Source organism: Strigops habroptila, chromosome Z, assembly GCF_004027225.2.
Source record: "Strigops habroptila isolate Jane chromosome Z, bStrHab1.2.pri, whole genome shotgun sequence".
Lineage (NCBI taxonomy): Eukaryota > Metazoa > Chordata > Aves > Psittaciformes > Psittacidae > Strigops > Strigops habroptila.
In genome coordinates, this window is record NC_044302.2 from 62,342,669 (window position 1) to 62,414,757 (window position 72,089).

The following is a 72,089-nucleotide window of genomic DNA, read 5'->3' on the forward strand; positions in this document are numbered from 1 at the left end:
ATTTGGGTTTTTCTTCCTTTGCCTTTAGTCCTTCATTAAAAGGTATTTTTCATCTGCTAGGCATAACAAACAACCCTGCAGTTATTACACGGAACTAAGAACTAGGAATTTAAGGTCAGCAGTCTGATGAGAAGAAAATCATTTCATCATTCAGGATTTTTTTTATTATTGTAGGCTGTACCACTAGGGAAACAGGTGCAGTTCAACAGTTGTAGCACATATAAAACTGCAGCCAAATTTGCTTGTCTCAAAATCATAAAAAAACATTAGGCTCAGAAAGTTCTAGCCCTTATGTGAAATCAAGGTTGCATCTTTAAATTATAAAAATGTCTGCTTATTCCTGGTGTGGGATGAGGTTTTTTATGGATTGCTCAGGACGGCACAATGTGTCTAAGTGAGAAACCTGGAAGGAAGACAACCAGGGAAGGCTTGTTAGTGAACTGAGTTCTCTGGAATAAAAATAATTTCTCCTCCTTCAATTTCCCCTGTGCTGTGGCATGTTTATGTTCCGTAATTTTTGTCACAAGGCTTCAAATAAATCAGTAGAGTTTTGCCTTTCTTGTCAAGCTGTTTTTTTAAAATTAAACACACACATTCAGTGCTGGTTGCAGGGTTCCTCCCTCCTCAAGACACAAACATTTGTGGGCGCACACAGACATGCGCGCACACACACACGAGACAGCATCTTGCTTACTAGACAGTGATAAATTCCTCACCAGTATGATCATCAGACACTAAGCCAAACTCATCTTCTTTTCCTTCCTTTTTTTTTCACCCCACTCTGTTATTCATAGACACCACAGGTGAACCAGGAGAAAATTATTACAGTGTGATGACTGCTGAAATGAGAGAAGGTAAAGAAGATGGATTATCATGGTGCTGACATGATTTGTATGGATTTCCAGAATTAAGCTGTTCACTTAAAGTGGCCGTCTTCTTTGCACCCATGATATTACAGCTACCCTAGTAACAACCTTCATCTGCACTTGTGAGCCAAGTGAGCAGAGCACGTTTCCCATTACCTGTCAAGCGAGTTATGTAGAGTTCTTCTAGTCCCGCAGTAATAGCAGGGCTGCTGGTGAACAGAGTAATAAACACCTACTGAGAGGGATGTAGGGTGAAAAGATCTCATCACCTGCCATTAGAACGCTGATGAATAATGCAGCATTTTCGGTGGCAGATGTCAGGGGTGGGAGGAAGAATCACTTCTGTAAATGCTCTGGTGAGCACTTCAGCACAAAGTGAGAGGTGATAGCAACAGATGCATGTGACAAAATTACACTCACTATTGTATTTTAAAAGAAATGGGAACATTTACTTCACAAATAGCTGGCAGGCTTTCTGTCTCTCTCTCCCCTCCCCACCCCCACACCCTTTTTTTCCATCAGAGGCAAAGGATTTTGCAAACTAGCTAACTAATTCACATACTGCTAAGCATTTATAGCTCCTAACTTAACTGCTGTGTAAGGGGCAGTGAGGCTTGTCTGTCCAGCCGGTTAAATGCTTTTTCCTGCAGACCTAAACTGGCAAATTGATTGAATAGATAAGATTCAAAAAAATAAGAATCTTATTTCTATTTAAATTCCCCTCCCACTGTACATTTCATTTCTCTCTTTCAAATAATCTACAAGCCACTGGTTAAGTGAAGTGACAATTCCTGAATTTCATGCAGTTAAACCCCTCAGAGGCTCTGGTAAAAGGAAAAAGGTCTTGCTAATGTTAAAGTTATCGAGAAACCTCCTATTACAGCCCCATTTCCACCCACACATTTTGCTGCTGCAAATGAGGCAAAGAGGGATATAGCTGTAACATCACTGTTTTCTGGCTGTGATTTTAAGTGTGGCAGTCCCCCTCAGCTAACCTAAATTTATACAGGTATTATTAATTGTTGACAATTATTTTTTTCACTTGACAGAAATTGCAGACCTGGATTGAATCCTTGTTAATGATGAAAGGTGTTACATGACAGAGGGAATATAAGACTTCCAAGCTGTTACAGTGACTTAGCGCCTTGTACCTACAAGGAACAGCTCTCAGAGAGAATCCAGTTGAATTTTACAGAAGTTTTATGCCATTGCTTTTGCAGAGAGAGTTCCTCAGTGCTAGTTATGCATGAAGTCCAAAATCTGTCATATCTGACACCTATATAGTAGGTAAAAAAATGTGAATTCACAACCAATAATAATATTATGTGATTGAAATATTATTCTTGGCACATGTTATCATCTTGTCTGGGGAATCACAGATTCATATGATTTAAAGCCAGTCTCAAAGCAGAAATGTTTTCTGATTAAGTTTATCTTCAGACTTCTATTTCCAGTGCTGTTTTGAGCCAAACAGCTCAGCCAATTGCTGTCACTCGGCACAGTAACTTATTAACATCAAAAGTCCTGGGTAACAGATGGCTTGATGCCACAAATGGTGAGATTTTAATACAGAAAAAAACTTGAGCTCCTGAATTCCTGTACTCTGGAGTCTGTGAGTTCTGGATACACGATGATAGCCATGTGTTTGATATCTGCAGGGCAGCTGAGAAGAGAAAAGAAGAACTGTTGAAAACCAGAGATGGGAATTCTTAAGAGCGTTTCTGTAACAGGCAAATCACAAGATGGCATAGATATTGTCATTGCTCAGAAGAGTCCTGTTCATATTCATATGCATTGCACAAGCCACAAAAGTTACATCAGTTGTCCTTGTTTCTGCCCCTCTGCAGGCCATGCACACATTTAGATTCCTATAACTGTCTGGCTATAAAAGGCTGTTAGAGGATAATAGACTGGGATTAAAGAGCTCTGAAGGAGTGAAAGAATGCCTCCACCATTAAGCAAGACTCTGGAAAATATATTTCAGGGCAGGATCTCTCTTCTGAACACCTTCTGGTTGCAGTTGTTACTGCCTGAGTTCCTTCTGCACTGTCTGTTCACACATATTTCAAAGGTCAGTGCTCTCCTGTTATCCAGGGCTGTGTCAGAAAGAGACAGACTCAGAGAAGGATGAATCACTTCAGCAAGCACTGTGTGATAAGAAATACAATGGGTTTGGGAGATATCCATATAGCTGCAACACAATGAAAAAAGGACAAGAATGAGATATATAGCAGAAGGAAAATAAAAGGCTAAGTAAGGAGGCCATTTCTGATTTCCTTCAAATGATAACTGCCATTATTAGCAACAGAGTAGGAAGAGGATATATCCCAAAAGACAGAGAGAATGTTCTTTCGGAAGAAAGGTATATATATATAAAAAAATATAAATATAAATTATATATATATAATCGACATGTAGCAGGGATAATCAAGACAAGGAAAATACTCCTAATAACCCCATACCCACTCAGCTCTTATTAGAAGAGAATTGCTTTGAACTTGATTCAAACACAAGGTAGAATTGAGAGGAAGAGAGACATAGTTACCAGTAAACCTGGCACACTGGAGCTGTGACTCCTAACACAGAAAATTTCAGAGGATGTGTATGAACAATGCCAGTCTCATTCCTTTGGACAGTATGTCTTCAAAATCAGTCATGCCAAATCAAAGATGCAAATGCTGTTTAGTTTGTTCGGCGTTTCTCTGCAGGAGGACAGATTAGTATGAAAGTACAGCTGCAACCAATATTTTTATAAGTGCTGTGGACAGAATGGGAAAGTTGCTGAAGCAGAGTGAAGAGACACACCTCTTCAAGATCTAGGCTCAACCCTTCTGGAGATATTCCTTGGGTTAGTCAAGATTTTGCATTTCAAACTTCAAATGAAAAAGAAATATCACAAATTGGAAAACAAATGCTGTTGTAAAAAGAACAAGTGGTGATTTTGTACAGTCTCTTTTTCCACAGGGGAACAGGTTGAAATTCTTTGAAAATCGAGTTCTAGCTGTTTTATAAGGTATATACCTGCCTGGAAACCTGTTATATTATAATATTTCTTTTTTTACTCATAACTTCATATCTTTTTAGGAAGAAAATATACTTTGCCTACCTTTTAAACTTGTAATTCTTCATTGTTGTGCTTACCGTTTGATATACTTGTCAACAGGTAGTGTTTACAGATGTTGTATAAACATCATTTTAATCCAGAAGTCGATCCTAGAATGACATTAAAAGGTAAAAAAAGTTTTTATAAGAAGCAAAATTTGCCATGTGTTTTGTGCCCTAGTATTATTCCTACTGATGTGTAAGGCTAAAAAGGGCCACCTATTACTGTAGAGATGTATCTAAAAAATCTCTCAAGCTGCCTGTAATAATCTCCATTATGTATAATGACCATTTTGATAATAGTCTTTAGAAGAGGTAATGGCCGTGCTGAATGGTTATTACCTGTCTGCTCACACTGGAAGCAAGATGCAGAAGCCAAAGGGGACAGTGAAATGGTCCTTGTAGTGCAGTCTGAAGGAATAAGAAATATTTAACAGAATGCAAAAAACAGACAAGCAAGCACCTTTCATTGCAAAACTCTCTGCAGTGGTGTAGTGAGCCATTGTGAATTTTGTGAAATAATAAAGATGTAAAATAGTAATTGGTAATAATAGGCAAACTATCACTGTGAAAGCTATTTTAATTCTAAGTGTCTTAAAGTCCGTTAGAAAATAAAAGATATCTGAATGTTACATATAGTTTGGTGTGTTACAGAATGTTAAATGTTATTATATTCCAATTCTGCACCATGCCATAGGAGCAATATCACTTTACCCAAGAGAGACCTCTGCACAAATCAAACATTAACAGTGTTTACATCTCCCACACAACCACTGCAGAAGCACCTCTGTATACAAACATATGGGGTTATCAAAACAGCATGTAAGTCATGCCCAAGCTATGAGGACTCCAGCTGCCCTGGAAACGGAAAGAATTGTCTTGTAAATGAAGGCTGAACATAGACAATACACTGCCACAAAACCAAAAGAAACTCAGGAACTAAGTCACCTCTGCCCAGGCTACATGATCAGCTCTAGAAGTTTACTCTTACTTTTTGTCCATGAAAATGATACATTTTTCCAAGCAGAGATTGCCTTTAAATCCTGCACTGTTTTTGATAAAATTTGGCCTTGATTTTAATTATGACCTGTGAGATTTACCATAGATTAAAATTAACGTAATGAAAAATTCCTGAATTATGGAAAAGTGAAATTATGAGTTATCTTATTCTGGCCTCTTGCTTAGATGCATACTGGGAAATTATTTCACTGAATAAAATTGTGCTAAAGACATTCAATGAAAAAAAGTAGATTCTGTTTTTGAAACTAGAAGAAAAAGACAATGTGAAATATCTTAGTTTAACAAAAAAAAAAAAAGGTAAAGTCTTGGTTCAAAATGCAAACTACCATGAATGCTGAGTGTTTTATTCTGTGTAGACTGAACTGTAGCACTGAACAGTGGTATTTCAAGAACACAATGCAAAGATGTGTGTTTACATCTTTACATGTATTATATTTTCCTTAAAAAATTATATTGTTTCCATCCCTTAGCAGCTCTGCATGTAAGAGGAAAATGTGAGTGTTCAGAAAGAAGCACCTCAGCCAGATTGTGATTATTTGATATAGGGAATGCCTTTAGTATAGAATCATTTTATCAGCACCTTTTTGGGTTCAGGGAAACCCAGAAGTCCCAGAAAAGAGCAGAAGAGAGCCCACATGTTCTTAAACATTTTTTTGCTTCATACATCCGGGTGAGCATGAAGGCATGAAGAAATACCAGCTGTATGCACTCTTCTGATACCTTGCTGGTATTTGTGCAATGAATGGGGACACTCCATCACTCGAGGAGAAAAAGTGGCTGGAGCAGACCAGTGGGCACTGGCAGTCCTGGATCCAGCTTTCCATTCTGGATTGACTTGAACCGTGACTTAAAATGAAAAGATTAGTCTGCAATGATAGTGATGATATCCCCTGCCTTGCTTTACTTCATTATTATTGCCCTAACTTGCTACCACTGACAAAAGAAAGGGAGCAAATTCTGATCTAGATGTAAGATGTAACAGACGCACTTTCATTTACCACTACAATAGCACAGAGTGTTTTCTCTATCCTGCCGTTTTGACTCCTCTTCTGGTCTTAAGTTGGATTCAGAAGCCATCTCTGATTTTTATAATAATTTCCCTCAATTCAGTTTTAGAAGATGCTCATTTTATGACACCCACAACCCAGAAGTACTATTCCTTCATTCTCACTAGCTGTGTGAAAGCACTTTTTCCATCCTCTCTTTTCTTGAGCAAGTTGCCCACTGGCTGAGAAGTCCAAAAGCATTGAATGGAACTTAAATGAGTGACTCGGGACATCTTAAAGAGCTGGTTAATTGAAGGGGTTTGAAAAGATTCTGCAAACACAGTTGGAATCCTGTGTCATGAGGGGGTATGTCAGGAAATAACAGTAATAAGAATACAAATAACAGGGAGTCCAGAATAAGAAATTACTTCAAAGAGAACCACGTTTGGTGTCAGAAAGAAGCAACAGCATGTACCAGCAGGTTAAAAAAGGGACTACCCTGGTGTTTCTTCAGTTTGCACTCACTGGTCAGTTTACCTGAATTTAATTATAGAGAGTATGCTGCCAGTCCTCAGTAAGGCACAGTAAAAACAAATTACTAGGTAGCAGCTGAAAACACAAATGCTGAAAAACACAGGTAACTTCATGCAATTGCAACACAGAAAAATTACAGTGTGGAAAGTCTGCTTGAAAGTGTACAGCCTTGAGACATAATTAACGCCACTAAATAGAAAATGAAATCCCTATTATTAGTACCACCAGTCCAAAAAAAGTGTTCTCATGGAAAAAATTCCAAGGGAATAAAGAAGCAAGATGAAATGTGGAACTACCCTAGTAGGTTCCTGGTGGTTTGTATCTCATCTGGAAAGAGGTTTTTACAGAAGTAATAGACAGTATTTAAGGGCAAAATACAACACCATACAAAACACAGTAACAGAAGGGTGCCTTTCATTTGCTGCCTCATCACTAGATTTTGTGAGCTGCTCAGGCTTTTTCTAATGAAATTAGGTAATATATGATTTGACTTACATGTGAAAATTCTATTGAGTTTATCTTATCTGTTAAATGGATGATGGATTTTGGCATGTACCTAAATTTTCTTAACATTTCTAAAATCTGTGCCTTAGTAATAGCCTCCAGCATTTATTTCTACTGGGCAATTAGGTATTTTCTGAAGGAAAAAACAAAAAAAAATTTGTTCCTATGCCATTTATAAATATGACAGTACTTTGTCCATAATTCAGTTCTCCTTTTAATATTGATATTCAGGCCACCTCAGGTATCTCATCAAGAAAACACATGCTTGTGGAGAATACAAAATCCTTACAAAGTCCTTTCGAACTTTCATCTAATCTAAAAGAAAAACAAATCTGTAACCATTTGAAAAAGATGAGGCTATAAAAATTTTCATAAATACAAATTAATAAGTATTCAAATTAGTTTCACATTTCAGAAAAGTGAAAATAAAATATTTTCTGCCCTTTTTTTTTAATTTAAACTCCTTTTTTGGTGTATTAAAGTTATAAGTCACAAACATTAAAAATTCTGTTTAGAAATGTTACTTACCAAGTAGACCACAATACTTCTTTTTGTTACACTTTAATGACAATTGTGCTTATCAAAAAGCTTGTAAAAAATTTTCAGATTAAGTAATGATTTTGGGGTTTTCGCCAGAATTATTTTCTTTTCAGAAAAAGAAAGATGTTTTAACATTTCCTACTTACACAGATTCTGATGAAATTGCCCAAGTACGTTGGAGGTTCAGGTTCACATGCTTGCATGGCCACAGGCCTTGATGCATAGGTGGTACCTTCATGGTTCAGCTGTTTATAACACTGGGATAAAAGTCTTGTAGACTTTGAAGGCCTTTCAGGACTGCAGTGTCTTCCTATGCTATAGCAACAGCAGCTAGACACCTACCACCTCCAAGTGGTAGACATATAAAGACACATAAATATCATCAGGACCTCAAGATCCCCATTTGCCTCCAGGTTCCTTAGTTATCCATGCAGAATAAGCATTTTTTAACTAGGTTTTCTGGAGGGGAAAACAGCTCTATTCCTGTGGAGAAAAAATGGGACACATAGGGTTGGTTGGATTACCATGCATCCTGCCCCTAAAGGTCTCTTGCATAGCACTGTTTCACCTTCCTTGCTCCACTGATGCCATTCATACTCCATCACACCCACCAAAGGCAGGGCATATTAAGCAGACAGCAGCTCAGTGCTTGGAAAACTGTGGACTTTTCCGCACTCTGTATTTTTTACAGCTGAAAACAACAGATTATTTTCAGGCAGCAGAAAACAGAATGTTACCAAAATGTATTTGTTTCACACACAGTATATGATTCATACTCAAGCTGACAGGGTGGCCTGCTCCAAGATCTATCCCTCCACTCTTGCCATCACTTGATATTTATTTATTTATTTTCACATTTATGGAACGTTTTTGTTAACCACCTTTGAGGTACAGTCACAATAAAAAAGTATTAAAACCACAGAATCACAGAATGGTTGAGATTGGAAAAGACTCCGGACGTCAGCTGGCCAAACTCCTTTCTCAAGAAGGACCACTTGGTCTTCGATATATTTGTCCATGGCCAGTTGCGCAAGAATATGTCCAGAAGACTTTCGAATAACTTCAAATAAATGGGTACCAAAACATGAAGACTGTACAGTAGATACTTGTAGAATATTTGAATTCTGGAGGACATAGGAAGAAATAATGTGTGAGGGTTTTTTTATATGGCTATAAGGCCGTATGTGTCTGTGCATCTAAAAGATTTTTCTGAAGTGGTAAAAATCTAAGGTTCCTATGCAGTTACTGAAACATACCAACACACTTCTCTTCAAAATTTAAAAACAGCTAAAAGGTAAATCTCCAAAGGACTTTTTTGTTTATATATAGAAATTATAATTTCTAACAACACTGGAGTGAGCAGGTATCTCCCAGGTAGGTGCAAAAGCAGTTCAGTTTCTGTGGTGCGATTATTGTTCTTGAAAGTGGAATATATCTGGCTAGGTATGATGTGATCTCTGACAACTTTGCCTGAAACAAAGGACATGCAGCACCCATCAAAACATCAGGCTCAATTCAAGTCCTTTTAAAAAAGAGAGGGGAGGAGAGGAGAGGAGAGGAGAGGAGAGGAGAGGAGAGGAGAAGAGAGGTAGAGGAGAGAAGAGGAGAGGAGAGGAGAGGAGAGGAGAGGAGAGGAGAGGAGAGGAGAGGAGAGGAGAGGAGAGGAGAGGAGACTGGATGGAGGAGGGGGAGGAGGGGGTGAGGAGGAGGAGGAGGAGGGTGAGGAGGAGGAGGAGGAGGAGGGTGAGGAGGGAGAGAAAGGGGGAAAAGTAGAAAGAATACGTATTGGTAAAGTTAGGGAAACTATAGTGTAGAGTCAAACTGAATTCTTACAAATAAGAAAGTTTATTCTGTGAAAAATTCATTACCTAGTCTCTCAATTGTACAAATAAGTTAATTTCAGACCTTGATACAAAGGCTGCAAAGTGTCAGCGAAATCAGAAAACAAGTATCAATAAAAAAACTATGGAAAGTTAGTACTACATTCGAAAAATATCATACTCTTTCTTTTTGTCTTGCTTTTTAAATCCCTGATAATATAAGATTTTTAATTCAGACTGATCGATATAATACATTAATTTTTCTCTTTTTGCTGCTTCTTTTTTGGCAGCAATAAAGAATTACTGTAATAAAATAATTTCTGGCTGGCATGGTGCCCAGCAAACTTGGGAACCATTGAGACTGGTTTACATTCACTCCTCACAACAGCCATTTGAACACAAAGTTCTGCAATTCTAATTTATGTTTCCTGAAGTTTTATGGCATTTCAATAGCCTGAAATATCCTACTTGATGGCTGTTCATATCATTATGGGTCTGCCATAAATTGCGATAAAATGCAGGGAAAACCCTACACCCTACATCACACTCTGTATCAGTGATGACACTTGGGTTTGCTTCAGATAATTTTATTCATTTAGTTGCAGAAAAAAAATCCTCCTCTTATCAGGTCTTACTGGGCAACACATTTTGGTTTTTTGGTGACTATCAAATGGGACACAGAAATAGAACTTTTTTTCAGTGCACTAAGCAACAGCCCAGTAGTAAAGAAAACCATATCAATTCTGATATTGTTTACTACCAGCTAAAGAGAACCACCTACAATTATTTTTTCTTTTTTATTTTTTTTCCCTCCCTGTGGGACCCCCATTACGTCCAGATTAACAATCCTGATCCCTATCCTTATTACTACTCCTAGACAAAAGTGCTTACACTTTTAGAAAAGGGACTTGCCTCAGTCTAAACCTTGCCACAGAAAATTGTCTATCACCTCATTTACTGTCTATCTGTCAAAAGTTGAAGTATCAAGCATATGAGAAGCTTTGAAAGAAAATACAGGAAGGTTGTAAACAGTAACTGTATTCCTGTTCAGTGGTGCATTGGCTGTGAGAAGACATAGCCTACCACGTGGGGGTTTGCCTATCTTTCCAGCTATCATCAGACATTTCCTAAGCACCTTTATGCATGCTGTCCATGTTCATCTTCATTACCATGAAACTCCATTGATAATTATTTTAATATTAATAATAATTAACACTGTTAATAATTATTATTTTGGCTAAGTGTAGCAAATCACTCGTCTCACATTCAGATTTAATGCAACAGTAGGTCAAATCAGAACACAGCTATCTGAGAGCATCCCCAGTGAAACTGAGAGCAAAACTAGAACATGACTACCTAGTACAGAACCAGTAACATAGCCCCACTTCACCAGGAGAAAGAGCACATACATTTTGACTTGCAACAGGAAAATAATACAGTGTCATTGTGCCATTTTCATCTAAATTGAACACTGTTCTTCACAGCAGAGCTCTGACATCCTGAGCTATTCACATTGGTGTGAACTTGCAGTAACTTCTTTGAAATCAATGGGATAGTCCTGGATTTGCGTCAGTGTAATGGAAACAAGGATCTGACACAGTATTTTAGCAGAAGCTCCAAATATTCCCTCTAAGATCATGCCTGGACACCAAAACCAAATCTCAGACAAAAGACTTCCATCAAGGCTTTTCAATAATGGCATGAAACCAGATAAGGCAAACAACCAAGGTATGCACAAATCAGCAGCAGCCCACTGCTCACAGCCACGCTCATGCAAAGAGGCTTAACAACTTGTGTGACCAATACAATGACTTCAATGTTTTTCTTCTTTAGACTGGAGAGGGAGAATGACGCTGTTATTATTCATGTGGTTACACACCCGAAAGATCCTTACATACTTGGAAGACGTCACATGTAGCAGAGGAACATGTGAAAAGATTGAAATTTGGGATTCTACTTCCAATCGGACAGTAACAACAGCAATTTCTGCACCCTCTGTAGCAATGTACATTTGTATGAGTTACTCATTCTCAATTTTAATTTGCTGTAATAAAAGCCCTAAGTGTGGCAAAAACAAATTTAGATGCAACGTGAGCACTCAGAACCTTCCCAGAGCGGGTTGCAATTTACTGAAGTTCTCAGATTTCCTCTTTCGTCTCACTGTGGCTCTGCTGCCCATCTTGCACTAAATGTCTATTTTGCTGAAGACCTCACTCAAAAGAGACATAGACGTCTCTGTTCTAGAACACGCTCTGCAAAGAATCTGCCCAAGTTTCAGACTGACTTTTTTTTGGGACAATACAAATTCCATTCCAGATTTGGGTACTCTTTAACTTCCTGCCTTTTCACTAGGATATCCATTTTGTCCTGGCAGCATAAATTCTTTGCACTTTATTCAATTCTCCAAAGGTAGTGAGGGAAAAATACAAAATTGAAAACTTGTCCCAATTCTCAAGTGCATGTAGTTGTTTCAGGGCTTTCAAATAATTTACTAGCATTCTTATTTTATCTCCAGCCATAAAGATAGCTTGGACACATTTACAAGATAAATTTACTGCAGTTTAGCATCATTCTCAAAAATGTCTGTCCATGCCATAATTGTATGCAGTCTGAATAACTTTGCCAGTTGGGTTATAGTGGTGTAATTAAAGTAATATCTAATGGAATGGTTAAAGAAATGCAATGTACTGAGTTCATACTGATTATCTGAGTAAATCTATCTAAAAGCATCAACAGTAATCCTCTCTGTTCTTTGCCTGATAATACACTACTGTAGGATTGCACTAGACCATCTTAGCATGTTTCTTCCATCTCTTTTCATACTGTTGTTGACATTCCATTGATGAGTAGAGATGTTAAGGCAATTTTGTCAGGTGTTAACTAATTTGCCAAAAGGTCTAATTTTGTGAGTCATCAGCCCTATTCATTTTAATGACTTGAGCAGTATTTCATTAAAATCCCTGATTGTTAAACCAGTGATAACTTTGGTTTTCCATCACAGATGAATGCAACAAATTTATTATTTGCAAAGAAACATCGTGTTTGCCTCTAGCCTCCAGACCACAACACACATGAAACATGACAGTATTAGCAGAAGGAACAGGAGAATCACAACCCAACACCAGCTGACAGAGAGAATAAGAGACCTCCCATTTCCCAGCAGAGAACTCAATTGATAATCCATAAAGAGCAAAAACTCATGGTTGTGTCCTCCATGTGACCAATTTGGTGGCCTTCTATGATGGGGCTACGGAACTGATGGACAGTGGCAGAGCAGTTGGTGTTATCTACCTGGACTTGTGCAAAACGTTTGACACTGTCCCGCACGACATCCTTGTCTCTAAATTGGAGAGACATCAATTTGATAGATGGACCACTCGGTGGATAAAGCACTGGCTGGATGGCCGCACGCAAAGAGTTGTGGTCAACAGCTCAATATCCAGTTGGAAAACAGTAATGAGTGGTGTCCCTCGGGATCAGTGTTGGGACCTGTCTTGTTCAACATCTTTGTCGGCGACATGGACAGTGGGATTGAGTGTGCCCTCAGCAAGTTTGCCGACGACACCAAGCTGTGTGGTTCAGTTGATACGCTGGAGGGAATGGATGCCATCCAGAGGGACCTTGACACGCTTGTGAGGTGGGCCGATGCCAACCTTATGAAGTTAACCAAGCCAAGTGCAAGGTCCTACACCTGTGTCAGAGCAACCCCAGGCACAGCTACACGTTGGGCAGACATGAGATTCAGAGCAGCCCTGCGAAGAAGGACTTGGGGGTGTTGGTTGATGAGAAGCTTAACATGAGCCAGCTTCAGTGTGTGTCTGCAGCCCAGAAACCAACCATATCCTGGGCTACATCAAAAGAAGCATGACCAGCAGGTCAAAGGAGGTGATCCTGCCCCTCTACTCTGCTCTTGTGAGATCCCGCTTGGAGTATTGTATACAGTTCTGGTGTCTTCAACATAAAAAGGACATGGAGCTGTTGCAGCAAGTCCAGAGGAGGGTGACAAGGATAATAAAAGGGCTAGAGCACTTCCCGTATGAAGACAGGCTGAGAGAGTTGGGGCTGTTCAGCCTGGAGAAGAGAAGGCTGCGTGGAGACCTCATAGCAGCCTTCCAGTATCTGAAGGGGGTCTATAAGGATGCTGGGGAGGGACTCTTCATTAGGGACTGTAGTGGTAAGACAAGGAGTAATGGCTTCAAACTTAAAAAGGGTAGGTTTAGATTAGATACAAAGATGAAGTTCTTTACAGTGAGGGTGGTGAAGCACTGGAATGGGTTGCCCAAGGAAGCTGTGAATGCTCCATCCCTGGCGGTGTTCAAGGCCACGTTGGACAGATCCTCGGGTGACACGGTTTAGTGCGAGGTGTCCCTGCCCATGGCAGGGGGGTTGGAACTAGATCTTAAGGTCCTTTTCAACCCTAACTATTCTAGGATTCTATGATTCTACGATTCTATGAAAGCATCTCAGTGGTGGAATCCAGGTGAACTGCTGAAAGCAATGGCCCCCGTCTTTTTATTGTGAACTCCAAATAATGTAAATGTAGTAGTGACGAGGAGTCCTACCACTTCTTAAATACTCTGACACAAACATAATTAGAACCAAAAGGGACTGATGAACAGACGTCTTTCTTGCTCTTTGAGTTTTTGATTTCAAAATAAGTTTAGCACTAACAATAACATCCAAGGATATATTACCAAAGAAAAAGAGGAAATATTTTTGTCAGTGTTGATAATAGAAACATAAAAAGAAAAGTCCTGAAAAGTAGTCTTATGCTGTAACTCCATGTTATCAGCTAACACCGCATATGTATCCTGCTTTTATTATATAGCTTCTTCAGGTGAGAACTGCCCTCAAAGCTGCCTTGTAATATTAGGAAAATATCAGCAGAGAAAAACAGTCACTAGGAAAATACAGTCATTAGGAAAAAACATTAGGAAAATAGTCAACATCAGCCCTCCTGAAGGCTTAGCAAAGAGACTCAGGGGGACAACGCAGAGAGTCATACTTTAAAAGTGTAATCATTTACCATTTGGAGCATGAACTTTGTCCATGGGCCAGACAAAAAAAACCCAGGAAATCTAGAGAATAAGCCATTTAAGATGAAGTTTTCTTTTCATATGATATCATTCTCTGAGGGGCTTTTAAGAATAAAAAGTGCTACTGTGAGAGCTTCCCTGGGAAGATTGAAAGGAAATTCGCAAGAGCACTCTGAAGCAGCTGTCTAAAGACCCCAAATTCAAACTAGAACAATGCCGCTGCGACCCAACATGAGTGAGAATTCACTGGGCCTTAAAGTCTTGTGCTAACAGCTCTTGGTGTGAACAGGGAACCTGCCACAGTGTGGGACAGATGGTGACATCATCACCTAGGATCTATGAAGCAGAAGCTGATCTATACCTAAGAGAGAAACATTTTATGGATCATCACTGGCTCCTCTGGAGGAGGTTTCAGGAGGGTGGTGTGGTCGAGCTGCTCTCACTTGCTCAGAGCAAAAAAGATTTGCCCAACACCAAAAGAATACATGACTATGTGCGGAGAAGGCCAGGCTGGTAAAAATGTAACTGCAGTGTACACAGACTTCTTTACCTATGGGCAATAAATCCTCCAGTCACAGTTCTCAGATGAGCAGAATACGATTTACCAGTTATTGCAGTGGGTTGCTTCTATGAACCTTTTAGATGTTCCATCAAAAAGGTACAGATCAACTTCTTTTTGTAGGATTCAGATAATAAAAAAAATTAAAAGATAACACTCAGTAGCATTAGAAACAAGCAACACCATCCAAAATTAAGAACACACAGTTTACACACTGCTGCCAAAGCTAAAGATTTTTTTTCTGTTGCTCACAAGAATAATAGTTCAACAGAACTATATGAAATCTTTTTCAAAGCCCCAGTCATCACCTCCTTTCATGTTTTCTGACTGCTATGATGGCTGAAGAAAATCAGGACAATGGTACTCTTAAAAAATAGATCAATTTGGGACATCTGTAAGATATTCATATAAAACACCAAAACAGCTTGTGTGTCTGATCTGTTTAGAAACTGCTCTCTGATAACATCTGTTAAACTTTATATTTTGCACCACCCCAATTACCTTAATTCTGATTAGCAAGTAATAAAAAATTATAATGTTATTTAATTCTAGAAATTAGCACATTAATAACTGTAATAATAATGCTACAACTGAATCCATATATTAATAGTGAATTACTGTCTTTTTCTCCTATTCTTTTCCTAAACTAAATGACAAATATTCTGAATTCAGGAAAGAACTGTAAGAAATTGGATAAAAGATACTTGAAAGTAAGGCATAGAGAGCTGCCCCCTGCACAACACCTTTACTCATGCTTGTTGTTTCTTTGGTCTTCTTAAGTTGACTGGAGATGAGCCAGCCAGGAAGAATAAAAATGCTTGTAAGAGTGAGTATTGAAAGAAGGGTTGTATGTCTGTGCTTCTGTGTGTATATAATAACTGAGGCTCCATTCCAGTCAGCAGAACCTGAATTTCAGCCTAAACTTTGGGTATCAGATGATCATCATAATGATTCCTGCTGCCACTTTGCTCTCTGTGGCAAATCATGAGAAGCACCTGCAGCCAAGCTGAAAGTAGCCCTCTCCTGATGTCCCTCTCTAAATGTTTCCCCGTTATCTCTCACTTGTCTTGATAGCTAATACAGTTCCTACAGCTGCTATATCATATTAGGTCAGAACGACGAAAACAAATGCCATTTTCTTGATGGCTTATGCAGAATTGTTGTAATTTGAATCAAGTCTCCCTAGCCTCTTTGTTTCTTTCTCTCCTATTCTTTCTGCCCCTCATACTGAATATACTGGGGCCCTGGCGAGCTGCCATTCTAACTGCACATTAGAAATGGTAGAGTTTTCCTCTATCTGATTCTCTAAAATGAGTTCACCAAAAGGTGCAGACCCAGCACATTTGTGGTTTTTCCTATAAATTACTTTAACACTGTGTCCAATCATATATATAATTTCAGATTTTCAATTTCAACTCACTGCTGTGTCAGCACAGACTCCACTGATATGTCTAACGTATTTAGCTTAAAATGAAACGGATGGCATTTCATTACCAGGAAGATAATATTTTTGAATATGTTTGCTGCATGGCAGGATCCATCATTATTCTGCCATTTTATGTTCAGAGTGTGTAATAGCTTTTTAATGCTTTGATGTATTTTATTTATATATGTAATATTTTTTTGATATCATGGGGTGGTTTAACTCATTGGACACATTATAAAATCTTAATTGAATGCTTTTAAATATTAGTTAGACATGAAAAGCTTAACAAATTGCCAATATTTTGTTTGAAATTTAATAGAGAGTAGCTGAAACACCAAAAACCCTATCTCATTTTCACTCCTTCCCATTGCTCCTCAGCTCCCTCTGACACTCAAAATACTTTGAAAGGAAAGAAAAGAGGAAAGAAAATCCCACAGTCCCCTGAGACGCTCAAGCTGTCAGCAGGAAGGTATGTAACACAGGAAATCTTGAACGTGCCCAACTGTGAATGACAGAAGCCCTCTTATTGGAGGAAACTCCTGACAGGCCTAAAATCCTTAATACCTGGTTTCTCAGTCCTTTGACAAAAGTCATGGAATTTTAAAACTACTAAAAATTTCTTCAAAATTGGATTTGGTGGGTTTTTTCTTTTTTTTGCTTGCAAGGAAATGATACTACTTACGTACACTAGTGTAATGCCACAGCTAAAAGCATTCTGAGTGAACAGGTAAGTATTAAAGGGCATTTCTTAATCATAGCAGCAAATGCTAAAATGAGCCATGCTAACTGCTACTTGAACTAGACTAGTCCTGTAGTTATGCTCTGCATGCAATTGAATAAGAATGCTGTTTGCTTCCATTAAAGTTTCTCTTACATACAATTTTTTTAAATTATCATGTTCTTTTGGCTTTTTCCTCTTAAATCAGCTATAGCCACTTATTTTTCCAATAGTCTCTGTTTGTTCACAGAAGAGACCCATTCCCCAGATGACCAGTTTGATATTGCAGAAAGCGTCATTTGCCATAAGCTATTTCAACTGCGCATTTCAGGAAAGAAGAAATGCATTGCTATCCTTTTTACAGCAGGAGCAAGGTACAAACAAGTTAAAGACAACCTTCTCAAGGTTGTCTTCTCAAGCAAGTAGGACTGCTTAAAATTAAGTACTTAAACTTTCATGATTTCATGTTTTTCAGAGGTACCGAACATCTTTCAATCCTCTTAAAGCTGGCTATACATTACTGAAAACCAGCTTTCTTCTTTAGATGTCTAAATATGGAGCTACGAACCTGCCCTTGCATTTTGTGGTCAAAAGTCCTATCATCAAGGGTAGTTAGCATTTAAGTTTTGTTAAACATGAAAGCATTTGAGACCCAAAAATATTTGCGAGATCTGCTTTTGACCATGAAGTGGTTAGTAGCAGACACCAAGAGACAGCATTTTATTTTATCTTATTTTACTGCTGGCTCACACAGGCAGAAGATCAAGTTTATTTTTAAGGAAAGTGGCAATTTTTTATATGGAGTAACTAATTTGAAATAACTGGTGGCAATACTTAAGATGGGGGATGGGAGGAAGGAAAGAATTGAAAAATGCATGATTAATAATTCCCTGGAAGATGAGACTGAAAAATATTTTACACATTGTTTGTTGGTCTACTGGGAATTTGTGCTGAAAAATGAGAATATCAAAACAGCTCTTAGCTTCCTTAGCAAAAGTTATTGGAACATAAAACACATTCTAGATAAGTCCTGTTTATTTATTGCTTGGGTTTAAATTCTTCTTTTAAGTTTTTCCCTGTATGACAGACCACACAATAATTCATATTTAAAATGTAACAGATAGCTTTATAACAGCTCCTTCTCATATCTTCCCAAATAGTTGGATTATCAAGGTAACAGGTACAACCATCTTTCTCCACCGTTCACAACATGCGTTCCCTTTCTTACTCTTTTATGCAGACCATTTCTCCATCATCCCGTACGGCATTTTAAACTAGATTTTTCGAGAGAATTTTCTACGTACAGGCATTCAAGTATGTACTAGCAAATAGATCCCAGTAAGTTAGTGTGAAGAGACCCATTTCCCATATTTTTCATGTGTATAAATTTTTTACGTATTGTTCTGGGAATGCACTGCTGCTGAGTCTTTTTCAGTTACATTCTGCCTGAAGAACACAAAAGTGCCAAACCACCAGATTCAATGTCAATGTTAATGCCAAAACATTAAAGCAAAAGTCTCCAGAATTTCTAGGTTAACATATATAAATCATAGAATCATTTAGATTGCAAAGGTCCTTTAAAATCATCAAGTGCAACTATTAAGCACTAGTTGCCAAGTCTAGCACTTGGCAACTAGCACTGCCAAGTCCACTACTAAACCATGTCCCTAAGCACGACATCTACACATCTTTTAAATACCTCCAGAGATGAGTGAACCACCTCCCTCAGCAGCCTGTCCATTGCTTGACAACCCTTTCAGTAAGAAATTTTTCCTAATATCCAGTCTAATCCTCCCCTGGCGCAGCCTGGGGCAGTTACCTCTTGTCCTATCGCTTGTTACTTGGGAGAAGAGACCGACCCCCACTTCACTACAACCTCCTTTCAAATAGTTGCAGAGAGCAATAAGACCTCCCCTGAGCCTCCTTTTCTCCAGGCTGAACACCCCCAGTTGTCTCAGTCATTCCTCCTAAGACTTGTGCTCTAGATACTCCACCAGCTCTGTTGCTCTTCTTTGGACATGCTCCAGCACCTCAATGTCTTTCTTATAGTGAGGGGCCCAAAACTGAACACAGTATTTGAAGCTCGGCCTCACCAATGCCAAGTACAGGAAATCAATCACTTCCCTTGCCCTGCTGACCACACTGTTTCTTAATCAGACCCAGGATGCTGTTGGTCTTCTTGGCCACCTGGGCCAAGCTGGCTCGTTTTCAGCTGGCTGTAGACCAGCACCCCCGGGTCCTTTTCTACCAGGCAGCTTTCCATTAACTCTTCCCCAAGCTTGTAGTTTTGCATAGGATTGTTGTCACCAATGGGGATCAAGTCAAATTCTCAACAATTAGCATCCACAAGGAGACAATTGCCTGATTCTAGGTTCATCCTCTAAAATTCTTAGTGAATTTGGAAGGCAGTACAAATTTTTTGAAGGCCAAGGCTTTGCCACTGTCATGGTGTAGTTGAATCCTGATGAAACAGTCGGGTTTTTTACTGCCTGGTGCACATTCTCATAAAGAGCTCAGTCACATCTTTGAACTGTACCTCAGTTTCTCCATTGCAAGCTGATGATAAAAATGCTTACTCACTGGAATTGAGTAAGTAAAAAAAACTCAAAGATTAGTTATCTTGGCACTCTTCAAGTCAATTAACCCCACAATACATTCATCTCTCAACACACAACAATACCTCATTGAAGTAACCCAGCCCTGAAACTGAATGTATTCAACTCCATGTATCTTTGTTTAGAAGCTACCCTCCACTAAAGGGTACCATTACCCTGCAAGCCTTCAGAAAAACTAATGAAGCTTAATAGAATCGGCACTCCATTCAAAGCTGTAGAGAAAATTAATTAAATATTGTAGGAATCCTGGACTTGAAATGAAGGTGAATGGCAAACACAAATCAATGAACATATCCACATATCTTTCCCAAGTCTACACTCAGTGGAGGGCGTTGTCTGTGTACCATATGCTACATGGACAACACTGGAAGAAACGTAATGCATCCCTGAAAACTGTAAAAATTATTTAAGTTCTGTTATTCTTTAAATTGGATCATTACATAAAAGAACAATTGTAAGTTACCTTATCAAAAGACAATGTGCCGATCTAGCAATAACTTATGGCCATTCCTAATTATTTTTTATATTATGTTGAACACATAGTTTTTCCCACATTCTGAAAGGATTTTGGCAGGAATTACAGCCTTCAATATCTTGGGTGCTCTGGGTCTGTGTCCTTCCATCAGACAGACGCTGCTTATCTGATTTGCATTTATGTATCCTAGGTCAAAGCCTTCCTCAACAGCTGAGGAGATGTGGGACTACATGTGCAGAAACATCTGGCCTCATACTAAATTGAGAGCATGTCTTCTAAGATTAATTTTTTTATGATACGTTCTTGAACACATCATATGATTGCATTATGGCTATGCAACATAGAATCATAGAATCATAAAATAGTTAGGGTTGAAAGGACCTCAAGATCATCTAGTTCCAACACCCCCGCCATGGGCAGGGACACTTCACACTAAACATAGGCCAGAATAGACTGGAATAGACTAGACTAGGCCAGGATAGGATAGCATAGCATAGACTCGGATAGAGTGGGATAGTAGACTAGACTAGAATAGCATAGAATATGATAGTATAGAATAGGATAGCCTAGAATATACTCTGAAGTGAGGTGAATTTGTGGATTACAGCAATCCTAGTCCTGCATCAGCAGAGAAACAGCAGTTATGGCCAAGGTGTTGGACTTCTCTAATATAGGTACTCACTACGGTCACAATCCTGAGGGTTAGTCGAACTGGACCCTGAGTATTCCAGGTGTTAGGAATAAAAGCTGCTGATTCTCAAGGAAATTACTTCAGACACCATGCTAAGGAAAATCTTGCAAGTGGCATCAATTTTTAAAAATAAAAATTCTTGGTTTTATTTTCACTTTGACAGCAGATTACCTACATTAGTTAAAAAAAAAAAAAAAAAAAAGGAAGTGCAATCAACCAACACATATAGCTTAGATTTCTATGTACCTCACCCAGCAAGTTCCTGGATATTACACCCTTGTTTCTAAAGGCAGCTGGGCAGTTTTAACTCCCACTGAAAGTTGATAGAAACTTTAGGAACTATGCTCTTCTCCAGATTGCCCCATAAAATCCAATCTCTACTAAAGTAGCATATAATCCACAGTTACCCTGCATAGACTAGGCAGACATAGAAATAAAGCAATACTCTATATTTTGGTTATCAAGAGTTTTGTGACGATAAATTACCTTATCCTCCAAGCCTAGTACTGTTTTTCTCTGACTTTGTATTTTTGTTTTCCTGACTTCTTAACTGAGAAGATATGCAGAAATCTGACCTCTAAACTTTCAGAATCTTCAGCTGGTGACATTAATGTGATGGAAATAGTCAGCTTACTGCTATGCTGTAATTCTGAGCTGGCCACAGCTATGTGTTTATGTGGCAGCTGTCCTGCTATCTGCCTTGGTTTCACGTATCAGGTCCATCCCACCACAGCATGTTCAACTAATTGATACTTTCTTAGTTCCAGTGCATCTAACAGTGACCCAAAAACTGTTCACAGGACCTGAAAGGCATCTCCCTGTCCAGTTTCTTGGGTTTATTTTCGCTTTGACAGTAGACTACCTACGTTAGTTAAAAAAAAAAAAAAAAAAAAAAAAAGGAAAAAAAGAAAAGGCATATAAACTTTATGGTAAAGAGTTATCAAAGAGTTATTATATCCCCTTCTAGAAAGTAGCTAGTAGCTATACATTAATTTCTATATTTTATAAATGTTCAATGTCTGAACATCAACTCTTTGCAAAATCTTAACACAACATTTAAAATTGCACAGTCGTTTCTGACGTGTTAGCCAGATATGAGCCACACTGTCAGGAAATATGTTCCTCAAGAACAAAATGTAGATTTGTTAAAAAGTTTATACTTCCTACTGCCCTTTCTTCTTCTGGCACCCTGTCCAGTCAAATCTTGAAAGTATCCAGCTTCGCGGATATTTTCCCTGGTGAGATTATGCCAATGGCTGATTGTTCTCATTGTGAAAAATTTTCCTTTTGTGCCCAGCTGAAATATCCCTAGGAGTAACTTGTACCCATTACCCCTTTTCTTTTCCATGTGATTCCTTGTGAAAAGGGAGTCTCCATCTTCTTTGTAGCCACACTTTAAGTACTGGAACACGGTGCTAAGCTCTCCCTTGAGACTTCATCTCTCAAGGCTGAAAAAAAACAGTTCTTCAGCCTTTCCTCACATGGCCTCACAGTCTTTTGATCATCTCTGTGGCCCTTCTCTGGACCCTTTCCAGCCCATCCACATCTTTTTCATATAGCAGGGACCAAAACTGGGCAGAGTATTCTAGGTGTGGTCTGTCAAGCACAAAGTAGATTGGGATGATGACATCTTTATCTCATACTTCTAAGAATATCTTAATTTTGGGTGCTGGATTTTTTAAAACTGAATTGAGCTAGGCAAGAAAATATACATATAGTTTTATCCTTTCAGCTGAACCCTTTTTTTAACTTTTTTTCCCCACAGATGAGATTCTGGTATCCAAACCGTTGAAAAGGCCAGGGTTCTGCTGCTTTGCGCCAAAGCAACAACTGAATAAATTGAAGTCTACCAGAAGCCATTCTGGAGCAGATTTTTAAGGGACAGCCCCAGCTGTGAAGCAAACTCCCATAAAAGCTAAAGGCCATCCCAAATCTCCACATTTTCCAATCTCAGTGAAGAAAAAAAAAAAAAGCAACCTATGTTGCCCTAATAGTTCTCCTCCTAGAGGGAGAGAGACTAACAGACAGAACATGGATTGGTTATAACATGTGCAACATATGTTTATCAACATTCAAAGCAATAGGGATTATATAGTCAGTATAATCAGAGCGAAAACAAGCAAACAGAAAAGAATTACAACTACCAGCTTCTGAAAGAGGTTTTGAAATGTTTGCCTTAGTAAACAGATATATTTTATGGACATCACATTAGCGGTTATCAGCATAAATGATGTTACACTTTTTAAGACCCAACTATTTTAATCTCTTAGCAGTTTAGCACTGTGTAACTCTGCTGACCTCATTCAATTTTTGTTTTATAATGAAGTAGCTCTTTGAAAATGGATCATAATTTTACTTATTTTTAACCCATGAAAATTTGTTAGCTAATGCACAATGTTTTCATACAGCCTAAACACACCAGTTGCTCATGTGCTATTAGACCATTTGAGATATTCATGAAAACACATTCAGACCATAAACTTACTACCCAGAGCAAAAACATTACCCTTGCTCAGCTAGGAACTCTAATTACTAGTCTCCAAGATTCTTCTGTTAAATCAAGTTACATAATTAAACTGTAATATTTCCACAATAAAACGTGGGGTTTGCAGAATAAAGTGTAAAGATCTCTGTAACATTTTTATTTGACATTTATCCATTAATATAAAGATGGGATATACTCCGAGCACACTCCAAGACACAGAGGTTTCAATCCAATTTATACAAAGATTCCTTCACCTTTCTAACACTATACAAAGGGTGAAAAAGGTGAACATGCCACTTTTAAGGCCTCCTTATATTGTACTAATAGGGCCATCAACTTCTTTGGCAAATGAGTGTGAGGCTCCTAATTCTTTTAACTACAAGGAACTAGCCAGATCACAATGTATTAAACCATGTATGAGTCTGAAGAAGTACCTTTAAAACCATCCCCCTAGCTGTTCTTTTATGATGAGCCGTAGAAGTAGTGAGTGATTTTTTATCACTGTTCTATAAGAGCCAAAGCGCAAGTCTCTCATGTGGAATTACTGTATTGTTGCAAAGTTCATAATTTAGTCATTCATGGATTTGCTATAACATTCATACATTTGTTAGCTGGTTTTTATCCTGAATTATATGTCTGAAAGTCACTAAATTTGAAATTACCTCAACCAGAGGCAGTTCTTAGTACTGACTTATTCATATCAGCTATTACAGAGGGTGGAACAACCACCTCTCCTGCCTGAATGCACTGCTGGTTCTGCTTAAGGAAATAGTGTTGGGTATACCCGGATTCTGGAGAGCACTGCTATGCACCTGTACAGCAATATTTTCTTCTCTTTGACAATAGATCTTGACTTGTATTGTGGGAAATGCATAATGTTCCAACTTATCATCTGCTCTGTCCGTACCATGCCCTCTTAAAAAAAAAAAAACAAAAAAAAAAACCCACAACAAAACAAACCAACTCTTTCTCTCTACTGCTCGCTAAATTCTTGTGCTCCCTCCTATATGCTTACATAGGACTTTTCCACTCTCCCTCATTAGTGACTCCCTTGCCTGACAACTGCAGTTGAAACAGTAGCAGTCTGGAAAAGCTCTACCTGGTTGAAAAAACAACAGCTCCATGCCAGGCAAAAACGAGTAATGTGTGTCACATGGAGCCCTCAGACTACAAAAATTTAGAAACTTCCCATACATGGAGGCTCAGACTTGAAGTTCTGTTCCTTGTTTTCTAAATTTTCCATTCCCTAAGCCCTGACTAAACTACCAGACCTATTTCTCCACCCTCAGTCAAAAATCACAGCACTGCTATCTGAAGAAAATACGAAATCACCAAATTTTCCTATAGTGGAGATCAGTCATAATGGAAATCTACTTCATAACACTGTGTCTCTTCTGCTCCAGTGTCTTTACTCTTGAAAGCTGTCATATCCTATCTACCAGTTACTCTTCATCACAAGAAACACAATTACCACTTACGCCTAACTTTCTGGTTGGTTAACCAGGAGTTCTCAGGACATTTTGATACCTGAGATATACACAGAGAATGCAAAAAATTTTGACTGAAGAAGACTTCAGTCAAATCTCATGCTGAAAGGTCTGGTGAAACACAAAGGAGAATTGCCCATAGTATTTCAAAATGAATTAATGGTGGAAGGCAACAGAAAAGAACTCAGAAAAACCCTGACATGGGTTAAGGGAGAAGGGAGAACCATGCAGTCAGAGCAACTTGTCAGAATGGTCAGTCACCATGAATAAGAAGTGGAATAAATGTGGACAGACTTTTTTGAGATTTTGCATTATGCTTACTGCACATTTTCAAAAGTTTGGTAAGGAATAAGAGTTATGGGAAAACACATTCATAGAAATGATTCTTCAGTACTGAAAAAGCTCTGCTAGGTATTCATTCAAAATGCTGCCGAACCACACATACAAAAATTACTGCTTAATGGTTTTAGTAAACACTCTGATCCCCCTGCTTCTGGATCCCTTACTGTGGTTTTGCAAAAGAAAGCAGGAGGCATATGGTTCGTAAGTGGAATGAATTGATTTCTCTTCTATAGATTTAGCTAGTGTTTATCATCAACTGCATCTGCACCAAGGCAGTTATGAATGACTTGACCTCACTGGGAGGCTTTACTGCATTTGAAGGACTTTTCCACTCTCAACTTGCATACACTTGCCAGCAACTTTTCATAAAACCGTGATAGATGTCTTGCAGAAATTGAAAGCCATGTAAAGCCAAATAAATGAGAATGTTTATTTACAGCTAATAGTCTGCCACAGCACTGTGCAATTGTACAGTTTCCCCTGGAGTAAATCTTTCCAGGAACAAATGAGGGGAGAAATATCAAAATTTCTTTCAGAAAACTTTCTGCTTCTGGACACCACCAATTTCTTGAAGTGGTCATACCACAGTCTGTCACAAACAACAAAGTGCTGGATAAGGTTTAGCAGGATCTGCCCACTTGACACCACAAAAACTTTTAGTCATGTACCTCGTCACACATATGCTATTGCATTGATTGGCCATTATAGTAAATGATCTGAAATTACCTTCATGTTACATGTTTCTATGTAACAATAATGTCACCTACTTAGCGCTGGTGTCCAGTTGATAAGGAAACACCTTTTAAATCGTGTATGATAATGCCTCTTAGCTTGCTCTTCTGACTTTGTCGTTTGCCTCCAAGGTGCATGCAAGTTTGTTAGTATGTTATCTCCAGTTCAATGAGGAATTTGAAAAACTTCATCATGTCCTACATACTCTATCAAGAACTCAAGCAACAGTACCAGTCTGAAACTTACTTTATCATTCTCTGACCACACCAGGTGCTTGTTACTGTATCATTTAGCAAGCCTTTTTCAGAAAAAGGTCCTTAGTGACCTCTAGCAGGCAGTTGTCTTCTTTTTCTCTATGAGCAATAAGGCAACTGTAACAATCAAGTCATTTTCTGAGTAGCGAGAACCTGGACAAAATGCAGTGTGTATGAGGGCAAGAGGACAAAACAGTGACAACAATCAATTCACAACCTTGACATTTTTGGTCTTTGCTCTATTTGAACATCTTCCAGCAGGAAAGACATTATTTGAGCTACCCCTGTACAAGATACTCTAACTCACAGAAAGTGTTCAGAACCATTTGCACCACTATAGGGGGGCAGGGGGTGGAGGGAGTTAAAAAAAAAAAAGGGGGAAGGGAAGGGAAGGGAAGGGAAGGGAAGGGAAGGGAAGGGAAGGGAAGGGAAGGGAAGGGAAGGGAAGGGAAGGGAAGGAAGGGAAGGGAAGGGAAGGGAAGGGAAGGGAAGGGAAGGGAAGGGAAGGGAAGGGAAGGGAAGGGAAGGGAAGGGAAGGGAAGGGGGAAGGGAAGGGAAGGGGAAGGGAAGGGAAGGCTGGCACGTAACATTGCATATTAAATCTCTGGAAGAGGAGGAACAAAAGCTAAAGAGCGATAGAGAGTTCACAATGTCTTACACAGATGACTGCCCCCTTTTCATAACTTTTGTCATAGTTGCAGCATGCATGCCAATGCTTAGTGCGACGCTGGGCAGAAGTGGAGACTACAGCTAACTCTGACGGCGGGAGAGCACCAGGTTGAACAACGGCAACCCTCTGTCTTTCAAAGTCTCTTGGCATGCAAGCAGTACCATTTCTCTTTCACAGCTTGCTGACTATTTGTAGCTTGTCTCTAATTGTTACAAAAACATGCTTCGTTTAATTGAAGGCTTGCAGTACTTCACCTGAAAGCAGCTGATCAATACAACAGGAATGTTTCAAAATGTGCCAAAGGTAAGGGATTCCTCAAGAGTTTCAGAATGCCAGCCTTAGCAGGTATCTCTGTACCGGCAGCAGTTCATATGTAGTTTGCTATCAGACTATTCATACCAACAATGGTACTGACATGCCTCCTGTGGCTACTGAGACAAATTTGCCAGTCTCAGGCCATTCACTTCATAATGAAGATGATGGGTGAAAACACACAATGAGCTTCACCACAGCATGGAAGTCCAGCATGCAGTCTCTCATGCTGGACTTCTTCTCCCTCCCCTCATGTTCCTCATTGCTCAAAGTGGTGAAAGACTTAATTGCCCCAGGGTAGCATCGTCAATCTTTCTGGAGAAACAGCTGCCTGCTTTCAGCTTGCAGACCAGGAGGAACTGAGCAATTCCCTTCAGGCAATCTGTATGGTCTAGCAGTTCAATGTGTAAGCGATGCCTTATCGATTTCTGCCATAGCCTCCATAGCTGACTCAAAGATCAGAGGCTCTGACAATGGCTAACAAGTTTAAACCATTAGTCCCATTTGTAACTACTCGGTGAAAGGTTTGTCAGTCTCAACATACTTTATACTGCAGCTTTTAGTGGATTTCTAGTCCCATTCATTTTGCCACAATGACGTCTGTAGTTAACAGGGGTTATTGGAAAATTATTTTTTTCTTGAAAAGCTTTTCATTTCTCCTCCCTGCTTTTTCTTTTCAGAACATAAAAGCCATTTAGTTTGTGATGCTACAAAACAGCAATGCAAGCAATAATCCGTTGCTCTCCAGTGAGAATATATGTGTCCTTGTGTACTGTATGTTGTGTCTGATACTAAAAAACATCTTTGTCAGTCAGGTGCCAGCAAAGTAATTAATTTTGAATAGAAAGGTTTGCTGAGAGCAGTATTATTCTTTAAATGATTATATAAAAATTCCTAGCCCTCTTCAAGGTTGAGAACATCCCATTAGTATAATTTCACCACATTAAACCCTTTCCTTTTTTCCTTTCTAACCTTCTCAGAGCAGTAGTTTGCAGTTTTGTCAGATGGTAAAATGGCTTCCTTTAGACCAAACCATGTGAGATTTCTACTACTGAATGGGCCTGATTATGTCAATTTTCATAGTAATTAACACTATACACTAGACGCAGCTCCTGCCATCTTTGGCTATGCTGTTCCCTTAGGTCATTCTCAATGCCTGTTCCAAAAAGGGTCTGGTGTTCACCATCCTGTTCCTTACCACAGGCTTAACTGCCCTGAGGATTTTCCCAGTGTTCATTGCCTGGAGAAACCTTAGGCGAGGAATGTATTTAAAACAATGTCCTACTGAAAGGCCTGTGATTAGCATCTCTTGGTCTCTGTAGCAGCATGGCGAAAGAGATGGTGACTTGCAAGGTTTAGAGGAACAACCAGGACACTCCAGAGCAAATCTACTGGGAAAAAGATACATCTGTATCTTAGAATCATAGAATTATAGAATGGTTCTGGTTGGAAGGGACCTTAAAGATCATCTAGTTCCAAGCCCCCTGCCACAGGCAGGGGCACCTTCCACTAGACCAGGTTGCTCAAAGCCCCATCCAACCTGGTCTTGAACACTGCCAGGGATGAGGCAGCCATAGCTCCTCTGGGCAACCTGTGCCAGTGCCTCACCACCCTCATAGTGAAGAACTTCTTGTATCTGATTCTATATCTGATCTAAATCTACCCTTGTTAAGCTTAAAGCTGTTCCCTTTGGTCTTGTCATTACATGCCCTTGTAAAAAGTACCCTTTAGGTACTGGAAGGCTGCTCTAAGGTCTCTTCTGAGCCTTCTCCAGGCTGAACCCCAACTCTCTCAGCCTGTCTTCATAGGAGAGCAGCTCTAGCTCTCAATCATCCTCATGGCCCTTCTTTGGACACGCTCAAGGAGGTCTACACCCTTCTTGTGAGAGCAGAGTAGAGGGGGAGAATCACCTCCCTTGACCTGCTGATCACTCTCTTTTTGATGCAGCCCAGGGTATGGTTGGTTTCTGGGCTGCGAGCACACTGAAGCCAGCTCATGTTGAGCTTTTTGCCAACCAGCATCCCCATGTCCTTCTTCGCAGGTCTGCTCTGAATCACTTCTCCGCCCAACCTGTAGTTGTGCCTGGGATTGCCCCTACCCAGGTGCAGGATTTTGCACTTGACTTTGTTGAACTTCATGAGGTTGGAGTTGGCCACTTCTCAAGCATGCCAAGGTCCCTCAGGTCTTCCCTTCTCTCCAGCTAGCATAACAGGAGTTACATCTTTGTCCTGGCTCCTTCATTGCCTCTGTTTTGGCACAGCACCTCTCTCCTGGCTGCCATCTGCAACCATAGCCAGCCTCCTCAGCCAGCTAATCACCCCTACATGGCCATGGCCTGTCCAAGAAGGTCTTCCCCTACACACACCCCTGCCCAGCAGCATGCCTGGAGAGGTGGGTGTAACTGACTGGTTGCTAGGAAGAAAAGCACTCTGTGCCACAGCTGCATCACAAAGCTGTTTTATCTAGACACATGACATTTAGGAAACTCTGGACAGTGAAATAAGGATGCCATGGGATGGGCCATAGCATATATGATAGCAATGGCAATCAGGCCAGGAGGAAGGATGAGTGAGGCCAAAGGATGGAGGGGACCCTGCAACACTTTTGGTACAGTGCTAGGAGAATGCCTTGAGAATGTTTCATGGGGTCCTTGAGTAATTTTACCTCAATAAAGTCAAAAGAGAACAGTATAAAAGCAGTAAAAGAAATCAAGGTGTAAGAGGGAGAAAGAGTAGCCAACCATGGTCCTAACAAAACTTTGGTATACGCTTAGTATCATGGAATTAAAAGGAAGCATCTGAACTTTACCTCTTCCCTGACCCAATCTGCAAGACCTGAACATCAGGCTCTGCTTTTCTGTAGAGATATTGCTGATGTGTAGCATCAGAGAAAGAACCTATCATTATCTTTTTTCCCTTAGGTGTTTGAATTCAGCAAAAGACATGCATAACTGAATATAGGGGTCCTCACTCTCAAATTTCCCAAGTTTATCTTTAGCTTGTAAATAAATATTTTCAGCTGGCTTAAATTTCCATGCTGTGCACCTCAGCCAGTCTCAGGTCAGAAGACAGAAACATGTTTTAACTTCAGAGTCACTTATAGCATACTTTAGATATGACTTTCGCATTCCACCTCAGAGTTGAGGTAAGATGAAATGTTCATTTGCTCAAGGTTTACCCAGAGAATATTTTCTGACTATGGTGTTTGCCTTATCTTGAAGTTACAGTACTTTACTTATTTAGGCAGCAGCTATAAAGAAGCATATGTGTAGACAGCATGTCTTTATCTAATCTCCAAGGAAAAAAAAAAAGTAAACAAATCCGGGACAAATACAGTAGAAGTGTGAAAGATCACAGTCATCCCAAGAAATAAATCAAAGAAAGAAAGAATTAAAGTCACACTTTTTTGGTAAAACAGGAATACAGAGAATGAGATCTCCTCTGACAGTGATTATCTCTTCAGCTGATTATTTCTGGTGCTGGCATTTATAGGCTGCCATATTATGACTGCTTAATTGTAGCGTGGAGTACAGGGAATTGCTGTTATTTTTTAGGTCTGGTGCAATTCTTTGACAACTTAATACTCTTACACGCTTTATTTCCAGCTAGTTGGATGTCTGTTTGTGGTAGTAGAAGCAGACAAAGCCTGTCAACCAGCACTGCCTGTTGGGGAGATGAACAGGAAGACTGAACAGTGGAATAATGCCCTTAAAAATGGCTCTTAGGAACAATAGCCACAAACATGCTTCTGAATTTCTTATGGATTATCAGCAGTCTCACAAGGACTGCTGGCAGGATCTATACACTATTGCTTAAAAGAAATAGAACTGGAAGTTGTTCTCAAGCTTCTGGCACGTCTATACCCATTACTTTATTTTAAAAATATGATGAGTATTCTTTGTATGTTACCCTACGAGCTCTATTTTCTTCTTGAGAACACATGAAAAGAAATAAACACGATTCTCAGTTTAGCTTAAAAAACCTTATAAAAAGATAAATAAATTAAAAAGCTAAAAATCATCCTGGATTGTACAGTGACATCTTGTGGTGCAAACTGAACACAGCCGACTGGGATTTCACAACAATGATTATTATCAGCACAACTCCAAAATACATAATAGCATTTTGTGTCTGGCTTTTGATTGCCTCAACAGAGGACTGTTACGGGATTATCATTGCACCCTGTTCATTACGCCACCTAAAATGCTTTTTCTGAATGGGGTATTAACTTAACTTATAATTAATCATCTCACATTAATGTAAATTTATCCATGCAGGTATATTTAATCAGAGGTTTTTCATTTTTCATAATATTTTAATAACAGAGCACTAAAGGAGACTTGCAAGATATAAAGTTACATGAATAGTGTTTATAATCTGAGCCTATTCAAGGGCTTTGAATTCTTGACTTTCCAGGAAGCTGAAAAATTACATAATTTGAACCTATGCACTATCATTATGATTAACCTGCAAATATATATACTTATGGAACAGCACACACTGCCCTATCTTAATGACACCTTCCATAGAGGTCATACATAAAAATAACGTGTTTTCCAATAAGAGGAGTTACAAGATAATAGGACTTAATTTATTTTAGGAGTCTCAGCACAGCAGTATATCACCAGAACAATCAGAAATGGAAGCCTTTCAGCAAATGCAGTGAGTGTTCATGCAAGTGGATGTATTTAAATGTGTGGCAGGTTTCAGGATTATCTCATTCAATTTTTTAAATCCTTGCTCTATAAGCAGTATAATGGTCTGGTATTTCTAGTAAGTATTGATGGCAAATGTCACTAAAAAGACTGGCTGCTTGTAAATAATAAGTCTGCACTTATTATAGGAGATTACTACCGCTGAATTTCTGGCAACATCATTTATACCTTATCTCCTCCCTAAAAAGCCAAAAAATGGCAATGTGCTCTACCATTCTTTGACAAATTTCCTATTCAAAGATGGGTCAGACAGGTTATGAACAATAGAAATGTCTCAAGATCTTCAAGAACTTGGAGACCTATGGATAAAACAAACTTTCCTTAAGCTTGTTCTCACTAACCCCAGGTAAGTTTGGAGTAAAACTGCCTCTCTGGAGTGATCCAGACCATAAGTAATCCCTTATTCTGTACCCACTGCTCAGATTTAATATGCATTCTGCTGGATTCCCAAAGAATCCTCCTTTGCTCTCATCTAAAGAGTGTATTTTCCAGTGTGACATTAGAGAAGTTAAGAAGCAGCTAACATTTCTAAACTATGAATACTAGTAATACCAACATCACCACCTGAAGTAAACCAGTAGGTCTTTTGTATTATATATTGAATGTGACCAGTTTTTACTCTCATCAGAAATGTTCATTACTAGAGCAACCAGTTTTTGAAAAAAAAAGTGTGTTTCTCCAAGGTTAATGGCCACCTGGGAGCAGATTAAAGCTTGCTGTATATTCAAGAACATTAAGACTATTTAATACTTAGTACAAGGAAAATGCCCAGTACAAAATTATTTATTCAAAATGTTATGTTTTTTCCAATTGAAGAAATGTTTGATCCTTCCAATTAAGGATGTCCCTGTACTTTACAAACAACAATGAATTCATAGCTCTGCAGCCACGGTGGGTAGAGAAGTATCACTATCCCTCTTTACCAGATAATGGAACAGATACCCAGAAAAAACTGAATAAATCATCACAAATTCCAGAAGACATCTGCCAAGGCCTTTTTTCCCCAACGTTGGGTTTTGTGTCAGGATCAACAGGGATAATTTTTTCTTCCAAGCAAGAGCTTCAGCAGTTACAGAGGACACATTCTATGCTATGAGCCAGTTGTACTGCTTTGATCCCCTCTCAGTCTCCCATTTGGCTTATGGTTGTTTCTGTCTGCTTCCTTTATACCACTTTCTCTGAGTGAAACAGTCACCATAGCCACCACCAAAAGAGCCCAATTTCTGTTGAATTACCCACTAACAAATAAGAATTTTCACAGATTTTAATTTTGGTAGATGATAGGTGGAAGATGCTTCTTGTTTTCTTTTCCAACCATATTTATATACTTTGTTCCATATAAACAGAGGGGGGAGAGAGTGAGACTTGCTCAAGTTATGTAAGTCAGAAACACATTCAAAATGAAGAATACTCAGTAATGAACAGCTGAGCCCCTCAGTGGAAATGAGATTTCACGCGAAGAGAGTCAGACCTTGTTTATTACAGCCATATTTTCTCCTCAGAAAAAAAACAAAAAAAGTAAAAAGGGAAAGAAATCCAAAGAGCAATGTCTTCTGTAATAAAACATTTAAAGTAAAGGGAGCAAAAAATATGTATTATACGTAAAGTGGTTGCAAAACTGGAATTTTATGATGCTATTGCAGATAGATGAGGTTGGTGGTAGCACTGGAGTTTATCATTACTTTTGGCACCATGCGCTGTGGGGCAAAGAAGTGATGAGGGACAAAGTGAAGGTAATTCCTTGAAATAAGAGGTAGCAGAGTGAAGTGAAATGAAACAAGTATTTGCTGTAAACTCAGGGGATTAAAAGCTGTTTGAATTATTTAGAAATTGGGCACTGGGTCTGCATCCTTTCCTGGGCTGTCCACCAGCCTGAAGAAACTCACAGGTGCTGCAAGTAATTGGCTGTGTGAGGAACACAGTATTTCCTGGCAACATTTCTCAGCAGTCCTCTTCCAGCACAGAAACAGGGTGGTGTAGGAGCAATACTTACGTCTTGCTGGCATGGCTTCCTCTCATCTCTCTTCTGCAGTAAGTACAGTACAAAAAGCTTTAACGGCCTGAGGTACACTTTCTCAAGATTCATCTACATTTATAGCATGAGCAGTAGCCTCTGCTGAACTTGAAGGTGGACTATAACAATTTAGGTAAGGATATTTCTGGTCTGGGAGACATGCAGAAAACACAGACCTCCACAAAGGGCAATAGTCAAGAGAAGGTGGGTGGGGGAAAGCCTCAGGGCACTTCTGAACTCTGAACACAACCCAAACATACGACCCAGGTAACTCCAACCCAAATTACTTTATCTAGTTTTCTTATTACCTCCCTCAGCCACCCAAAAAGGAAATCTGGATGCATAAAATAAGCAGGAGCTGCAATCTGCTCCAACAAGTCCCTGGTAGATGCTCAGGATTAGTTCAGACATAGCTGGATGAGTCTGACTATGCTCACATTATATTTGCCCTTTGCCACAGGGTGTCTACAGAGCAGTAAGCTATTTTTACTCTGTTACTGTTCTGTATTGCCAACCCAACTGGTTAAAATCAAGTGCTCTAAAAACCTAGAGATGGATATAAAAATAATTAATTTTTTTGCGAATAACAATAGTGAAGTGTATTTTCCTTCTTGGTTCTGAGCTTTACAGCTAGATGGGTTCAACTCATTTCATATCTTTAAGCCTTTTTATTTAGTTATGAGACTCATGGTTCAGGCTTGTGAAGTAACAACTCCAATGTTGATTTTTAAGTCTCTTACAGATTCTTATACAAATTACATTCAGAATCTACCCCCTGAAGTTGCTCCAGTAAGTGCCTTTAATATTACATTTGGCAGTGTTTAAAGTTTTTTATCTTAAAAGTAATTCCATGCTACACGACTGTTCCATAACGTCACTTTTGAGTCTTGTTTGGGCTGTCAAGGGAAAAAAGACCAACACTGAAAGCCAGAATAATATGTAAGAAATGGTTATGTCATTCAGATATTAACTTAAAATAGCAAACAATGCCATTTTTTAAGAGCAATCTCCACAGCAGAGAAACAGTCAGCAGTACTGGTTTTAGTAATCAGAAGTTAGCTATCTGGCCTGACCTCCTTCCTAAAGGCTTTCAAGAATGCCTGTCAATGAAATAGAAGAAAATGAACAGTCCTAAAAGTCCATAATTTTCTCTGTCCTTATATTTCTTTATTTTCATTTTCTGTATTCCTTATTATACACCTTGTATTAATCACCATAATTTTTCCTTCACAACTGTCTGAAGTTTTTTTCACTTTTCTGTTCATGACTTTGTCTCTCGTTTGCTCATCTTTCTTTTCTTTCTAAAAAAAAAAATCATCTTAAGTATTGCTTATAACATTGATGCAGTAACCTCTCCTAGGACTTGCTTTGCTTTTCAGCCATACTTCATACCTTCCTGATGACCCTGTCTCATCCTCGCTTGCCTCAAGTTATTGACAAGGAAATCTTCAGCTCACACCCTTCTTGCCTGCTGGAAAAATAAATGAGGCAGAGACAGTGATGTGGCCACTATAGAAGCTATTCCAGCTGGCCATTTGTACCCACCTTCCTACGTTACAGCACTGCCCTCGCTTCTCTTCATCATAACGACTATGTTTCCAGCTGGAATTTTATGCCTAAACATTGTGACATGGCAGGCACCACACACCTTGTTAAGCCAGAGGCATAGCAGGAACCTGGAAAAGCAGGCTTTCTCTAGGACACAAGAAGTCCCTCCTGCAGAAGTAATGCTCAGCACCATGCAGATGACAGATGTTTGGCAAGGATTTCACTCCGTTATTGCACATTTACACCATAACCAAGCTCCCAGAAATCCCCCAGTGCCATGAGACAGAGGAAGCTGATAAAATATCTGGAAGAAAAATGATGAACTGATAATATGCAAAATAGAAGTGGGAAAGAATCAGCTCAATTTTAAGTGGACTTAAAATTTTCTTAGGAGACAGCCCATTAGGTAGAGCCTGATGCTGCTACACTGCATGTTCTGTCTAGGAAGGGCTCAGCACAGGTATAATTTTTTTGCTGTTATGAAAATGAAATAGCACACGGAGGGTTAGTTTTGAGATAGAGCAAGAACAGAGAGAGTCCTCCTAAATGAAGATAATGTCACCATGGAAAAATGATTACACGAGAACATATATACACTCTAAATATTTGCAATTCTGGGAACCTTTTATTGAGTGTAAAATACCAACATTGTTAAGATATCCAGCAGTTCAGACTCCCTTCTTATTGTACTGAGCTAAAAATGCAGCCTGTGTTAGTCATGGGAGGTGGAATTTCTTATACCCATCTAGTTAGTCAAATAACCTGAGTGCACTGTATTCATTTTCACTGTGATCTTAATTTGAAAAAATATGTTGATGCTCTGCTTTAGTGAGTATTTCCTCATATTGCAAGTCATGTTCGGCACACAGGGCCAATTCTTGTTTCCAGTGAAGTCAAACCTCACATCTATCTTCATCTGGATTCAGAACCAACCTCTCCTTCATGATGTCATCTGCTTAACTAAGAGAGGCAAGTAATTTTATTTTTAATTTTTTTTTAATTCCCAGGGTCATATCTGAGATGGGCAGAGCATGTCTGAACACGGTTTTTCTTTAGGCGCAAACTGCAGATAGCCTTGACCTAATAAAAATGAAAGATGGAAAAATAAAAGCATCTCTTACCTGCTTCCCAGAACACCTGAGTATACCTTTGCCAGCTGTAATTCAACTGCATATGGTTATGCTGAAGTCTGCAGTAGGGAATCTAGTTTGTCCCCTTTCTTCAGGAGAGAGCTAAACCACCAGGAAGACCTAGAGGCTGCTCCTGCCAAGGTTGGCTGCTGAGATGCTATTTACAGAGTAGGTTTTTTACCAGCACTGGTCCACTGGCTTAAACGGTGATGTGTACCGAGTCAGGTTGTCCAAGGTTAACTGAAACCTCTAAGCAACTTTACTTGCCACTTAAAACCAAATAAAATAACATCATTGCAGGGGTCAGGACATACCGGATGTAAGTCATAGTTCGAGATACCTGGACCCTAAAAGACCCAGCAGGACCTCACTCTTTAACTGAATTGAAACAGGTTCTTGAACTCTCAGCAAAGAGTAAGACCAGATGCACACAGCAGTCATGTAGCACAGAAAAGGCTGTGGTAAAAGAAATGGGGAAAACACACACATAATGGAAACGTTCCTAGTTCAGCATGAGCCTTTAACTTTAGTAAGCTTTGGATCAGCTTTTCTAAACAAGTCAGAGAGATTAGAAATTGGTGCAACATGCAAAGGTCTGAACTACTGACAATGAGGAGAATCCTTCCTCCACCCAGTGGCTCCTGGCTCATCCTGACAAAAAAATCCAAAACTGAGAAGAACCACATAGGCAGAAAACAGGCTTTCTTTTATGGTAACTGATGAGCTACAAGCATGCAGTTCTTGGTATCATTCATTTATAAGCCTGTAGATAAGATACAGAGATCACATTTGTAATTTAGATGTTAAAGTGCATAGTTGTTTTTCACCCTCCTAAGTGCTGCTTTGAACATCTTCAATATTTCAAGTTGTCTCTTCAAAATTACATCAGATATCTGGGATATCTGACTGTTCTTGTTAATTAATTCTTATGTTTAGTGCTCTGCTGTTGTCACCATTTGTTCATGGACTTTTCATTATCATAATATTTGTTTATCTGACTAAGTAAAGCAAACAATAACATTTTGAAGTACAGTAAACGCAGCTTCCAGTGCAGGCAGAAAAGCGTACATGAAAGTCTCTTTAGGAAAATACATCTCTGCCAAACCACATGCAGTGATGCCTCTAAATGAGTAAATTTAGGTAATTAACACAAAGCCAAGCCAAAGAAATACAGCAAAAATGAGCTGCCAGCCACCAATTACCTGTAAATCTAAAAATGGGGACAAGAATTCACAAAGGCTTCTATATGAAAGCCGTGGGGGTTTTGTTTAGATTTTTTTTTTTTTTTTTTTTGTAATCAAAAGCCTCTCAGCTCTGACTTATGGCCACATTTTCCTTCTGATTAAGCAAGGCTGATGAGAAACACAGAAATGCGTAAACTGGTTTCAGTGAAGTTAAAGCCTCCCAGACTCCCAAGCCGCACTCTGAAGCCCTATCCTGTGATAGGGCTTTAAAAGTTAGAAATATTATGCATTCTTCTTGATTACAGCTGAATGGAAATTTAAAGTACATTCCTCACCATTCAGGGAAATCTAGGACCCAGGATAGTCCTCCTGCAATTTGCAGATACAAAATCTATCAGTATGGTAGCAAAAAGCAAATTCTTTCTGGTATCTGCTGTGGTGACACATGTGCCAGGCCATTCCTGCACAGATGCCTGAGAATAACTGCAGGAGTCTCCTCCCACACATGGTAGCACACACTCAGCCACCACAGATCAGGCTCATGGCAGATTAGACACAAAACACAAAGGCAAAATATTCCTATTTTCTTTTATATTGCATACTGGGCCATACAAGACCAGTAAATTCAGGAATTTGCTCTGCTCCTTTTTTTTTTTTTTTCTTCCGGTGACTTCACCTAAGTACTAATACCTTTCTAGTTCCTAGAAAGAAAGCCTACTCATGAAAGGATGTCTAATTGGAAAGGCTGGAAGAGCAAATTCCCTTGATGTTTCCCACAACACTCACAGAGAAACCTCAAATTTTCATTCTAAAACCAGGAAGCTCTTCAAACAAAACTGCTGGCAAGCTTCTCTGCTAAATTTAAACAGCCATACTTAGGCAGGCAAAGCTTAACTATGCCTATCACCTTTTAAATATTTTTAATTGACCTAGGTGAAATTCCTTTCCTTTCTTTATCAGATAAGGATTCTCCATCAGACTCCAAAAGCCTTCTGCTCTACTTTTCCTTTAATTTTACAAATATGACTTGGATAATCAGATAGGCAGAAGAACCCTCTTTATCTGATTCATTCACATTGTATTGGAAGAAATCTGACTGGAAAAGTCAGAACAAATTTAGTTTGATTTCTAATTGCATTATTTACATAATAGAGAAAACTACTCCTCATCTTGCTGACTTGATCATCAAATAATAAGGGCTCTCCTAGGAGAAATATACACGGAGACCTGGTTCTCCTCTCATTTTCCCTAATTTTAAATTGCTGTAATTCCCCTGACCTCAGATAAGTTACTCTAGAGTCGTGTCAGCATAAATGAAAGGAGCAGTGAGATATAGAAAAAAAGACTATTGGCTGAAACCATTATTCACATATTCAAATTCAACCCTGGGCAAGTTTTACAGTCTCTTTCTCCTCTGTAAAACTCAGTAAAATCATTGATGGTCAATTGGTCCCCTAAGATTTACAAGGATAGCTCTGATACCACCTTGGAAATCTAGAGATATACGCACAGAGAGGTATGATTGAGCAAAAAACCCTGGGGATTACAATACTGTACCTCACATGTGAATCACCAGAATTACTAACTCTACCTCAACAGTGAGAGCAGGAGAAAGCGGAGAGACATTAATGCAAGAGAGAACGAACAGAAGTTTAGCAATGAAGAATTACATATATAAATTATTTTGCTAACACTTTTATTTCCTCGTAATTATATTAATTTATTTGTTATTATTCACTGCAATAATACTGGTCTCAGTGAATTCATTTGGTATTAATGCTGCTACAAGAAACACTTCCAAAGACTTCCACAGTAATTCAGAATTAGTTAAATGTACCATTAAACCAAAATGTGCTCACTTCATTTTTGTTGTTGTTTTCAGGGTTTATTGAAAAAGATTTCCTTTCAGTCAGCTTTCTGAGACATTCATCAGCCCTGTAGTTTCTAAGTCAGGGTGTGTCTGTCATTTAACCTTCTTCCTTCTTCAGTTTTCACCCTGATGCATTTGTATTAAACCACAGACTGATAAATGAGTATTGCTTTGGCTACACAAACGACCAAGCATTAAAGAAACATCTCGTAAGGTATGAATCAAAGACAGGAAAGCTTTTCTCTTTTTCCACTCAATCTTCCCTGGCCAAGGGACTGCCTGCAGCAGCATACTCCTCTTATATATTTGTTTTGCCTTTTTTTTTCCCCAAAACATTTTTACCCATTTCTCAGTTGCTTTTGTAAAAGATACACAGATATACCCAGGCAATAGGCAGTTTGCTACTGACTGTTATAGTACGGTTTGATAGAAGCCTGTTATCAGTCTGAAATGTCATCCAGCACGAGGAAGCATCAAAACGAGAAAGGCATGAAGGTAAGGAAACAGGCATCCTGATGTGAGAAACACGTCTAATTTAGGAAGTGAGATATGCAGAGAATTTAGACCATTTTTCCTAATGACTTTTTTAGAATACAGAGCGATGAGACTGACAAGTTTATGCTTAGCATGCACAGGTGTACATGAATTTTTGCTGTTTCTTTTGAACAGCTTTAAGAATTTTTCCATAAGCTCCGTCGCGCCCTCTATGCTTCTGAAAATCAGCGACAAGGTGTAAACCATAGCAGGACCAATTCTTTGCTCATTTTATTCCCTACACAGCTTCTGTTTCATCTTACACTTTTTCCCTTACTTTATTTGCTTCATGGTGGATTCTGCTTCTTGAAGGAGTCAAGAAGGTTCATGTGTCCCTAAACCGAGAATAATTACCTTTGAACAAACTGAAGATGCTGGCCTCCTGGTTACTGCCAGCTGATAACCTGGTGAATACAGGCCATATTACACAGGTCAGAGTAGATGTTTTGTGAATTCCAAACCTCTGCAACATGGACTTTTTATTTCTTATCCTCAGGCTTGGCCGTATGCTTAACACTGTTGTAAATCAGCATGGGTTCAGTGGTTCCAATTTATCTGCACAGGCCTACACTGCCAGACAGGTGAAAAGTTTGCTTGCTCACACATAAATAAATAGAGACTTGTATGTCCTGGTTTGCAATACAAGAGCAGTAATGCCTCTGCTGAAGTCATTGGAGCTCTGCTGATGTAAAACTTAAATGCAGAGAGAACTGAACAGGGTTCATAACAGAATTAAACCCTGTTCAAATGTAGGAGGCCCACATACCAAAAGAAAACTATCACATCGCAGAACATAAACGCATGTTTAAATGGTCCCTCATTCAAAACCCAAGGGGCATTATTTTCGGAAGCCAATAACCAAAGAGATCAGGATGTGTAAATTCCTGCCGGCTCAAAGCTGAGTCCAAAGAAAATAGCAAACAGCAGATGCTGCTACTGGCACAAGTACATCACAAGCTATGGCTTGCCCCCAGGATCTAGGGTGTCCGTGACATCCTTGAACACTGCTCTTGAAAAGAAGTACCAAAAAGAAGAGGAACCTAAACAGCAGTATAACTCTAAAATCAAGAGCACGTAAAATCATTTTTGCAGAATGAAATAACATGCTTTAAATCACATAATACCTTGGGCCCTATCCATGGTGATATAGGTGAATATCGATTTCCATGGAGTTTATGCTGACATATTATTAGCTAAAAGCCTGGTCAGGAATTCAGAAAAGACGCTAAATGCATTATATTTATCCTGACTGTGGCATTACCAACACCAACACCTTCGGTTAATACTAGTGTGAAAGGGAGGAACCCTGTAATATGGACACAGAACAACTGAGCAGTTAAAGATCATGAGAATACCAGCCTCTCTTACTGGTGAAAGTAACACTCAGCCAAACAATATCACATGTGATTTTGTATGAATTGTCACAACTGCCATTTGAACAGAGACACAGATAAATGAGGGAAAATAAAAGCTTAAGGTGGTACAGGGAAAAAGATAACTGATTTAAGGAAAATTGGAATCACAGAATCATAGAATGGTTTGGGTTGGAAGAGACCTTAAATGTCATCTAGTTCCAACCCTTCTGCCACGGGCAGGGACACCATTCACCAGACCAGGTTGCTCAAAGCCCCATCCAACCCGGCCTTGAACACCATCAGGGACGGGGCAGCCACAACTTCTCTGGGCAACCTGTTCCAGTGTCTTGCCACTCTCATAGTGAAGAATTTTTTCCTAATGTCTAAACTAAACCTCCCCTCCATCAGCTTAAAGCCATTCCCCCTTGTCTTGCCACTACATGCACTTGTAAAAAGTCCCTCTCCAGATTTCTTGTAGATCAGATCCCCTTTAGCTACTGGAATGCTGCTCTAAGGTCTCCTTTGAGTCTTCATAGGAGAGGTGCTCCAGCCCTCGGGTCATCTTTGTGGTCCTGGACTCGCTCCAACAGGTCCATGTCTTTCTTGTTTTGTTGCCCTGAGAGCTGAATGCAGTACTGCAGGTGGGGTGTCACGAGAGCAGAGGGAAAGAACCCCCTCCTTTGACCTGCTGGCCACACTCCTTTTGATGCAGCCCAGCATACGGTTGGCTTTCTGGGTTGTGAGCGCACACTGAAGCCAGCTCATGTTGAGCTTCTCATCAGCCAACAACCCCAAGTCCTTCTCCTCAGGACTGCTTTCATCAATTCTATGTCCAACCTGTAGCTGTGCCTGGGATTGCCCCGACCCAGGTGCAGGACCTTGCACTTGGCCTTGTTGAACTTCATGAGGCTGTCACAGGCCCATGTCCCAAACCCATCAAGGTCCCTCTGGATGACGTCCCTTCCCTCCAGCATGCCAACCACATCACACAGCTTGGTGTTAACAGGAAACTTGCTGAGGGTGCACTTGATCCTACTGTCCATGTCACCAACAAAGATGTTGAACAGTTCAGGTCCTGATACTAACTCCTGAGGAACACCACTTATCACCAAATGAATACCAGGAATAATACCCTGACACTCAAAACAAAACTAAAGTTCATGTGTATGATGCTGGGAACAATCTTGTATGGTCAGAAAGATAAACATCTGCATTATCTATGATTTCTAGGATTAGAAAAACAAGGCAACAGCTCAGTAGTACTCAGCAAAAAAAAAATGTTGGCACAATGTACTTGATAATGGAGGCAAATTTGCAATAATATGTGTTCAAAGAAGTAAGTTCAGAAAATGAGAAGAGCGGGTAGCCTTGATCAAAACCGTCTTTAGTACTAAAATAAACACAAACTGACTTTCAAGACAGTCCCATTCAAGTTCACCTCTGCTGCACCCATCCAACACAGAACAGTCCCAAAGCATGTACTCATATAAAGCCCCAAGGATGATCAAGAATGGCTGAGCTTGCCTCTTTTATGAAAGTTCCTATTTCCTCTCAGAGCGGAAAATTTAGCACACAGTCATCAATCAGTTTATTAAAGAAAAAAAAAAAACACCGCAGAAATAGCAGGTCACCTTTAAACAAAAGAAAAAATGTTTAATGTACCAATATTTAATCTTTGACAGGTAGTAATAACTGAGATCGCAGCTAAAAAGAAAGCATAAGGAAACACTCTTGTTCCCGTAATATTCATTTAAAAGAGAAAAAAAGATTTACAAAGTTAGATAGAACAAAAAAATGTGCTACAAATGCAGGGATATGTTGGGTATATTAATCAGTGCATCTATTTCTTTTAAAAGACCTTTCTTAAAGGTGCTTAAATCAAAAAGAAGATAAGCCATCTTGTCTTTTGAATTTTATTGCAGCAGCTTATCAGCAAGAAGGAAAAAATATGTGGGAGAAGATATATAGAGAGCAAAAAGACCAGCACTCTCAATCAATAAACGTTTTATTTATAAGTACAAAGGGATGCATAGTCCTAGTTTCAGTTTTTAAATCTGACTTCAGTTTTGAGCCAGCACATAAAGATCCATTTTGATGCAAACATCCAAGAAACAAGGTTGAACTTTTGGATTTGGGAGAGATTTCTAGTAATGCCAACAGACCAGCTGTGCCAACTTTAAAACAGAGAGCATATCATATTGAGGCAATAATGGCTGTAATTAAAATCTGTTAGAAAGAATGTGCTGAGAAATGTATGTATCTGTAATTATCTTTTAGCTCTTCTGACATACGCAAAAATAGTAAATTTCTAGAGCCAGGTTACTTCTCTAGACCACATGCACCAACTATCAACTAGTGAGAAAGCAAGTGATAGGAAGACTTACTGCTAGTCTTTGCTGGAGCAAAGAGATAAAGGCAAAGATTTAAATTGGGCACAGGGATAAGATAATGTTAGGTGACGACAAGAACTAAGTCATAGCACATTTTGAAGCAGTAGATATTACAGCAAAGGACAGGTCTGAAAAGCTGCAGTGCTAGCGCAAGGAAGCGGAAATGGAGTGATTGGACAAATCAAGAAGAGAAGAATCTGAAAAGTGTCTTTTTCTTCATGAAGTAGAAAAAGAGGAGGGAAAATGAGAGGCATTGAAGATAAGGTATAGTGATCAGAGAGAGGGAATTTGGAGATTGAAAGATCAAAAGGAAAGCTGATCAGCAAAAGACATGGGAGCAGATTTTCAAGGTGAAGTAGATGTCTAATATACCCTAAAATATCTCTAAATACCTGCCAAGGTCATGCTAGAAACTCTAAGACACAAATGAAGGAAGAAGGATATGCAAAGGGAGTGTGAGCAATCACCTAATTCAGAAAATTAGTTCACCCAATAAAAAGGTAGTGAACTGAAAAAGTAGGGAAAGTCTTTGTGGTAAAACCAGGAAATCAAGCTTATTCATTATCAAGTATTTATGGCTAATCTCTTTTTGCCCAGGATTTTCCAGGCAAAAATACATGCACATTTTCCATTTAAAGCTTCCGCAGTATATTCAATCCATGGGAAACTGTACCTACACAGAGTAAATCACTACTTTGGTGCACACAGAATTTACTATATAGACAATGTGGATATGTCCAGACTTTCCAGATTTATAGTTGCCTAGCTGTAATACTAGATAGTAGAAAACTCAGAAAAAATAGAACTTCCTTATAATCTCCCAAGACAGAATTGTCATGCAGAAAGAAAAACACATGTCTAGGGAAATCTAGACATCTGGTAGTCTTCTGAATGTTGGATTTATCATTTATACAGGTATTGCTGCTATGTTTCTTCAGTGTATTTTCCAAAGCTTTCCTGGCTATACACAGACTCCATTTGACAGTGGACAATTATTCCGTAATATGTTTAGCATATATTAAGTAGCCAGGACAGGTACACAGTGACCCTGGAAATTCAGAGGGCAGCTCAGATTTTGAATTGGCAAGACTGAAATGGGACTCTGCTTCTGAGAGTCAGCCTTTTCTTTCTTACTAACTGAAGAGCGGAAGACTTACAGAGAGTGCTGATTTTCTATGGGAAAAGGTGCCTCAATGAAAACACATGCCTGGAAATATTTTAGTTGTCATAGCACAAATGCATGCCAGAAAATGGTTTTCCATAGACCAGAAAGAGGTTTCACCGTGCATTTCCATGTTGTTCCCTGAGAAATCTAAACCCAACACCATACCGTTAGAGAACAGATGGAGAGTCGTTTACATGCAAACCTTAAAATACATTAAAATAGACAAAAAGCAGCAAAGCAAAGCAGAGACATAAGAATTACAATCAAACAAAAAGCAAATTATAAAGAACAACCAAGAAATAAGAGCCCAGCACACGTGAGGTCTGGAAATTATAAATGCATTAGAATTTATTCAGAAAAGCCTAGATCTGAGTCATGCTATTGTTGAAAAAAACATTATTTTCTACAAAAGATCTACAGCACAAAGGTGCTACCTATGCACCTTTTTAATAGTATTAACATGCATCTTTACTTAAAAATACTATCTTTGCAGTAAATTTCACACATATATATTCCATAGATTTTCCTTAACTTCTCCAACTCTATGTATCCCATAACATAGAAAATACTGTTTAGAGGAAAGAGCAAAATAGTATAAATATTACAGAAATCCACGTTGGATAACAGATCAAGGGCAATCCCAGTGGTCTTGTCATTTTAACCAGACAAATCAGTGCTTTGACAAACACACCATAGTGACTACTTTCCATTCCACTTTGCACAATGAACAAAGAGGACCTAACGGGCAGCTTTATACCGTGCAGCTCTTGACTTACATCTGCTTCCATACATTTTCCATGAGTGCCACCTCCAGCTTCCAACTTCACCCCTATCTGGTTTCCTTTTGTCAGTTTTGCACACTTTTGGTATCTTTTCCTATTAAGCAAATAAGCACCATGCCAGAATATGAAAATGTCTCCTTTCCACATTTAAGTAAATGATACTAAAATGTCAGTGTTCAGCTATTCTCTGTGAACATAAACCACAGAGTGTTGGTATGTTGCACTCTGACATACCAACATGAAGCTGCACCCATACACTCAGTGAATGATCTGTCAGTGCGAACTTCACAAAAAAGGGAATTTACTAGTAACTGAGCCCCTAACACAGTTTTTAATCTTCATGTGGCTATGCAACAGAGATAAATACAGCCTCTTCATGATGTATTGAGTACTACTCTGGCAGGTTAACAGGTGTGGGAAAAGTTATCAAGGAGTAGAAACGCTACTTACCAGAGGACATATTGAAGAAAAAGCTCATTTTTCACAAATTATGGGCTTTTTATTGCTGGTAATGCAGAGAAGATTAAAGTGAAGTCTATATTTCAGAAATGGGAAGACCAAATGATTTAAAACCCTTTTTATAATGACCTGCCTGAGAGTGAAAAATCAATTTCTTTTACAGTGAGAATCTGTTAATACCACAGGAGTGAGCAGCATAAGACAAGGGAAGGAAAGAATAGGTCAGTTTCTTTCTTCTGTCTGTATTTTGACATCACTAATTACAGAGGCTGCTGCTATTATCTCTAAACTATTCTTTAAGAAAAGCAATGATTGAGAAAAAACAAAACAAAACAGAAAAAACAAAACAAAACACAGACAGTATTATTAAAAGCAGTGTGCTTGCAATGTTTTACAAACTGCCTTTTTAACAAACTAAAGGTGGTACATTTCTTGCGGAAATGTATCCCACTTAATTAGACTGATATTCTTCTGTAACACTGAAAATGATTCCCAATACAGTACCTTAAACCTCAGTTTCTTAATGGTAGTACAGGCCAAAACTCTCAGTGCTCAAAAGCTAGTTTGTTTGATTCCTGTCTCAGCACAGGTGAGGCTGCCGTCCCATTTTCAAAGGTTCAATACTGATCTTCACTAAAGCACCTGAAGTTTGACAACTAGCTTATTCTTTTTGGGGCATTACGTAAGACGGGGGCCAGAGCCAGTCATCACTGCAGCTTGCAGCGCATTCTGCAAGTCAGAGATGCTCTTCCATTCAATACCAAGATTCACCTCTGCCATACCTGCACCAGCAAGTTACTGTGGGTAGACACTACATTTTTTTACACCAGTGAGTTCTTTGGGTGCCTTGCACCAGGGAGAACCAGGCTGTTCATCCTCAGCAAATGCCTAGTCACAAGTGGGGCATGCTAGACCTCTTCCCTTAATACAAAAGGGTATGTTGCACATCAGGAAAGTAGACCACTACATGTCACTCATTGTCTAATTCCCTAAAATGTACTTGCTTTAGATTTTTCATGATGTTCATGCTGATCTAATTCCTCTCTCCAATAATCAGTATTCTGTAACTGTTTTTGAATTACTTTACAACAACCATTGTTTAATGAATTTATACCAGCCTGAAGGGTAAATCAAGCCTTATTAATGGAAGGTGGCAAACAAAAAGCTTAGGTCCACAGACTTCTACTAACTCCACCACAAAGAACACGTGTAAGGCATTTAACACTGGCCTTCCATGAAACAGCAATACAGGTATATAACCAAACAGGTTATTTCTTCAGCATTATGGGCCTAAGCAGAAAGCCAATGAAATCCTAATAACATTTTGATCAGTTCTGATGTCCTTTATGTGAATTTGTTGAATTTTTTTGAAGACATGATTTTACATTAAATAATAGATTTTACAATAATTTTATATAATTTCACTTTAATAAGAATGTTAAGGAACTTATTAAATTCTCTTCTTCTGCTTGCTATATGAATCGTAAGGCAGAACACCATCATCTAAAACTGTGTAAGGCAATGAAAATATTCCTTTGGATAGCAAATGACTGATCTATCTAAAGGATATTTATGTCCTTGTGTTCAGTAAGTAAAGTAGGATTGCAGAGGCTCTTTCCACTCATAGTAAAGCTACAGAAGATGCTTTACAAAGGCATGACACTCTGCGAGGTTACTTTTAACTTTACCACCCTGTCACATCTCTTTCAGAAACTGAAACAGCTGTTCAATCACAACGCTACAGCCACACTTCACATGAAGGATGCAAAAACTTACGTTTTTGGTAGGCAAAACAAATTCATCTAAGGCATATGTTTCCATTTATTTACTTTGAGTCTACGTTTCTAAAAGTTCCATAAAATTAAAATTATTAAAATAAATCCATAAAACTCCAAATGCCAATTGTCAAGATATCACAAGCAACGCGCAAATGTCTTACTAACTTAAATCAACTAGTATGTACAAAGAGAATTTATGTGAGATAAATTAGTCACCAATAATGCTCCTAACAACATCCTGTTAGCACAGAAAACAACTTAGTTATTTAGAAGAGATACTTATTTCCTTCCAAGATTTGGGGAGTGTTTTGCAGGAAGATTTGAGGGATAAACAGAAGTAGACACTTCTGCCAAGGTGAATAGCTCCAGAGAGGACGCCTTCAGCACCGTCCTCAACCCTGAACAGCCAGAGCCACCAAGGGAGCCCCAGGTCCTCGTCAGGCCCTGCCCGGGAGCTGGCAGCACTGCTGATGCAGCATCTTCAGAGGTGTGCTCAGCGAGACAGTGCTCTAAGATAGCATCCTCTCAGCAGAAAGCAAAGAAAACTAAGTCCCCTCTGCTGTCCACGAAGGACATGGCAGCCCTGACAGAGGTCCCTTGTAAACTTGTCAGTGTCCAGGTGTCTGGCTGTAGTGAGTGCCAGAGCTTGTCAGAGACATTAGATGGTGGCCGTGTAAGAAGTCAGCAGGTTGATGATTTGCTCTGCATGGCAGAGCTATGGGAAGAGGTGGAACAGGTGGAGCATTTCCTTATGCTCATGTGGGGAGCATAAGGAAATCTGAAGAGGAGACTGACTGGTAGACCCGCACTCTACAATCCCTGAGGCAGCAAGCCAGCCACCTGAAACAAAAGAACTTCAGGATCCTCTACCTTCTTGATATCAGACAGATGGAAGGAATCTAGGAGGCAAGGGAGGTTGGAAACTGGTAACTTTCCAGAGTAGATTGCATATTACTTCCCAGCTAGTGTCACCTTCCTAAGTACCCCTTTACAATAGATACAAGGCCCTGGCACTTCAGGATCAGGAAAGTGAGGGAGATCATCCAGGTTAGAAGAGTCTCCACAGACAAGTCAGAGAACACCTCAGTTTCTGACCAGCTGTACTGAAAAAAAGAGAGTGGTGGTTGGTGAGTCCACCTTAAGGGGAACAGAGGGCCCCATACATCAGACTGACCAGACTCACAGGGGAGTCTGCTGCCTCCCTGGGGCCAGGGTAAGGGGTGTCACCAGAAAACTCTCTAATCTAGTACAGCCTTGCAATTATCCTTTATCAGCTTTCCAGGTGGACAATGAGAAAATCTCTTCAAGAAGCCTGAGGGGACTCAAGGAGGACTTCAGGGCCTTGGGGCCATTGGTTCAGGGTTCGGGAGCCCAAGCTGGTTAGGGGAGATACCTGGCTAGATTTGCTGTTCACAAACAGAAGGACTGGTGGGTGATGTGATGGTTGGAGGCCATCTTGGGCAAAGCAATCACAAAATGATTGAATTTTCAATCCTTGAAGAAGTCATGAAGAAGGTCAGCAAAACCTCCACCTTAGACTTCTGGAGAGATGCCTTTGGCCTGTTTAGGACGCTGGTTGGCAGAATTCCTTGGGAAACATTACTGAAGGACAAAAGGGGTCCAGGAAGCCTGGACACTCTTCAAGAATGAAATCCGTAAGATGCAGGAGCAGGTTGTCCCTATGTACCAGAAAGCAAAGCAGTGGGGAAGACCAGCCTGGCTGAACAGGGAGATATTGCTTGAATTCAGGAAAAAGAAAGACAATCTATCACCTGTGGAAGAAGGGACTGTCACCCCATGAAAAGTGCAAGGATATTGTTAGGTTATGTAGAGAGAAAGTTAGAAAGGCAAAGGCACAGATGAAACTAAATCTGGCCACTGTCATAAAAGACAATAAAAAGTACTTTTTCGAGTATATTAACAAAAAAAAGGAGAACCTCCATCCTCTGCTGAATGCTAGGGGAAACCTAGTGACCTAGGATGAGAAAAAGACTGAGGTACTTAATGCTGCTTTTGCCTCAGTCTTTTATAGTCCCACCAGCCATCCTTAGGGTACTCAATTCCCTGAGCTGGGTGGCAGAGATGGCGATCTGATTGAAGTCCCCATAATTCAGGAAGAAACGGTTAGAGACCTGCTCCACTTAGATGTACACAAGTCTATGGGGAAGGGTGGGTTCCACCCAAGAGTGCTGAAGAAGCTGGCAGAGAAGCTTGCTAAACCACTCTCCATCATCTATCAGCAGTCCTGGTTTAGTGGGCAGGTCCCCAGGGATTGGAGATTGGCTAGCATGATGCCTCTCTACAAAAAGGGCAGGAAGGAAGACCCTGGGAACTACAGGCCTGTCAGCCTGTCGTGGTTTGATTCACCACTGGGGTGGTGAATGGGTCACATCTAGTTGGCAACCAGTCACTAGTGGTGTCTCTCAGGGCTCAGTGTTAGGGCCAGTGTAGTTTAATATCGTCATGGATGATCTGTGTGAGGGGATTGAGTGCACTCCCAGTAAAATTGCAGACAACACCAAGCTGGGGAGGAATGTTGATCAGCTGGAGAGTAGAAAGGCTCTTCAAAGGGATCTGGACAGTGGCCAGTGGTGTGAGGTTCAACAAGGCAAAGTGCCAGGTCCTGCACTTGGGCCACAACAACCCCACGCAATGCTACAGGCTTGGGGAAGAGTGGCTGGAAAGCTGCTTGACAGAAAAGGACCTGGGGGTGCTGATTGACAGCTGAACATGAGCAGCTTGTGCCCAGGCAACCAAGAGGGCCAACAGCACCCTGACCTGTATCAGAAACAGTGTGGCCAGCAGGGCCAGGGCAGTGATCATCCCCCTGTGCTTGACACTGGTGAGGCTGCACCTCGAATCCTGTGTTCAGTTTTGGGCAGGTCCGGAAAAGAGCAACAGAGTTGGTGAAGGGTCTGGAGCACAAGTCTGATGAGGAACGGCTGAGGGAACTGCGGTTGTTTAGTCTGGAGAAGACTCAGGGGGGACCTTATCATTCTCTACAACTACCTGAAAGGACAATCAGTAGTGAGGTGGGAGTCGGTCTCATCTCCCGAGTAACAAGAAAGAGGACAAGAGGTAAGGGCCTCAAGCTGCACCACGGGAGGTTTAGGTTGGGTATTAGGAAAAAATTCTTCACGGAGAGGGTGATCAGGCATTGGAACAGGCTGCCCAGAAATCACCATCCCTGGAAGCATTCAAAAACTGCGTAGATGAGGCCCTCAGTGACATGGTTTAGTGGTGGTCTTGGCAGTCCTGGGTTAATGATGGGACTTAATGATCTTAAAGGTCTTTTCCAACCTAGTTGATTCTATGATTCTAAGCAGAAGACTGAAGACATAATACATAAACTCCAAGAGGATTTTGGAGTTCAGCCATGTTCAACTGTGCAAAAGTCACTGTCTCTCAACAAAAATAGAATATGGCAAAACCAGGTCAGATCCTAATCACATGATAGTACTAAAATTTGATGTCTTTTAATAGGCTTATGTGAGCTTTCTCCAATTGCACTCCAGTAGTTATAACTAGTACTCCAGTGTTCCCCTTGGTCATACATCTTCATAGCCGTGAGGTACTCCAGCACAAGTAAAAGGAGAAAATATTAGGCCAGGAACAAAAAGAAGTTATCAGTTGCTTCGGAATTATTTGTGTAAATAACATACCTTTGGTAAAATCAATTACCAAAATACCACTAATTTAGTGTTTTCTCTAGGCAGTAAGACATGCCGTGGTTGAAGCTCTGTAACGGAGCTGCAGGCAAGATGCCCAGAAAAGAAATTGTTTTGAAATACAGTTTAATTTTTCCTTATGAACTTTCATGCTCCTCAGTGATCTATCATAAGCACATATTATACCCAAAACTATAATATGTTATTGAGGATTTCACAGCCAGCCACAATGGAGAAGCAGGGGATGGGAACAGTCTTGAACTGTCACTGCACCTTAACTTATTTTTTATTTTGGTTTACTTCATCTGCTAGGAGCACAAGACCCTCAACACTGAAAATCAGCAGACTTACACTGACTTCAAGAAAAATTTTACTATCTACACCTCCTGTGGATGTGGCGTGAAGCATACTATGACAGTGTTCAGAGGAAGAAGTTCTCCAGGAAGAACAGGTGATTAAACTGAAAAATGAACTATGAGGGCCTGCCTTCTCTTCCTGTTTTGTCCTTTGTACACCTGAAACTACCAAACAGCTACACACATCTGGGTGACATTTGATGCCAGAAATGTTTCCCAGTCACAGCATAAAATCATATCTAATCTTTCTGCCAATTTATTTTCCTGTGACTGTCTAGCTAAGATACAAATAAATGTATAATTAATCTATACACAATCTGTCATCTACCCTTTGAAGACAAGCCAGAATGACTCTGATGGCAAAGAATTGGGATAATGAAAGAAAGGAAAGAAATTTCTTGTGCATGATCTGCTACTGATTTTTGTTATTCTGTGGACTTACCAAGTATTTCTTTCTGGGCTGTCACATCTCTTCACAAGTACCAGTTCTACTCCAAATTTTAAGAAAGAAAGCACACAATCAATGAGAGACAAAAATAAGGGAGAAGTATGTAAGGAAATTTTAACAAGGCAATGCAAAGAAAACTGATAAAGTTGGGAGGGTGGGAAGAAAAAGAAAAAAGATTCAGTCAGTATAGCAGGGCTTATGTATTAAATGTTACAGCTTTGTCGATTCCCTGAAGTGTCAAAAGCTCTCTGTGTGTATATAGCACTTTAAAAATCACAAAAGTAAATAGGAAATGAATTAAATGTACTTGTTTTCTCGGAATTTTTTTTAAGAGCAATAAATGGTGCTAACAGAGCTCTTTTCAATGTTTCAAAATGAATAAATAACACTCTTCTTGCCAACTTTTTTTTTTTATGATGCCTGTCTCCTGACTTTTTAAATTCTTTCCTGAAAAATGTTTTCATGCTTTTTCCCACTGAATGTTTTACAATTTTACCTTCTTAAATTTCACCAGAGACTTGTAAATCATGCCAAATCTCACTTATTTGATAGCTGCTTTTACGTGGCCCAGTGGAACACAATGTATTAGCATAACTCTTTCTGGAAGGAGAGTTCATTAGCAAGCCCTCCCTCCCCTGCTTCTGCAGCAAGGTGATGTGATTAGCAGGACCAGAGAGGAAGCTGTTGGCAGGTGGCTAGAGAGACATATAAGGTGCCACTTGGCTTTCTTAGCTTGTGACCTTCATTCACACGAGAGTGGAAAACAAAACCACATCTTTGACACGATATAATCAGGACCCTTGCATTTTACCAGGCCAGGGAGAGAGACAAAAAAACAATACTTGTTTTGCAGCCCCAGTAATTAGTCCTGGAGGATTTCTCCAACTGCTACTGTTGGCAAGGGCAGCCTAGGAAAAGAACCACCACTCTTCCTGTACATGCTGACTGAGGAGCCTGCTTCCTGCTTGAAATTCAAATGAGCACAGCTCTGACCTTTACTGTCACAATTTTTATTTCATAGACAGTTTACAAGGCCTCTCCACCATGCAGGTCATGTTTTAGTTCAAACAGAAATACTCTTGTAGGTGTTAGATGCTAGTTAATGATTACACTGAAATCATTCTAATTAGGTTCTGTTGTTACATGCTGCCCTTTAGGGGCTGCTGCTGTTGTCACATAAAGTATTTTGTTGAAAATAATTGGTCTGAAATCTTCTTTACCCTATTTTTTACCTTCTTACATTATTGATCTAGTCTGCACTTGATCATCAGAAATAGGGTGCAAAACTTTTACCAATGGCTCCTCCCCATCACCCCATTGTTCAAAAAATAGTAGGAAGGCAGGAAGACTTCAGAGCAGCATGACATTTCTGAAATTTATTAACTATGATCTGAGGAGGGAAATGTGCATTGTGTTCATTTCCTAGCATGCTGTCCTGCCATTTCCCTAAGAAATTTGGTTCATGGTCCAGCCAGGGAGGTTTGCAGACAGGGGAGGCACTGCTATGCTTCATGCACTAGCGGGATTACTGGGATTAGGGAAAGCAAGGGGGAATTTGAGTCTACTGAAGAATTGAAAAACAGGACAGAGAAGAGCACAGCAAGCAGTGAGTGAAGAAATGCAAATGTAGTAGAGAAGGTTTCACTTCAACCTTTTACATTTGGCAAGGGACATTAATGTCATATGTTGGAGTGCTAGAAGGGAATCTCAGCAGTTTTTTCTCTCTCAAACATGTCCTCTTTGAAAGATGTCATGCAAATGCCATTCATTTCTGTATAGCTTACATTTTTAAAATATGAAGAGTTTTTGGATGGGGGAAAAGAAATCCCAGTTCCTGGATTGCAGAAACTCAAAATCACCATGTTACAAGAGTGACACTCAAGCTTCAAGAAGCCCGAAATTAGTCAGCCTGAAAAATTCAGATAAACTCTTTGAAGAGCTTAGAAGCCCTTTGAATGCAAGCAAAAAAAAAAGTTATTTCCTTAACCATTGTTTCCTCTCTCCTTATTTCTGAAATGGTGTTTCTTGTGACAGACAGCTGGGGTTATTAGCAAAATGTTGCTAGTTCAAGCTGTTGAAATGTAGGGTTTTGTCTACTAGCAATGATATCTACAGCAATGTTATCCGGACAAATTCTGCAGTATTTATACAGCAGTAAATCCATAATCACTGTATTCATGAGAATTAATTTCCAGTTTGCACTCTAGATATAAGGTAGAATTGCCCCATCACCTGCCAGTATCATCTTGTCTACTACTACTATCAACCTACATCCAAGACAATATATTACTAATACCTTTATCACTGCCTAAATGAAGCATCAATAATTAAATTCCCATTTATAAAAACAGGAAATTATTCATGCCATCAGCCCTCACCATCAATAACAGAAGTAAACCTAACTATCTCATTATCCAATTGCAATGTGTGCAAACAGAACTGCCCGTTGTTGACAATAAATATTTGATAAGTGAGGAAATAGGAAGGATAAACCAAGGATGTATAGAGTGGCTGCTTTATAGTTACCACAAGAATTGACCCAGATGGCAATGGTTTACCCTACTTATACCTCGACTTATTTTGTTTTCATCTCAACAAGAAACTGATCCCAGCTGGGCTGGATGTCAACCATGGATGTAAACCATCTGTTCTCTTCTTGTCATTGTTTATAGTATTAAGACAAGCTAAATACCCAAGTTCGTATCAATCTCTGTAATTCCCGTGTTGTTGGTTTTTAAATTAGCAACCAAGTGATAACTGTAGGTATCAATTAACAATACACAAATAACAAAATTTTTACTTCCTAAGAATGCTTGAGCATTCTGTAATTGTACCTATGTTCTGGAAAAGCTATTGCTGATTTCAGTGTAGACTCAGCTTTACGTTTACTGGTGAAATCTAATCATTCCTATGCAGTAGAGTTTGGCTGAATGTAGTACATTTTATGTATCAAGTAGAAGACTTAGCAAGAAATTTGGAGTCAGCTGTTGGAAACAGCAACCAATACTGGAATCAGATGTCCAGGATCCAAGAGACAGCTCCTTTCCCACTTCAAAGACTTTTTAAGTTCAGTCATTTCCACCTGAATATTCACCACAGATTCACTCAGAAGACAATGATTCCTAGCAACATATCACAATTTATTACTGAACTAAAATCACCTGGATGCTGTCAGGTTATACTCTGATAAGATACACAACCAGCATAACTCTCCAGGACAGGAGTCAACTCTTTTACACCGTGCAATAACAGGTCTCCAGTGAGATCAAAGAGCATCATCCACATGGCTGAACCGCAACATAGCCTAAGGGAAGCCAGACTTGCTGCCAGGGTATGACACCACCCTTTGCCTCCAAAGCCTCAGAAATGGCACAAGCATCTTGTGACAAAAGCATCCAAACCTGTAAAAGTGTCTGGAAGTCCAAAAGACAAGCCAGTATTGCTTCACTTTGCAAATGTCAAGGGTGCTTTGAAATACGAAGAGGACAAGAAAAAGGTGTCACTGGTAAAAGGGATGAGAAAACAAAAAAGGGATTTCTAAGATTCATTTTGCAAGCAATAAAGTGGTGCTGTTTCCAAAGGAACAGTGTAAGATTAGTATCTGACTGAAGCCTAGATAACTCTTACAGAAGAGGTCAGCCTGACCCAGTGAATTATGGGTCTGCAGTCTGCCCTGTGAAAATAGCTGGGAGCATTTGTAATAACTGAGCTTAGGGGTGTGTGTGTACTGTCCACCAAACACATGCTCTGGATGGTGTTATAGTGCTGATAAAATTGTTTACTGAAAGAACAAACCAAACATTTTTAAACATTTAAATATAATTCATTTATGAAATATTCATCTGTCTAAAAAAAATCCATTATAAAATAGTAAATGAGATAAAAACAAATAATTGAATGCAAATAAAACAGCAAATTATAAAGGCAAAATAAAAAAGCACAAGTTCCAGGTTGTCTCTGCAGAATTACACATCAGTGGGGGAAAAAGGGAAAATATACACAAACTACCATACCTATGGTATTACACTCACCAGCACAAAAAGCAAAACAGCCTTAATGGGCTGTTATATAGATATATAAAAGGCACTAATGCTTCTTGAACACTGCCCTACCAGCCTGTAGCGCTGTTACTAGCACTAGACAGCTTCATTATGGCTACTTACTTCTATGGTCACAGTCTGATTCAGAAAAGCTAGCTACATGATAAGTTTTATTTTCTTTCCTGTTACTCACAGCTTCTGGACCCTTTTTCATTAGCGGCTTTTTTCAAGTGTGTCTTAAAAATTTAGTGATAAGAATACGAGTATTTGGGGCCCACTCAGACCATTCCTGAGAAACAGTGATTGAGGTGCAGTGGGAAGGAGAGCAAGGGATGAAAAGGAGACATTAGATGGGGACCAGAACATAAAATACTTTATAACAAGAATAAATTGAATGTTCGTATTTCTATAATGCTTATATTAACTTTGTTGGCTGCAAATATTTTTACAAGCAGTAGGAATATACACTAGACTCCTCAATGGAAATTGGGAGGGGATTGCATGAGCTGACATTAAAGGATGCGCAAACCACCCAGTCAAGCCCATACGGTATCATTAACAAAAAATACAAAATGCTAAGAACAAAAAATGTGACTAAGAAAGTGAAAAAAGTACTCAAACCATTAGAAAGAAAAGAAAATCAGGCAAGATCATGGTACAAGTCCTCTATCACAATTCTGTTGATGCACTTCCACTAGTAGGTAAACAGTGGTGCCCTTTCACAGTTTGCACAAACCCTAGTGCTCTATATCTATCCTGTGTAGATGTGGCATTGCTGGAAGGTGCCAGGCCTTTCCAGATTAAGAGCAGAAGGTGTTGGGCATATTGGGTATCTATTAAATTACAACCCTGCTATTACTGAATCTGCTGGGTGTGGAGGCCTATCTGTTCAAAATTAACATTTTAAGATACTCAGCCTTATTCAGGGAAATGTACTTCTACGTCTTTAACAAGATTGTTCACTATGACATCTCTTTTTCATATTTGTTTCCCCACAATAAATACAGACCACGTTAATTTGTTAAGAAATGTGCAATAAAATCACTCACATTTTCCAGCATTTACCATCTGAAGAAACACATAATTATACAATTTTAAACTTTGTTTAAATTTAAAGTCTTGAAAGGAAGTTACATCCCTAAACCAAAAAATATATTTTTCTTTTATTCTCTCTCTTTTTTTACTCTTCCTTCTGTTCTGTCATTTATTGTCAGTCGTTGCCAAATGTAGGTTATTGCTAATCTTTCTGGTTAGCATCAATTTCCTTCTGCTCAAACCTGTCCTACCCACCAACTCCATGTACATCTGTGTCTTCCCACTCCTGGCAAAGACAAGCACTGACTTAGACAGCCTTGGCAAGTTACTAATGCTGTGGATTAGTGTGTTCCGCCTTCAGTGAAATCAGGTTCTCTGCGCTTTGGGGATAGCACAGCCATCAGGTTTAATTTCATTTTCTGATATTTTAGCAGTCATGTCGGGACTCCTGCAGACAACTGAGAATGAAACGCCTTTTTGACAACAGTCTTCAGCACATCCCAGGAAAGAACATGCATATCATTTTATATGAGAGAGAGGAAGTCTGAGGCTATCAAACACCTAGACAATATGACTAAACCAAACATCAAAGAGACGAATCTCAAATATAACTGCATATGCACTTTGTACACTTCAGTATTTCCTTTTATTATTTTTCATTTTGGCCACATTCTAATGGGATCATTTAATACAGTGTATTTGTCCAGAAGTGAGATTGGTATTCTTTTATCTTTCTAAAATGCAAACGTATATTAAAGCTAAAGGAAATTATTTACATCATCTCAAAAAAAACAATGACAAAAAAAAAAAAAAAGAGGAAAAAAAAGAAATTCTTATAAATTAGGGGCCTATTCCCATGCCAGTTAGTTTTATAAGTCCACCTACACATTTCAGATATTTGATGCAGTATAAACAAAAGAATTGCCTGTGCTTCATTTCAAAACTGGTCAGATTAACATTCTTTTATTTTCTCCTTCCATCAGAAAATGACTTGCACTTCAGAATGTGCACAGACTAGAGAAACAGGAAAATGATGTAAAGAAGGGTCTAAGCGGCTGAAGAAAAAAAGTACAAATATCTTTTTCACAAGTGGGTGAATAGTTTTAATTTCATTCCCTGTCTGATAAGGATTCAGAATTTTCTGGATAAACAATAGTACACCAAAACAATACCTCTAATATTTAGCATAAGCAGTGAGAATTCTTCCTTTGAAAATGGATTGAGATTCTTATACCAATTTTTTTGTCTCAGAAAATCTCTGCACTCTTTCCCCTGAAATGCACATTCACATAGTGAGTTTTGTCCCACAGCTTCATGAATTTCCTCCCCAGTCACAACACACTATGAAAATTAACTAATAAAAAGCAGATGTAAGATCATTACCTGTAATGAGTACTTTCAACACTTGCACCTGATGAAAACATGCAAAACAGACTGTGACACAAAATTTCATGAAAGTGGCAGTACTAAGCAGTCTCTGGACTTTTGAAGCAAGTGAACCATTGATTTTAATGGACTGATTTAATAGGCTTGAAAACCAAATGCACTGAAGCAGAGGCAAAGCACTCAATGATGTCAGCAAACTTTGGATCAGCCTCTGTATAAATAACGCTGGGAGACTCAAGCCTGCAAAAGAGAATGTTTTTGGAGATGTGTGCCAAGAACCCAAGGTAAAGCCTGCATAACTGCCTTTCTTGGATTTTCAGGAGAAAAAAAAAAAAAAAGAAAAGGAAAAAATCAAAGTCAAGGAGCCAGATACAAAAATCAGTCATATTTGATCATACAAATACAATCAATCACTGTATATGAATGATCCTAGAACGACACTTCTGTGGACAACTCACTACCTGCAAGAAAGTTTCATGGAACTTAACAGCCACCTACTTGTAAAATAACAGCAGTAAAAGTCAAAGGTTCTGCTGAAAAACAGATTTCTGTTCAATGAATTTTTACCTCTCCTAGGAATACCAACGCTAGGAAACAATTAAAAAAAAAAAAAAAATCTGAGCAAATGAAAAAGAAAGAGAGAAGTACGTATTTGCTAAGTCAAGCTCTTCTCTTCATGCATTTCAAAGCTTCCACTGACTACCACAGTGGTTTGGTGGTGTGACAGCTGAACCCTGGATGTGGGTGAATTGGGAGATCGCTGTTAGTGCATATGCTCTGCACCTGTGAAATGTAGAGGCCTGGTTCCCTGTTAAAATTTTCATTTCTCAGAGTGACAGGCTGTGCAGGTTGTACTGCAAGATATCCTAGATTTAGAGGGTCAGATTTGCTGTGATACATATTTCCCTGCTGACAGCGATGGGGGGAAGGCTGCGTTGAGGTGTTGGAGTGTCCCCTGGCACAAAAATTTGATGCCCAATTAGGTTTAGAAATAGTGACAAAGAGTTGATGCCCAATTAGGTTTAGATAAAGCTCTTCTCTGTAAACCTCAATTACCTGTGATGCCTTATGACATTCAGCGTTTACAAAGTATAATTACACAATAGTGTCTGACATTTAATGTCTATGGATAATTTAAAAGACTTCTACTTCAAAAGGGCTGCTCATGAGCAACAGTAATCACTTCAATTAGCTTGGCACCATTACAATGTAACAAGACCATTTGACTGCCTATTAGAACCAGCCAAGCTCTTCAAGTGTGTTAATTTAGCAGTCATTGCTAATTTCTGGGCTTTGCTGCATTTGCATAGGAAAACATAGGCCTGTTAGCCAGAAAGGGAGTTTCACTCCTGCAGCAACTTCCTATTCATAGTGAGGTTTTTATGGTGGTGTTGTTTTCAGCCAGAAACATATTTCAAACAGCAAACTATTGAGAGAAAGAGGTTTTTGTTTCATCAAGGGATTTTTTCAGAATCTGGGTCCAAATTATTAATATAGCTTTCATACCTTTTCTTAAGCTGCTCAATACAAAACAGATCCCTAGTATAAAAAAAAAAAAAAAAAAAAAAAAGAGAGAGATAGAGAGAAAGATACTCCATCCCTACCATGTCTCCTTTATGCAGAATTAAACAATTTATTCTGGGGGACTATCAGATATCACGTTTTCCCCGGAGCTCATTGAATCCTTTGTAAAAATTACTGGCAAGTCAAGATCTTCACTGTGTATTTTGGGAACCAGGAATCGATATTGCATCACTTTTCAGCCTCTTCATCTGTTGTAGGTTATTCTGCAGAAGCAGGAAACCTCTGTAAAGTGGAAGACTTCTCCAGGGACCAATCATACAAGCTTAGTAATTCCCTTTAAACTACTGGGACTAAGCAGAGGACCAAGAATAGTCAGTTATTTCTGCCTGTATGTGAGAATAGGTAGACTAAGATGGCTACTAGCAGCCAGTAAAAACTAAAAGTTCAAAACCTATAAAGCAGTAGTTCCCAAATTAAAAAAAAAAAAAAAACCAAAACCACCAAGGTAAAAACAAGATCATGGCTAGCCTTCCTCATGAACAGTTTCAGCATAGATGCTGCAATGCGCATGAATATAAATCGAACAACCCATTTATTACTTGAAAGACTTCAGCAGCGGGTGGCCAGCAGGTGTAACCCTGCATTAAATCAAGTACATCTTGTCTGTGGCTTCAGGGGAACTTCGTGTCATCACTGTCTTCAGTTACAATGATGTTAGGGTTTTTTTTTTAATGCTACTGGGGCATCCTTTGAGTAAGGTACTATAAATATAGCCTTCATTTATAAAGTTTTTCTAGAAAACTAGGTGGTGAATAAACTGAACTAATATGAGGAAAATCCCTAAAGCAAGAAAGTTTCTGAAAAAAGCATAGCCAAAGAAAGAAGCATCCCAGCTCATCTAACTCTAGTGGGGTTTTACTAGCTCTACCTTGATGACAGCAGTAGTACTAAACACATTTACACTACCTAAATGTAGTGTAAACACATAAATACGTTTATACATAAGTACACACAAATGTGGCTGAAACCTGCTCTCCTGGATAGTACCAGACACTAGGCTGACTATGAGCCAAAAATATGCTCTCACCGCAAAATAAGACCAACCTCATAAAGACTATATTAGGACTTTGGCCAGAAGATGGAGGAAAATTATTATATTCTCCCTTTGATGCTCGTAAGGTTGCCTCAGCAGTATTGTGTTCAATTTTGGGAAAATTTTTTCTGTATTTTAAATCAGTAACTGGATTTAACAAAAAAAAAAAAAAAAAAAATCCTGAAGATAAACACTGAAATGACCGAAACCTTTCAGGTGTGTATTCCTTGTCTGGAATGCTTACAAAAAAATCCTAATTTTCTCATAAGACTTCTTGAACTTCCTGTTCTAAGCTAATGTATATTATGACAAAGATTTGTTTACCTTTCTAATAGGAGCTACAAAGACTACCAAAGATGCATATGAAAGTCATTCAGTTTCTCCAGGCTTCTGTGGTGAAAGGTTAGCTCAAAGTTCTTTTGTGCATCAGTGGATGTTCTTTATAGTCAGATGAGAATCATACTACAAATGAGTTAAATGCTTGATGACTTGAAGGTTGAAGGACTGAAAGGCAAGTTATAGAGCTTCTTTTGAAAACTGAGGTGGGGTCACAATCCTGACCATGTGTGAATAGGAAAAAGCAATTTCCTATATATAAACACACAAATAAAGAGAAGTGTTCCTTAAAATGGCCTTGGAGTGGCTAGATGGAGAAATCAAGGAAGATTTGGTGGAAGTAAAATTTCATGTAACATTTTCCCTTCATATTAATTTACCTGTTCAACCAGATTAAAATTGAGTTGGGTGTGTTTGTAAGTTTCAGGAGTTTATATTAATTTCTATCTTCTATCTATTTTCAAAGATATCACAAAATTTTAGCAAAGATTCCAAATGCATTACTAGAGTACATGAAAACTACCTAATACCATCATGCAGTTCAAGGAGGATTTATTTTATACATACTGTACTATTTTAATGTGACAGTATAATGTTTTTGTCTTTTCCTAAAAATGGTAGGTACCTCAGGACCAGCCTTAAAACACAGTGTTAGTGTAAGCTTAATGTAACATCACAGTATTAATCTAGATATTCTTTCCAGAAGAAAAAATCTATGGTATCCCAGAGCTGGAGAAATGCTTCCTCTTTAATATTCTACCTTCAGCATCAAAGGTAAGATATGCAAGCAGAGAAAAAGGGAACATGACCAGATCTCTGTTTGTGCTCCAATGATCCTGTGCTAGCTGCCCAATAAATCCATAAATACATACAGAGAACCAGAGCTGCTGAAAATTGCAAAAAATGTCACCCTTGATCATGTCCAGGATTAAACAGTAGGAGAAGAAACAGAGTGGATGTTTTCTTCCAGTTCTCCAGTATAACAACAAATCTAGCCTGTACAAATTGCAAGGCCTACTCTGAGCACTACCACAACCACTGACAGAATTCCAGACCAAATTTTCTCCCTCCATTTCCTTCTTCTACTCTTTTGTAAAGTAACACAACTCTAATACAGAAAATATAGGAGGAAGAATAAAAAAAAAGAGAGATAATCAGCTTTATTGTACTTTTCATAGCAACAATCAAAGCAATATCTTTTTCTTTCTTTAATTCATGAAGAGAAAAAAAGAGAAAACTTGATTACATACAGAGTCAGGAAACAAGACTAGTGCATGTCTAAGAAGGAAAGAGAATACCAGCATAAAACTGATTCATCAGCAAAACTTTTATGAGAAAAGGACATCTGACATATTTGTTCAATATCGGAAGTCTTCTTTAATTTACTCACTGTAACAAATCTCACAAATTTGCGTCTTTTATAAGAGACAAGGCTCATCAGAATGCCATTTTACAAATTCCTCTACTGCCCTTCTGCAGTATTTCCACTTATTTCATACAATAAACTGGCTGGGCTATGATTGCTCTTTTCAGCACAATTTTCATGGAGTCATATGCTCATTTCAAGGTCATGCTCATTGCGCTTCCCTGAGGTAATTTGTTTGGTGTGGAAGAGGCCTCTGCTTTTCTTGTGGTCCTTGTGTTCACACTGCCAGAACCTCATCTCATCTACGTAGCACCTTTCTCATTCTGCAGTAATTTCCAGCCTGACTTCTCAAAGCTCTCCAAGGACTTTATGAACTTATGCCACCTCACCCCTTCCTGGCCTTCAGAAGTGGCCATACCATGACAGCCAGAGAAGCATCTTGACTGATGCTTCAAAATAAAGCCTAAAAGAGAACTAAGAAGTGAGCACAGACTGCAAAAATCTTATGCTTTGTTGAACAAAATGGAAGAGGTTTTGATGAATCTCTGTACACTATGAACTTTTTAGTTCCAGATCGCTCCATGGGTGAAGGTGGTTCACTGGGTATTATGTTCAAAAGGTTTTGCATGTCTGTAAAAAAGACGCCAAAAGACCAGAGGGACAGGGAGCAACAGGAGTGAGAAAGCTGAATTACTAGACACAGACACAGCACCAATAGTAACGTGACCCTGAGAAAAGGCTGGTGAAGAGCAGGCTTTGGGGCTGAACAATGGCTAGGAAGGTGACAAAGCTGTAAGCTCCTGCTGCGCGACTCCTACTGTGGTGAGAGAAACACAACTTTTCTGTTCTTTTCTGTTCCTTTCAAAGATTGCAACAAAAGTACCTGACCCTGCCTTGAGTTTCTCCCACTAGTGTTTTTCCCAAAGCCTAACCTTTAGCTATCCAGAAAGCAACTACACTCCAATATAAACCATCATATTACTCAGTATTATGGGACAAGCTGAATATGTCTCTCACATTTTCATGAGAATGAAGAATGATAGGGGGGCCAGAAGGAGAAGACAAATATCTTGGCTCAAATTAATAACCTTTTCCTATTAGTCTTTCCAGAAAGCCATTACTCTCTTTTCTTTTTGTGTTTCCTCACTCCTGTCACTCCAGCATACATTCCTTTGAAAGTTATCAGACTTTGGCTCCTGAGATTCCCAGCTCTCCTTCTCAGGACTTTTCATGACTTTGCTTCCTCAGGAAACCTTTCAGTTTCTCCTCACTGTAGTGTATTCCCTGCTGAGCCCCCATACCCTTCAACACATCTCAGACAAGAACATAGTGATCTTCCACACTACAGGAGATATTGTATATTATTTCTCCCATCTCAGGGAAGGAGATATTACACAATACTAATCTTTATTTCTTTTCCTCTATTCTCCTCCTAAAAACAGATGGTGCCATTTTATTCTGCAGCTAGAGCGTGAAAAGGGACTGTGATCTTAGCCAACACCCTATCCTTTGACTGTCCTCAAGCACTGCCCTTTCATGCAGCATAAACTAATGTTACACTCATTCCTCCTGCACAGCTGGCACACACTAATATGTTCAAGGGGTCCTAAATCACAATGGAAACATTTCTGTGAAAGACACAGCTGTATTTCTTAATGCTGAGCAGCCTTAGCTAGTCCAATATGGAGATCAAGAGGAGAGTATTAGGCGTTTGGCACTGGCTGATTGATTGCTGTAGGGTCACATCAAACAGTTGACTGCTCTGATAAGGTGTGAGCATTTACATCCATAAGACTAGCACCAGAAACACTGGCAGTGAACAGTGCTGCTAAACCTGATTTTCTATGTCTCTGTGGATTCATTGTGCACATGGTTAAGGATAGCCCAGTGACAAGCCATGTGGAAGGTCTCACCACAATTCTGCTATTGGGAGTCCAAAGCACATGACTACAAAATTAGCTAAGTACGAAACAAAACTCTCAGCCTGGTAATAGCCAGTGTTAATTTACTGACTCTCACTCTTTGAAGCCTTTTCAGCAGCAGACTGGAGCGAAAAGCTGTCTTGTTCTTGCCTGCAGGGGTGTTTTGATCAGCTGAAACTTTATCTACACTGACAAGAGAGTAGCGAGCAAGTGTCAGAGCATTTTTATTCAGACCTTCACCACACCTTAGGAGTGCTTCCTGCATCTCTGAGGGCTACAGGAGGGGAAAAATAACCCAGAAAATAAAACACAATACTCTGACTTCTCACCCAACTTTGAGTAAACATCTAGCAGCCAGTATATACCATCAGATTAGTCAAAATTATACTACCTACCCACGCTCAGAAAGAAAGACCTGAAGCAAAGGCTCTGTATACATCTAGGGAGGGAGCAAAAGGGACAGTGTTTGTGTGCAAGAGCCAGAGGGAGAGAGTCAGACTACAACCTATGCTACCACTCCTCTCCAAAATAAGAAATAGTTAAGCAACAAATAAAATATATGTGAAGGGAAGCGATATAATTTAATCACTGTAAGTTGTAAAATCACTTCTCCATTTCATTTAGGATGAAATATTCAATGGCCCTTCCAGCTCTTTCCTGTTCTTTCAGTTGAGGAGACACAGAGCATCTTTGTCAGTGGAGGCGGCTGCTCAGGGGGCTGAGGCCGACCTGCCATCTGTCCACAGCTGATCGTCTCATCCCCGGTGCAGGTGAATATTTCCTCAGACAGTGGGGAAATGGAAAATAAATGCACTGATTTTACACCAAACAAGCTGAACCACATTTTAGGAGAAAAGACAGAGACAGTACAGGGACAGGTATAAAACTGAGGGGGAAGTACTTACTGTCAGTAAGCAAAAAATTGTAAGAGTGAAGCCCCCGACATAAAAGCAAGTAATCTCTGCAACAGCTCTTGTTGAAAGGATTGTAAATCCAAGGGAAACTGATTTAATACAACTGTATTAATTTAACCCCCCCAAAAAAATAAAACACTACTAGAGCAAACCGGTACTTCATTATATTCTTTTTCTTCCCAGCACACCTTACTGAGGAACACAGCCAGCACACAATCAGCTCATTTTTGCTTCTAGACTTTGCTCAAGACACAGGCATATTCATAGACCAACCACTTACAGAAGGATCCTACAATTTGCATCGCTTCAGCATCAACGTAAGATGCCCATCTAGTCCAACACATCTTATGTGCATTCTGCAGGTAGCATGATTTAAAGTTATGTCTCACTACATAAACCACTGCACCCAAGCTAGGATATTTCAAGGCACTTCAAATCAAGGCACATCTCCCTCTTGGCAGCAAGGACCAGCTATCTTGTCCCATGTTCAGCATATGTAAAAATCTGCGATCTGTTTTGGCTCTAGGTACCAGCAAAAATTGGGTTAGTACTTTAACCCTCAGTGATGTTTGTCTATATGGGACAGCTGGTGGTTCTGTTTAAGAAATGCACAGATATCAAGGGTGTCATGTTCAACTAATTAGTTGAGAATTGAAATTCAGTGTTGCTAAGTGTAAGATGGAGATCTATAAAGAAAACCCCTCCCTATAAACATATACATACATATAGAGCGATGGACTCCAAGTCCACTACGAAAAGGAAAGGCTCCTTGGGCTCATTTTGGGCAGGTTCTTTAAAATGCCAATTCAAGAGTAAGAATCAAAAGTCCTGGAGGCTATGTGAGTGAAAAGCTCCTGGTGTCCAATCGAATGACAAGAATTTAACAGTTTGCTTTCAGGAGGAAAACAAGACCCATACGCCCACATACAAAAGGAAAGCCCTGGTCCATCTGCGGCCCGTGTTGTCCAGCTGGGTCAGAACATGCGGCCCAAATAATGTGTTATCTTGTTCCTGACTCTTCACAGTACTAAAAGTAATGTATGTCCTATTCTTTAGTTGTCTGAAATCAGAACTGGGAAGTATTCAGGTTAAAGATTCTTCTGAAGTATGCATTACCAACAAACTACCATTGCACTTCTGGATATTCTTGTTAGCTATCAGTGTCCTACCTTTTTTGTGATTCATACTAACTTTGGTTTCAACCTCATCTTTATATCAAAGAGTTTGCAGTTTTAATTAACACAGTGTGAAAAGGCATTTCCTTCCCTTTGTTCCTAGCCTACAGCAGAATTTAGCTGTAATGAGTCAAGTCTCAGCCTGCATTTCCTAACACATTGGGGTTTTTTCTCCATTTCTAAAAACATAATTCTAGAATCAGCCTCAGACATGTGGATCTCAAATCCAGTTTATCCAGATTCAGTTGCTGTGGTCAAGAGATTAAAAGGAATTTCTTTGTTCTTTCTCTGTTTTTACAACTCAGGCATTGCTGAGGCCAATGGACTTGAGACAGTGATTTTGCCCATGGATTTTGTTCCCACTTTTTCCTTCTCCAGCAGACTTGCCACTCCCACCAAGCAGAAGCCTGTTACAATGGTAGCATTTTTACTACTTTCTTGGCAGCAGTTTTACTCTTCTTGCTGTATTCCTTGATTAAGTGTATTTTAGGCAAGAGAGTGGGAGGAAATCAAAACATAGGGGGGTTTTCTTCCTCCTTTATGTTTTATGACACCAGTTTCACATGCTAATTGTGGTCTCTAAATTGAGTGTTATCATCTTGCTGTTTTGTTTAATCACGCCTGGATGTTTATAGCCAGGGAGTCCTTGACCAGACAGTTCTGGCCTCTCGAGTCTGTCAGTGAAAAGAAATCTCACTTGCCTGACATAGACTACTATTATTTTAATTATGGCATTACATACAGAGCTGAAAATCCTTCAAGAAACTCTGCGTGTGTACACATGTACATACAATACATATATGCAGTATATACACAAACACAAGTGAAATGAGTCAATAGCCCTAAAATTTTTAAAGGTAATGACCTGCCAAAAGCACCAGCCTCCTGTCAAAAGAGATGAAAAATATAGGTGCAGAGTGCTTCGCGTGAGTGAAGAGCACGGTGAGAAAACTCAGAGGAGAACCAGCCCAGGAGCCGCAGCAGGAGGGCGCCCTGACCTTCCGCTGTCTCCCGAACACCCCAGCAAACCCATCCTGCTGTCTCAAACAATCTTCCAAGGTGAGCGGCACGAAGTGGCTTCTCAAGCATTGCAGCAAGCAATATTACCATCTCTGTTACACAGACAGAAAATTAACATGCGTGCTCCCCAATCGACTCCAGGAGGATAAACCTGCCGCCTGTCAGCTCACATCCTCGCAGGCTGGAGGTAGCAGCTGGGGCAGCTGCTGGTACATGCTGTCTGACAGCACCCTCTCCAGAGGCCTGATATTATTACAGCCCCCACCTCTGTCTCCATGCGTTGAATTAACTTGTTCTGACTGTGTGACAGCTCTGACGACTGCCCGCATGGATGCAAGAAGCCAGGGTCGCATGCTGCTGCGTGCCTGGCCTGTCACCAACTGTGCCACTAAAACCAGACAAAACCTTTTCAAGGGAGATAAACTCCTCCAGAGACAGAGGTAAGCGACCCAATGCATGGCACGGCTTGTGAGGGTTTTGTTCAGTTCAAGGACAGTATTCTCTGACAGGAGAGCTGGATGAAGGCGGGAAGGCACACACATACACTCAAACCCGCGTACACATTCAAACCAACACACACGTGCACACACATGGAGAGAGAAATGCAAAGGCAGGCTCAGCTGCAGGAGCAAAGGCAGGAAAGCTGGCAAGGGCTCAGCTCACTGTCAGCAGTCTCATGACAAAAGGGGCAAACAAAATAAACTTCCAATTTTCCCCACAAGCCTACATCAGAAAGAAAGGGGGAAAAAAGGGAAGAAAGAAAAGGGTGTGGGGAGGTTACCCACTTTGGGTTAACCCACTATGGGGTTATATTGGATGTGCCCAGAAATGAAGGTAGTGATCAGGGCAAGTGAGTTTCCAAAGGAAAACACACTATTGAAATTAGCAGTCAGCGCCTGCTGCAGCAGACATGTCTGCTTACGGCATGCCTGGCACAGCCAGTCGAACCTAGCAGAAAAACTGCTTAAAGACGGTGGGAAAGAAAGAAAGAGATAATTCTCTATCAAGAGTGACTCTCTATCAAGAATGACTATCTCTTGCCTATCATGGTTTGCAGATGGAATTACACTTCTTGCTTGTTTGTGTTTGCAACTTTAGGCACAACTATTGACTGAAGCAAGTGAAAACAACAGCAGCAATAGTACAGTGCAACACCTTGTCTGTGAACTAAAGTATTTTATTTTAGCCTCCTAACAGAGCGTTGTGAGCAGCTGACAGTGACAGTTCAATGCATTAGAAAACATCATCTTTTTATTCCTAACTCTAAAAATGTTCAAACAAAAAAATATATTGCAAGTGCCACATAAAAAAAAATTCTTAAAGAAGACAATGCCACTTCTGGATGCCACTAGCAAGGTTCTCCGCTTTTACCTGGAGTCTGGTGCATCTCTCCTAGAACATGACTGCACCATCCAGCTTGAGGAGTGTAAAATCCAGCTCCCATTTTCATTGCCATTTCATTGTACTGCCTCTGGCAGGATGCAGTTCATTTTCTTCAGAGCAGCCCATTAAGTGCTATGTTTTGCATTTGCACCAAAACCAGTCCTGACACACACCAGTGTTCTGGCTGTTGGTGGACGGTGCTTACACAGCACCAAGGCTTTCTCTGTTTCTTACACATATCTCTCCTGTCCCCAGAGTGAACAGGCTGGGGGTGGGCAAGAGGCTGTGAGGGGACACAGCTGGGACAGCCGACCCCAACTGGACAAAGAGATAGCCCATGCCATAGGACATTGTGCTCAGCAAGAAAAGCTCAAGGACAGGAGCGAGGGGAGGAGAGGAACATTTGGGGTTACAGTGTTTGTCTTCCCAAGTCAGCATTAGGTGTGCTGAGGCCCTGCTGTTCAGGGAGCAGCCAGAGATCTGCCTGCCCTGGGGAAGTGAAGTGGTGAATGAATTCCTTGATTTCCTTTGTTTATAAATGCAGCTTTTGCTTCACCTGTTAAACTGTCTGTGTCTTCATTCATGAGTCTTCTCGCCTTCCTTCTGTTTTGTTCCCACTCTGCAGGAGAGGGGAGTGAGGGAGCAGTCGTCGTGGTGCTCAGCTGCTGGACAGAGGCAACCTACCACTTTCATGTAATGGATTTACTACCCCGTATTAACTAACTGTTAATTGCACAAGTATTTGCATTAATAGTATGAATAAAACCCAGAAAAACAAACCCACAAAGGTGACAAAGAGTAAGTCAGTAATGTAAAAGGGAAACAGGGCTCAAGAGTATTGATCCACAATGCCTTAGTCTAATGGGTGTGAAGAGAATATTCTGTGATCCTGTAGTAGCTCTGCTTTGTAAATCTGTATATTTCAAAAAGAAATGGGAAATGCAGACTCTTGAATGTTAGGACTTGAAGTACTTGCTGCCATACAAATTCTGCATAACTATAAGCACTCACCTGTTCAAAGATAGAATTATACGCTCACAAGATAGTTACTGAAAACGTCACACTACTAATAGGTATACATTTAAGGATCTTAAGGCAAAATATTGAAAATCAGAGTTAATTTTATAGACATCTCTCACACACTCTTTTGTTAGAGGAGCTGGGAAAAAAGGACCACAGTCAGAAAAGGTTTCAGTCTGTGCCACACATCATTTGCTTAGCCTTTCAGCTGTACCTGCTTTTGAAAATGGTGACCTTGATGATTCTCTTTACCCATGCAGCTTTATAAAACTGTCTTGTTACATCCTGTGGGGCTGTAACTTCTAAGAGCTGAGAGCCAGACAGAATCAGCTGTTATTGTACGTGGAGGTGCTTGTTGTGCAGAGCTGATTGGTTATAAATTGGACATTGAGTAGCACAGGCCTCTGTAAGTCATCTGAGCAATTATGGGCAATTTGCACCCTTTCACAGATTTGCTCAGGAAAGCTGTGCATCTATAAGCCCAGCTCAGTGTGCAGAGATGTGTGCAGAGGCTGTGGAGGACCATGAGCAAAATTAAGTGCTAAATTTGGGCTTCTCCTCTCTGGTAGTAGTGATTCAAAGCCCGAAGATTTCATTGCCTTCCCTTGCTTTGTGCATACAAGAACAGTCAGCTGTAGTAAAAGACTGTGGTTTCCAAAGAGAGCTAGGCTGAACTGTAGTTGTTGCTGTACTGATGCTGTATTGGACCTGAGCACCCTGGTGGGAGCAACTTCCTGCTTCTGCAGAAAGCCTGTACTTGTGAGAACCACAGGAAAGAGTCACAGCTGGGTCCCTTCCCCTCTTCCTCCTTCCCCTTATATACCAACTGATGACCCTTCACTGATGCCAAACTTCAGCTTTGAAAGGGTCACTGTGAGCCTGGAGCCCCAGACAATCTCTCTGGCTGCTCCCCTTGAAAATCAGCTGTCCCACAACAGCTTCATTATTATTAATACAACACTGTATTTCTTTTACGCACTGACCTGCCGATGGCTTCTCACTTGAATTTGTTGAACTTAGCAGTCACAAACTCTATCTCTGTGCTCCACATAATTGAGCCCCAAACCAGTGAGAGAAGTGGTCAGAGCCCTGTGTTTAATGCTGGGACCATCTGCTGCCAGACCAGGCAGCAGCACAAGTCATGTAAGAGCATGTGCTAGGACTTCTGTCAATGTCAGAGCACATGGGATGAAATGTTTGCTCACTGTAGGAAGACAGGCAATGGTGGGTCTGTAAAGCCTTCATGTAGGATAGTAACCCATCAGAAAACTGGACAAATGTGAAGCAGTGGCATGAGTTCATACTG